At 33.3% G+C, this 64,208-nt stretch overlaps 5 protein-coding genes and 1 long non-coding RNA gene across 9 annotated transcripts; 5 read left to right on the forward strand and 1 right to left on the reverse strand.

Annotated features, from left to right (window-relative positions):
• The first annotated feature begins 317 nt into the window (after positions 1-317).
• LOC144556141 (Pentatricopeptide repeat (PPR-like) superfamily protein) lies at positions 318-3,087 on the forward strand. Its single transcript, XM_078304631.1, has 2 exons — positions 318-2,520; positions 2,764-3,087. The coding sequence occupies exon 1, from the start codon at positions 545-547 to the stop codon at positions 2,492-2,494; it is 1,950 nt and encodes a 649-aa protein (XP_078160757.1). The 5' UTR covers positions 318-544; the 3' UTR covers positions 2,495-2,520; positions 2,764-3,087.
• A 3,333-nt stretch (positions 3,088-6,420) lies between these two features.
• On the reverse strand, positions 6,421-10,444 carry RPS1 (ribosomal protein S1). Its single transcript, XM_078304653.1, has 7 exons — positions 9,839-10,444; positions 9,026-9,304; positions 8,833-8,913; positions 7,820-8,104; positions 7,166-7,276; positions 6,990-7,076; positions 6,421-6,681 (listed from the first exon to the last, which is right to left on the reverse strand). The coding sequence occupies exons 1-7, from the start codon at positions 10,280-10,282 to the stop codon at positions 6,589-6,591; spliced, it is 1,380 nt and encodes a 459-aa protein (XP_078160779.1). The 5' UTR covers positions 10,283-10,444; the 3' UTR covers positions 6,421-6,588.
• A 21,137-nt stretch (positions 10,445-31,581) lies between these two features.
• Positions 31,582-33,613, forward strand: LOC144555508 (galactinol synthase 2-like). Its single transcript, XM_078303880.1, has 4 exons — positions 31,582-32,009; positions 32,412-32,735; positions 32,835-32,969; positions 33,085-33,613. The coding sequence occupies exons 1-4, from the start codon at positions 31,695-31,697 to the stop codon at positions 33,301-33,303; spliced, it is 993 nt and encodes a 330-aa protein (XP_078160006.1). The 5' UTR covers positions 31,582-31,694; the 3' UTR covers positions 33,304-33,613.
• Positions 33,614-36,048: 2,435 nt separating this feature from the next.
• Positions 36,049-36,899, forward strand: LOC144555913 (uncharacterized). Its single transcript, XR_013512156.1, has 2 exons — positions 36,049-36,156; positions 36,434-36,899. It is a non-coding gene; the product is annotated as an uncharacterized LOC144555913 (long non-coding RNA).
• Positions 36,900-39,888: 2,989 nt separating this feature from the next.
• ABCI20 (non-intrinsic ABC protein 9) lies at positions 39,889-44,110 on the forward strand. 2 transcript variants are annotated; one of them, XM_078304160.1, is made up of 7 exons: positions 39,889-40,274; positions 40,656-40,800; positions 41,260-41,379; positions 42,653-42,748; positions 42,857-43,009; positions 43,099-43,176; positions 43,608-44,110. In XM_078304160.1, exons 1-7 carry the CDS (start codon positions 40,120-40,122, stop codon positions 43,845-43,847), a joined length of 987 nt encoding a protein of 328 aa, XP_078160286.1. In that variant the 5' UTR covers positions 39,889-40,119; the 3' UTR covers positions 43,848-44,110. The 2 variants fall into 2 exon arrangements, with proteins under 2 accessions (XP_078160286.1, XP_078160285.1); XM_078304159.1 differs by having other exon boundaries at positions 39,898-40,274; positions 40,667-40,800.
• Positions 44,111-48,281: 4,171 nt separating this feature from the next.
• Positions 48,282-50,161, forward strand: LOC144555790 (large ribosomal subunit protein uL23-like). 3 transcript variants are annotated; one of them, XM_078304216.1, is made up of 4 exons: positions 48,282-48,438; positions 48,642-48,681; positions 49,194-49,548; positions 49,945-50,161. In XM_078304216.1, the coding sequence occupies exons 2-4, from the start codon at positions 48,663-48,665 to the stop codon at positions 50,027-50,029; spliced, it is 459 nt and encodes a 152-aa protein (XP_078160342.1). In that variant the 5' UTR covers positions 48,282-48,438; positions 48,642-48,662; the 3' UTR covers positions 50,030-50,161. The 3 variants fall into 3 exon arrangements, with proteins under 3 accessions (XP_078160342.1, XP_078160343.1, XP_078160344.1); XM_078304217.1 differs by having other exon boundaries at positions 48,306-48,443; XM_078304218.1 differs by having other exon boundaries at positions 48,438-48,551.
• The last annotated feature ends 14,047 nt before the right edge of the window (positions 50,162-64,208 follow it).

Raw genomic sequence — 64,208 nt, forward strand, 5'->3', positions numbered from 1 at the left:
AAATTCGAACCGTCGAAACAGGAAAAAAAAACCTCCATAAGCCCACTTGTACCAGGATTTTCCATTGAGAATGACTTGCCGAACAGGCCCTAGAGAATAAATATAAATATATTGACAGAGCAATTGTTGCTTCATGCTACGCACGAGTCAATAGCGTACTGTTTTGGATCTATATTATATATCCGTTACATGAAGCACAAAGTACTCTGTCAATATATTTACCCGGCCCGTCAACGGCCCAAGAGGGTTTGTTACTTGGTGACCCGCCTAAGCCCGAACTGTATTGTTCATCTCCACAGTCGCAGCTCTTTCAACCACCTTCTTCAAGCTCTCTCAATTGTTTCTCTTCTAAAATTCTCTATTCAATATAAACCCGTCTCAGCAGTTCAAATCCACCATCACAACTGCTCAAATTCGTGTGTCCAGAGCCTACAGGCCCTACTCCTCCCCACTCGCTTTGAGTTGTTCGTCATTCTTTATATGGTTAGGCGTACGACCGTGCCTCTCAACTGTTCGACGAAATTCCCCTGAGAAGAAGATTGTTATGTTTTTGGCCAACCCATGTAAATTCTCGCGAAGTACGCAGTTCTTGCTTTCAGTTCGTTATTTCTCTCCAGCTAATGACCTGTCTAGACCTTGTAAAACCCTTTCTGACATGTTTGTAAATTATACCGATTCCATTTCTAGAATCAAAGAGGTGCTACATCCCAATGTGTGGTCTGAATCTGTCGAAAAGGAATTGGATTCACTCAATGTAGACCTTAATACATTTGTTCTGAACCGAGTGATAGAAAGCTTATCTAATTCTGATGTAGCCTACCACTTGTACTGGTGGGCCGAGTCGAAGCCAAATTTTCTCCATGACCATTTCACCACAAAATCACTAATTGCATTACTAACGAAAGACCAAAACATTGGTCTTTTAACAGAGTTTTTAAGGAGGAGAAAAAGAGACAGAGGGTTCCAATTTCACCATTCTGTATACAGATTTTTAATTTCAGGCTATGTCAGAGCCGGTTTGGTAAGTACGGCACTGGAAGCATTTGAAGAATTAAAGGGATCAGATTGGAGTGTAATTTCTGTGGATTATAATAGATTTATGGGTGTTCTGATTAAAAACTGTTGTTTCGATTTGCTTGACATGTATTATGATACACTATCTCGATATGGGCTTTCTTTAAGCTCTTTCACCTATTCTAGATGGATTTCAAGCTTGTGTGAGGCAAAGAGGGGTGAATTAGTTGATAGATTATTACATGACATGGATCAAATTGGCTCATTCCCTGATATTTGGGCATGTAATATTTATATGAATTATTTATGTGGATGTAAAAGCATGAATGAGGCTTTACATTTTCTACAGACCATGGTTAACAAAGGAACAAACCCTGATTTGGTCACTTACACAACAGTAATCAAGGGTTTGTGTGATATTAAGAGATGTACTGATGCCATACAGCTGTATGATGAAATGGTCCAGAGAGGGTTCATACCAGATATCGTGATTTGTGGGACATTGGTTTTCGGTCTATGTAATGATGGCAAGGTTGAAATAGCATATGAGCTCCTGATGGAGATGTTAAAATTTGGTGTAAAACCGACAGTACCTATTTACAATGCTTTAATAAGTGGGTTCTGGAAAATGGATCAGATCGACAAAGCCCAAATCATCATATCGTTCATGCAAAGAAATGGGTGCAAACCTGACATAGTTACATACAATATTTTATTGAACCATTATTGTGACAAAGGAATGTTGGATAAAGCCGATGCACTGATCCGTAGAATGGAAATCTGTGGCGTGAACCCTGATGGATACAGTTATAACCAACTATTGAAGGGTTTATGCAAGACTAACCAAGTTGACAAAGCATTCGCAATTTTATCCGACCATATGGAGGTAGGTGGATTTTGTGATGTGGTTTCTTGTAATATTTTAATCGATGCATTTTGTAAATCAAGAAAGGTACAAGCAGCATATAGGCTATTAAATGAGATGAATTATAAAGGAATTAGGCCTGATTCAGTCACTTATACTACCATGATAAAAGGGTTTTTCACAGTTGGGCATTACACCCTTGCAGAGGAACTGTTTGATGAAATGCCTAAGAGAGGCTTGATGCCAAGCATTACTATGTACAATGTAATGATGCATCAACTTTGTAAACGCCACCGGTATGATCAAGCAAAGAAGCTTTTTTCAGAGATGATAGGAAAAGGAATTTATCCTGATTTGGTTTGTTATAATACATTAATAAATGGATTCCGATGGTGCAAAAAATCAAATGAGGCATTGGCTCTTTACAAGGAGATGAGGGAGAGGGGTGTGATGCCAGATGAGTTGACATTTCAATTTTTGATAGACGGGCTCTTAAGAGATAGAAAGGCCAAGGTGGCGTACGAGATTTGGGAGCATATGATGGACATTGGGATTACACTTAATAAAGAAGTGTCTGAGAGGCTAGTAAGGGCTATTAATTTGGAGAATAAATAGAGAAAATGTTGTTGGAATTCTAAAAGGTTTGTCTTCGAATTTCTGCTTTAGATTTGTTAATGTTTTTATTTGTTTTTGAGAAATCATCTACTATTTTTCATCAGTAGAGTTTTGTGTGGTAGCCTACATCTTGCTCTTTAAGTAACAAAAAAAAAAACTCTCAAGTAACCAATGCAATTTAACAAAGAGAAAATGAGACCTGACCAGCACTTAATCCTGACATTACAGTCAACACTCTTGTTTGCTAAAGTTTATCATCCATTGTGCAGCTTCTGGATGGTGAAATGACAGTAATGCCCTTTCTGGAATGTGCTTCTTGAGAAGGAAGGCTTTACTAAGCTTTGGCAAACTACACCATCGGATCTGAAAAACTTGAATACTGCATTGCTGTTTGTTCTTGTGAATTACTTCTGTAATTGTGATCAGAACTGATCCGATTCAAAATTTATTGCGATTGCATTTTAGTGTAGATAGGATACCAATAGACTAGGGTGAATTTATTTGACATTTCTTTAGAAATTTTTGCTGCTTGTAGCCTTGTACCAATATGTAAACAAAGTAGAAATGGCCGAATAGAATCAATCTTTCAATAATATTTTTGAATTTTTTTTCTCAGTTTCTTGTAATTTTCCGGTGCCATAAGTTGCTATAAATCTTTATCTGCATTAGATCATAAAGTTTGAAAATGAAATGCATCTAAACTTTTAATTTTGTTTTATTTTCACTCCATATAAAAATTTATTATTTTAGCGCGTTTCATTTTTACATCTATTTAAATGTGATAAATTACTTTTAGTGCATTTATTTTTAACATCAAGATAAGTATAATTCAGCTTTTTAAACTATAAAATTATACAATGAAAAATAATGAGATCAACATTTTGATTAGGTTTGTGAACACAACTTTTTGATATTTTCATGCAGATTTGATACACGACCTATCAAAGTTGTAAAAAATGCTTTTAATTTTTTTTTTTTACAATTATACAAATTATATTATCTTTTGTCGTAATTGTGATGTAAAACTAGTCGTCAATATATCAACTTCCCTTATCCAATAAGTTTTCTAGAAGCAGAAATATCATTTGTAGCATCTTTTTTTTAACAGAAATTGAGCCGCGTATAGATTAAAAATATCTAGCTCATTGCTTTAATTGCTAATGCAGTATTACCTGATATTATCACGCATCCTTTTCTTAAAAAAAATAAATGTACCATAAGAAAATTAACTTCATTTTTTTCACCAAACTACTCAGCTCTACTGGTAAATTACTCAGCTGATTTATTAGCACACGTATTCAAACGTCATATAAAAAACTAAACCAGCGGTTAAATTACAAGAAGTAAACTCAAAAGTCACTAAAGGATGATGAAAATTACAACATAACCAACTAGTTGTGCCAAAAAAAAAAAATTCCGCCTAAATTACAAGCCAGAACCTTAAATAACTAAAGCCCTACAAAACAACCATTATGAGCAGTTTTAGCTAATAAGAGCCGCTTGACTGATCACTGCTTGGAAGTTGACGTGGCACTAGAATGAAGCGGGTCACCCCGATGGACAACCAGGAGCTTGACTAGAGTCCAGGAGAAGAAGCAACAGATCCCTAGTACCCGCTCATGTTTTCAGTTGACAGCCTGAACAATCATCGTCTAGCCCACTGAAAGGAGCCATGGCCAGACCAACAGGAGGTCAGTGAAGCTTCGGATATGAAAAGAAATCAAATAAAACAGGGTTCTGAGCTATAATTAAATTAAACAGTGAATTGAGGCTTGATGTGTCTTTCCCTCATTACAGTCTTCATTAACCGCCACCACCAGCTTCCCTTCACTTGCACCATTGCATTTTGCCAGATTAAATTAACTCGCAGGTGAATATGTGCTGTAAAGTAGGAAAAAAGAAACGCAACACGACTACGAAATTAATAAATACAGTTAATTAAAAGGCTCTTGTGAAACATCCCATAGAGATGTCAAACATTTGACATAATCAAGAATGATGTGATAAATAAGTAATTAATTTTTTTTGATTCAAAATAAGTAATTAATTGAATGGCACTTTCAGTTAAGAACTTGATTCATTGAAGATGCCAATCATTTGACATTATAAAGAATGATATAATTTTTGAATTGAAATTAATGAATAAGCAACTTTGTTGTATAATCTGCCAGTATTTAAATTATTTGCCTAAATATCTGAGCCATCTCATCAGCTTTTACATAACACATATATATACATTCTGTAATATTAAATACAGTTCACAGCAATTCATAAAGAGAAACACCTATTCAAAGATTATCTTTGGTTGGGAATCATATCATCAGGAGTCGGTTCAAGCTTCTTTGTCGAGAGACTGACCTAGCCTCTTTCCCAGTCATAGCACACAAAATAAAAATATGGTTCAGTGAAATAAGTTACGTAAAAATCAATTTAACCTTTTTGCAACATCACCCTTGAAATTACCCAAACAAAATTACTGCAAAGAAAGTAAAATTGCAATTTGATTCTCTCTCTTTATTGGGATAGTTGTAACTTGGTTAATTGAAATTTCTGAATGGGAGGTTCTTCACAATCTCAGTCAATCATTCAATGCCTTCGTTGCGAACAAAAAAGAATGAGTAAAGATTTTTTTCTTAAAAAGAAGCCACAAAAAATCAAACTGTTTGAGTACCTGGAGGGTGTTGCCATGTTGTAAAACAGGCATCAGTAATCCCGTCATAACTATTATGTTGAATGGCAGCTCCAGAGGTCTTCTACACCAAGAAAGAAAAGAAATATCAATATCTGAGTGAAATAGTGGAAATTCAATATAGGTTGAATTTGAACTTTGAAGCAAGTCATAGAAACATACTATGAAAATATGAGAAAAAAAAAAAAAGCCACTGAGGGTTTTATAATGGCCACCAAAACCTGCACCAATAAACATCAAGCGGCTTGAATATAAGGTCGTAAAGTTAAAAACAATCATACCTAGAACAGCAGGTTTGGAGCAGTGACATAAGCCCTCGTCTCTCTTCTAAGAGAATGCATGTTCAATTCTCGAGAATAGCATCTAAAAGATGTTGGGTGTACCGGGCTCTTTAATACAAAAAAGAAAGAAACAAACAACCAGACCTCACTCGGATGGTACCAGTATGATAACACCACACCCCCATAAATGGAAGTTTTCTTATTACTCAAATTATCTTTAATGCGAATGATCATCTATGAATCTGATCAGTACTGGCACCAACCTAATATTACTAGTACCTGCTCAGCCTAAATCTTCTCCAACTGCAGATAGTTGCAATGTGGGACTTCTCTGTTTGCTCAGAGACCTAAGCTCTACGATTTCACTATGTAGAGAAATAGTTAAATATAGTTGTGTTTTTTTTTTTCTGTTTTATTGGGACTCTAGGGATGCGTATGTAATTTTATACAATTTACGGACTGTTTTGTAACTTTAATACATTAATACAATGCATGTAGGATAAACCAGAATTCAAGGTGTGCCAAAATTCCAATCCGGCCCAGCAAAAACTTCAAAATGTGTTTCACACAGGCCACACGGATTGTAGATTTTATTTGAAATCAAACTGTGCGAAATGCCTATTCGGCCCAGCAAAAAAGAAAAAAATTGTTGCTACTTATAATTTTTTTAAAAACCAAACCAATCAAGTTGGTTTATTAATTTTTTATTTTTTTATTTATGGTTTATGAAAAAAAGTCTCCATCTTTTGTCATTTGAATATCAAATAAATTATATAACAGCTTACAGTGTAAAAGGTCAGGTACAAAAGCCTCAGAGAGGAACGCACTATATTGGCCTAGCCTACTTTCAGTTACATTAATTATTTTGTACAATGATCATTGTACTTCTTTTTGGAGAAACAAGTACGATCTCCACATGAACATTTATTAACATATTGGAAGAAAAAGAAAGAAAGAAAAAAAAAACATTTTGACAATTTCTTCAGAACTTACATGATATATTCTAACGCAAGTGTTCTAAACAGTAAAACCTCATTACAGAAAAAGAAAAGATATTACAAAATGCTTCTGATAGGGTGATCAGTTTTTTATCAAAGAAAGTGTATTTCATATTTGCCATGCCTTCAGATGACTTTTTCTGCAGGTGGGATATCAAAATCAGTAGTGTCTTCAGACAGTGGTCCCAAAATTCCGTCGGAACTGAGACCCAATCCACTCTGAAAATCGAATAATACAAAATATATAGATTATATTTCGGTTGATACAGAAAATGAGAGATGACTGAATAAAAATTTCATCGTGATGTGTACTCTCAATTTTTTTTTTTTTTAAGTAAAGATTGGAGGTCAAGTCACCCAACTATTTAATACCCTTGTTATTACAACAAAGGATTTTCCCCATCCGGGTTTCTAATCCATGATCTCTCACATAGAGATCATGTGTCTTTGCCACTAGACCAAATGCTGGTTCTTATGTGTACTCTCAATTTAATGATTCAAAAACGAAACAGCAGGAATAAAACTACCTCCGGTTGAAATCTGAGCATGTCGGCACGGGCCATTGCCTCAGCTTGCGCAATTCTCTGCCTGAATATCTGAGCCATCTCATCAGCCTTTATGAATCACAGAGAAACATTGATTAATATTTTATGCTGCAAATGGCAATTCATGTAGAGAGATTGGACAGGACTAGAAAAAAGACCTTTTCGAAGACCATCTTTGGGTTGCGAATCATGTCACCAGGCGTCGGTTCAAGCTTCTTTGTTGAGAGACTCACGCGGCCTCTTTCCCGGTCATGACTCAAAACCATAACCTTATCAGATCAAAAACACACAAAATAAAATTACAGTTCAGTGCAAAAAATTGAAGTTAGAAATCAATTTAACCATTTTGCAGCATCACCCTAGAATATATCAAAATAGCACCAAAACAGAAAAGAGTGCTCTTTAAACGTCACTGCTTCTTTAATGATTTTCAGCAGTAGAAAGAATTACCACATAAGAAGGATTGGTTAATTAATTCCACTTTGAAGAAATTTGTGTTTTTAATAAGCTGTGCCAAGTTCATGACATTGCTTTTCTTTTCAGCTTGGAAAATTGAATTGTAGTAGTTCTTAAAAGCAAATGAAAGGATAATAACTCTATTTCGGAAAAGGGAAAGCTTTCGTCAAACAGAAGTAGTTCGTTTAAACACAATTTGGTTCTTATCTGTTTGGGACAGTTGCACCTTAATTAATTGAAAGTTTCTGAAAAGGAGCTTCTTTGCAATTTGAAACAAATAAATAATGGCTGTCACCAAAACAAGAAAAGGATGCACAGCAACCAGTAACCTTATTTTCATAAACAGTTTTGAGTACCTTGAGGCTGTCGCCAGGTTGTAAAACAGTAGCAACATCAGTAACCCTGTCATGACTGATCTGACTGACATGCAAGAGACCATTGATTCCACCAATGTCAATAAAAGCACCATAAGGCTTGATGCTCTCAACAGTTCCCAAAACAACCGAGCCGATGCCAAGCTGTGCTTGGCTGTCAGCCATGGCCTTGCGTTGGCTGAGAACAAGTCTAGTCTGCTCCTGGTCTACTTCCACTATTTTGAGCGGAAGCTCCAGACCCATTAGGTCTTCTATATCTGCCTCTTTCTGAAATATGCAGTCATCTTGCTTGAGGATTTGTTTTTTTGGGGGAATTTCATTTATACCCTCAAAACGATATTTAATCGTATTCCCCCTATAAAATCCATAATATCATATTTACCCCTCTAAATTTTACGAACTCAGAATTTATCCATTTATTATTTTTTCTATTAGAAAAATAAAAATATGTAGCATGTTTCAAAAAAATGTCAGTCTTCTAATCGATTGGTTTCCAGGACATTTCTCTACTTCTGACACTTACACAAACATATACCTACTTGTCACTGTGTACAGGGGCGGGTTGACATACAACATATGGGGGTCAATTGCCCCCCATTAATTTTCAATTTTTTTGTTTTTATATATGATTTTCTATATACTTTAGAGTAAAATGCTATGGGTAATGTAAAATTGGCCCCCATTTGCAGCATGGAAATTTTATATAATTGACCCATTTACATTGGACCCCCATGGCTTGAAAGTCTTGCTATGAGTCAGAAGTAGAGACCCATTTGCCATCGGCGCTGTTGAGCTGGCCCTATTGGAATATGATTGGTAGTTTTTTATGGTTTTTTTGGGCTTTGCAAATGAATTGTGACTACTCTAACAGCTTTAAGTTCCTATATTTTATTTGGAACCAAGGTGGCCAAATCTAGGTAAAGAAGCATAAATATAAGAGCAAACTGGCAGAAATTTAATCAAAGTCAATTTTGAATCAAGTAATAGAAGCAAACCATTGAAATCTGAGAGAAAGGAATGAAACCATTGAGGCCTTCCACAACGGCCACCACACCTCCAGTATTTCCTCCCACAACCTGCGCAAATAACAAATCAAGCCAATTAATTAATGATGCCGTGAATGTAAAATAATCAGGCCTCACTGGTACAGTACTAGTCTATCTCACCAATTAACTAAATGGTACTCACTTTACCAACGACCGGTGCATCTTCGGCTTGCAGCTGCCGGCACCTTTCCCATGCGAGCTCATATTGGAGATTTTTCAGACTAACAATATAAGAACAAGTACCACGTCTATATTCACCAATGATTTGAAACTCTGCGCAAAGACCAGGGTAAATGCCGGCGGCATTCATATTCCTTCCTGGGATAATGCATGCTTGATCTAATGGTAACATAGCAAGTGATTTTGTCCCTATGTTGACAAACGCTGATAGTTTCCGTACTAGGTACACCACACCATTGACCTGTAAAGACGCAATTAAACCCATAATGGATTTACTAAGTAGTTCTAATTTTCTTCCTAGTGCAAGTTTAGAGTAGATCAATGTGTTATGCATTGATAGAGGGATGCTGAGGGCTTAATATTTATTTGGACTGAAATTCCCAAAAGACACTGAAGACTACCAAGTAATGGTTATATATATCATATTGGTATTGTATACCAGCATGTACTGGTGCTGGCAGGACAGTAGTACTTAATCTTAGCTAGAGATCACTAATCTTAGTCATCAATTACTCAGGGAGTTTTAAACAATAAACAGTTATCTAAAAAAAAATTATCCTATTACATTTAATTAAAAGTACTATCACTAAAATAAATGTAATTTCTTAAAAATTCTGAAGTGCATCTGGATGAAATGTCAAGCTACCTACAATAGTACAATGTACACTTCCATTTGTAAAAGTGTACTTCAGCAAATTATATTGAAATAGAGGTACTTTCTTTTAATTAGCGGACACGGGTATTTACAAATAAGAAATGATAGAGAGCTACAAACCCTGGCGCCAACCGACCAGACCCCCCCATTGTCATACTCCTCATCCCCCTCCTCGTCTTCCTCCTCCTCATGATATAAATACTTCTTCTTGACCTTCCTCGAAGGACCACGTGCAGCTCTCTCCTGACCTGGCCGCGTCTCCTTGGGTGTCTTAAAGCGATCCAGAGACTTGGTGACCGCCGCTATCATTTCCTCCTCCGTGAAGGAGAGTCCTTCCATAGGGTCTGTGCGGCATCTAATGTAAGCGTCCTCAAACTGCTTACGCAATACCTCCCTCTCCTTTTCCTCTTCAGTCATGGGGTAGGTTCCCGCCACAAAAGAAGCTACTACGACTGAGTTGCTCCGTTTCTGTAAAGTGCGCTTTGGGGAAATGTATTTGTTGGTGGTGGTGGAAAGTAGGGGGTGAGGGCTGAGAGGGGAGAGGTGGGGCGCCATCGACGCCATTAGAGGATTTTCAACAGGTTTCTGGGGTAAGATGTAGTGACTGTTGGGAGAGAGATTTGGGCTTGTGTTATCTAGCTTTTCTCCTATCCGATTTCTATGGTGGGGATGATATAACTGATGAACATGATGAAGTGAGCTACTATGTTTTGCGATTTAGCCCTTACAACTTTATTTTTATTAACAACTTTTTTACAAGCTATAAAATGGACTTTGCAGCTGTAAGTCTCATACAAGGTTTTTTTTTGGGCCTTAGAAAAACTTGATATCAATTAGAGGCCTGACTATGGGCCCAAAATTTAAATCTCAGTGGCCTTGATATTGATTTAGGGGAAGTTTGTATCCATTCGAACTTCAATTCAGGCCTATGAATGAATAATGAATTGTTGTACCTGAAGTTTAGTCAGTATTAAAATTCCATAAGATTTATAGCAATAAATTGTTAATATATACCTGAAGGTTAAAGACACTTCTCGGGTTATTTTTTACTTAGAATGTACTTCTACTATAGTACAAACAAGAAAAAGGCAACCGATATTAGGCCTTTCACATATGAAAAATGATATTACCGTTCAGTTTTTGCTTCTTCTTCCTTTTTTCTGCAAAGAAAAAAGAATAAATATGTAATTCTGTTTCTGTATGATTAGCATAGTGAATGAAGAAAAAACACATATATATCCACGTATTTGCACGTATTTGTACGACACTTAGGATAGCTCTTGACACGTTTCAATCGCATGTCAAAATGCCATACGTGTCATGACGTGTCTAGTAAAGAACACCTATACCATATTTTGTGTCAAAACATGACAAAACAAAATATTTGACGTGTCTCAAACTCTTAATATATTTAAACACAACAGAACCGCAATACGATAGCATCGCCGTGCATCTAGAACTGTCAGATATTTCCTAATAAAAATTTAAAAGCTCAGATCTCATCTCCCGTACAAAATGCGTTTTTCTTATACTTTGAGATTCGTACTAGTTCAATTTAAAAGTGTGTTGTGCCTGTAGGCACTATTTCAATCATAAGCATTATAAGGACGAATTAGAAGAGAAAATATTGTCCGATTTAGATTTAAAATGTTAATTACATCTATAATTCACTTTGATCCCGTTGAAACCAGATCGACGTACCTACACTAGTCAACTAGATTTCAATCTTTTTAGTTACCGTAATCTTCTACAAGATATGTTTATATATTACCAATAGTGCATGCACCTTATATACAGAAAACAAATTAATTAAACCGCGTTGATTTATTGTTAGCAATTTATAGCATGTATCAAGAGTGAGGCTACGATATATATTACGTAACATATATAGAGCATATTGGTATGCACTAGAAATCCTAAACCATGCATATAACAGTAATAATTTTAAAAATAAATATGTACAGTGCAGAGCACTCTCTAATGTGCATCTCCCCGTATCCTCGCTCAAATACCATTCTGTTTTTATTTTTAAGCAACTATATTAAGAAGCGGATAATGCATACTAGAATACTAGATTAGTAGGGGGGATAAAAATAACAATTTATATCACTTTTGATACACATCAGTGGTCTACTTGCACTTCTGACTTATGTTATCAACTCCTTGGACGGTGGATCCTTATCCTTTTATTCAACCCATGCTTTTCTTCAACCTATGCTGAATATTACATGGCGATCTATGTCTGCACAGACACTGGTGAGACTTTAGACTGGTAGAATTCAGAGTTCGACCCTGTAAAGATATCCTGGATATTCTGTAGCAATACTACTATCACCAACGCTGCAGCGAGTCAGGAACTGCTTTTCATCATAGTGACAAATGAATTATTCGGGTTCGGTTCGGCGAGATCAAAAATTCGTGATTCGGGAATGATTCGGGTATAATTTGGGAATGATTCGGAATTATCTGAAGCAGAAATCTCAGTTCTGCAAGGGAGCAAAAAAAAAAACTAAAAAAAATAATCGTTCTTGGAAAAGATTCGTGAATAATTCGTAAAATTCGAAAAAAGTTCGTAAAATTCGGGAATTATTCGGGTTTAATTCGGTCAACTGAATAATTCGACGTTCAGTTTGGCATCACCCTAAAAAAGAACTAAACGGATATAATTCGGATATAATTTGGATACCTTGTCACTATGCTTTTCATTCTGTTGGCATTTGTGTGCCACTGACTCGTCACACGGTTAGACAATCACACAAGAAAACAGAGGATATAATTTTGAATAAACAAGAAACTTCCGGGAAAATGTTCCCGATTTGGATGGTCCGGGTGTCTAATTCAAATCCTACACTTCCCGGGTCTCGCGGGTGTACTCCTTTAGGGAAATAAATCTGCTACGATCCTAGGAGATTGTGCGGTTCTACGATTCTAAATCCAACCTTTTATTTTTTTGAGTTGTGCGAATCTCTACAGAAAAAAATTTCATGCACAAATCTTAAAGAAAATGAAAGGTTGGATTTAGAATTATAGAACCCTACAATCCCCTTAGTATCGTAGCAGATTTACTTCCCTCGTTTAGTCGCCACGGAAGGTTCTCTCACCGACAGACTCAGTCACCCTTATCCCATGGGCATTAAATGCTTCATGGTTCATTGTCTAGTAATTAGTTTATTGACAATTGAATTTGCGAAGGCGGTGACTTGATCCGAGTTCCCATAATCCAATAGAATATTCTTCCATCGGAATCCACATCATCTCCTGTAGTACGTCCTGGAAAATGCTCTTACCGTCTAAATTACGCAAGTGACGAAGTGTCGGATTTAAATGGACAGCGACAGTTTCACTAGACTGGAGAATTCATAGGATTTTTAGATGGTGATTTGACCCCATGGAGATCGAATTCACATTCTCTCCAATACCTGATAAGGGAATCTAATATTTTACAATTACTAGATCTGGACCGTTGTTTTTAACTTGCCACGAATCTTAAAGTCCAAAAATACTGCCCTCCATAGTGATCTGAATCCCAAACCGGTTGAGATTTAATCTCAAACTGTAAAGTGAATGTGATCCTCTGCAATACCTGAGAGAATACGGATTCATGGAGATCGGGGCACCGCCCGTCTCTCCAAAGGGAAACACCCGTCCTTTGTTTTGAACTGTCTGATTGAATTTGGACGGCGATAAGCTCTGCAAGAGACACGTTGATTTATAGATGGCGAGAATCCATTGGATCTTTCGTGGGCCCTGTTAAGATCTTAATTTATTTAAGGCCGCAAAAGAAGAAAGGAGCCGTTAACGAAAACAACACGTTGTTTTAGGCCACTATTTTTCCAAAAATTAAAATTAAATTTTTTTGAGAAAGGTCATGCAAAAACTACAAGCTTTTATTCGCTCCTAAATCCTTATCATGTTTTAAGATATATCTTAACACTAGGGTTACGTCGGACCAATTACAGAGCGTCATGATATTTAGTATTTTACTGCTTTTCATACTAACACAATTATCTCTAGATATTTTAATTGCCACCAGCTTTATTCTTCAATGATCTTTTTTTATTTTAAGCTAAATATCTTTCTTAATTTATCAGTATCGACCATTGTTTCTTTATATGTCATTCTTCTTTTAGAAAATCAAAAAGTTGCCAAGTTATCATCTTAGATGTAATGGACATGAATCATATTTATAACTTTTTAGGACCAACAAAAATGCAATCTTCCATCATATAATTGGTAATCTATTAAAATTGCAGTATAACTGAAAGAAAGACTAACAAAATAGTTTATAAAAGTTGCATTGTTCTCCATTTAAAATACAAAACAATGTATATTGTACGTTGTTCAAATTGTTCTATATGCTACTTATTAAATTTATTCAAAAATATATAGAAATCTTGTACTTTAGTGAGACGATCTCCTACAAGATTATTTTTTCTCATATTTTTAAAAAATAATAAAGATTTAGAGAATATAAGATCTAACAATTATGAAAATGAAGTGAAAGATAGTCATTTCTGGAGAAAAATTTAAGGGGGGCAAATTTGTCCACATAATTAAGATATTTGAAGATGTGTTAATATATATATATATATATATATATATATATATATATATATATATATATATATATATATATATATATATATATAGAGTACGGCTAACGCGCTTCCTCTAGCATATGGGCCGAAATGCTTCCGGTGGAAAGTTAAAATTTCAAAATCCAAAAAGTCGATCTGAACCGTTCATCTTCTTCTCCATATTAATATCTGCTTGGAGACCAAATTTTACATTTTTCTGAAATTTTTTACTATTTATTAAGCCATTTTGAAAATCACTGATCTAACGGTGGCTTACCAAACAGTAAAAATCAGAAGCTACCGTTGGATCAGCGATTTTCAAAATGGCTTAATAAATAGTAAAAAATTTCAGAAAAATGTAAAATTTGGTCTCCAAGCAGATATTAATATGGAGAAGAAGATGAACGGTTCAGATCGACTTTTTGGATTTTGCAATTTCAACTTTTCACCGGAAGCATTTCGGCCCATATGCTAGAGGAAGCGCGTTAGCTGTACTCTATATATATATATATATATATATATTTTTTTTTTTTAAAAGAGAGGCTTGAAAAGTTTATTTCATTTCTGAAATAGTTAATTACAAAACAAACAAACAAAAATTTCAGTGTCCCTAGAGATATTTGAAGATATTCGAAGATATTTGAAGATGTGTAAATAGAAAAATATATTAATGTTAAATATCTTTCTCTAAAACTCTTTTGATAGAGGACCCTCCAAACTTACAATATTTTCTGGTAGTTAGAAAAAGTAGCTGTTTTATATTTTGAATATGACCTCCACCTGCTTGATTCTTGAGAAATAGGAATGCTTCCATTATTAAAAGCTTCGGAGGCCGGAAATAAATCTGCTGTAATTTTGTGGGAATAGCAGGAACTGTGATTTCAAATTTATCAGTTCAATTTTTTTTTAGATTTGTATATAAAAAATCTTCTGCTTTGAGATTCAGATATAAAAAAAAATTAAATATTAGATTTGAAATAACAGATTCCTGCTATTTTCACAAAATCACAGCAGATTTATTTCCTCAGAGGCCCATGAACCTAGTCACTTGTAGTATTAAAATGATTACAAAATAGAAGTAATAAAAGTAATAAAAGATGGGAAAACTCCGGATCATATAAAACAAAAGTACTAAAAGTAGAAGAGCATGCCCTTAACAAAATGAGGCAGCTTGAAAACAACAACTATATATCGACAAAACATAACAAGACTAATTGAGAACCAACATAACCAAGAACTAAGCTATATCTCCTGAGCTGAACCAAGCATAAGAATTATAGCGTTATGTTCCATAGGGGTGGTTGCCCCTCCCTATGTATTGTTTATAAATAATATAACTGAAAGAAAGACTAACAAAATAATTTATAAAAGTTGCATTGTTTCTCCATTTAAAATACAAAGAAATGTATATTGTACGTTGTTCAAATTGTTCTAGATGCTACTTATTAAATTTATTCAAAAATATATAGAAATCTTGTACTTGAGACGATCTCCTACAAGATTATTTTTTCTCATATTTTAAAAAAAATATAAAGATTTAGAGAATATAAGATCTAACAATTATGAAAATGAAGTAAAAGATAGTCATTTCTGGAGAAAAATTTAAGGGGGGCAAATTTGTCCACACAATTAAGATATTTGAAGATGTATTAATATTTTTTTTTTTAAAAAGAGGCTTGAAAAATCTATTTCATTTCTGAAATAGTTAATTACAAAACAAACAAAAAATATTTCAGTGAGTCTAAGAACTATCCCTAGAGATATTTGAAGATATTTGAAGATGTGTAAATAGAAAACTATATTAATGTTAAATATCTTTCTCCATACATATAAAACTCTTTTGATAGAGGACCCTCCAAACTTACAATATTTTCTGGTAGTTAGAAAAAGTAGCTGTTTTATATTTTAAATATGACCTCCACCTGCTTGATTCTTGAGAAATAGGAATGCTTCCATTATTAAAAGCTTCGGAGGCCGGAAATAAATCTTCTGTGATTTTGTGGGAATAGCAGGAACTGTGATTTCAAATTCATCTGTTCAATTTTTTTTAGATTTGTATATAAAAAATCTTCTGCTTTGAGATTCAGATATAAAAAATTTAAATATTAGATTTGAAATCGCAGATTCCTGCTATTTTCACAAAATCACAGCAGATTTATTTCCTCAGAGGCCCATGAACCTAGTCACTTGTAGTATTAAAATGATTACAAAATTACCAACTGAGAGGCGTGCTTCCATTATGAATTCTCTTATCGAAGGACAAACTAATAATGTATAATATCCTCGGTGCTTACGAGGTATTGTATAAAGTTAAAATTAATGACAACAAAAATGTCTTATTCAAACTTAGCTTTTGAAAAATCATATGATTTGGTTACGATATTTCCTTATTGATGTTCTGCGAGATATGGGCTTGACAAGCCATTTCCCTGAGGGATTGGCAATATATACTGTAATACTATTAATGCATCAAATTAATTAATGGTCAATTTCCTGTGGAATTGACGAGACTTTTCCCACGAGATTGACAATAGTGTAATACTATATTAAAACAAAATATTTACAACCAATTGCACCATAGGAATGACGTACGTATAAACATCACTTAAGCAGACAATTTATGTTGATATGTTGTGTTATTGTATTAAAAATCTATCATGTTAATTTTAAATGACGAATTCAAATTGTTGAAATCAATTACTTCACGAGTGATGTATGTAAAATTTATAAAGTTTCGAATACATTTAGAGTAAAGTCAAAGATAAAAAATGAATAATGTACTAAAATTAGCCTATAAATCTTATTTTTTTTACTGCTTGGTTTTATATTAAATAACTTAAAGAAATATAAATTTTACGTATAAACACATAACTCGTGAAATTAATTAAATTCAACAATTTAACATTTAACATTTAAACTCTTGTGTAAATATTATGCAACCCACAACACACAGAGTGCACAAGTTTGAGCTCTCACTGATTCCACATAAGATCCCAAGCGACGTTTAAGATCTAATTTAAGGCCATGGAAGAAGAAAGGAGTTGTTACAGAAAACTGAAAAACATGTGGCTGTCGACCACCTCTTTTTCCAAAAATAAACATATAAAAATAGAGAAAGGTTATGTCGGACCAATTACAGAGAAGAAACTTATGGAGGAGGACCCTCCAAATGCGTAATAATTACTCTTACTTAGAAAAGTAGCGGTTTTTCTTTCACATAATATTAAGATTTAAGAGTGTGATGGGTTCATAAAAATTCATAAAAAAAAAAAAATTGATGAATACAACTCTAAAAATATATTAAACTGATTTTAAAATTATATTAAATTGATTTTAAAAATTGAATCTTTTATATAAATTATTTTATAAGTTATTTTCTGTATTTATTTTTCATCATTTATTTTTTATCGCTTGAACATGTATCAAATAAATTGAAAACTTCTAAAAAAATTCATGTGCACGCATCACCCATGAATTAGATGGATTTCGATTGTTTAAATTAGTCGTTTGAAATCAATCTGATACACTTTTGAAATTGTGTTCACAAAACCCTCTTGATGTGCTCACAAAACCCTCTAGCTTTGGTCATCATAATAATATTACAATATGATTATCTTTAAACAGTACAGGACGTACATCTTTTAGGGTCTACTTAATATATTTGACAATATTTTTCTTAACTACAAATTAAAAGCTATACTATTATTTATTATTTAAACTATTTAGGTCTGTTTGACGTCTTGGGCTTTGTATAATTGTATCAATTATTTCAAAATTTCCAGAGATTGGTTTAATCAGTAATTGACGGTTGATTGAAGAAACTATAAAATTGACAAAATTGATAAGTCATGTATAAACGATAAATAACACATCTACAGTATTATCTCTTATTGTAGATAATTCTGATGATAGTAGAAAGAAATTTAAGGTGCAATTTTTAATTTATTATCACAGTAGTCAGGTCGCTGCAACTAGTTTTTTTTTTTATTATTATTATTATTATTATTATTATTGAAATATTACATTGTTTTTGAAAAATATGAAGTTAACCTTTTGTGGAATCAATGCTGTCAAATCATGCACTATGGTTCAGTTATAAATACTGTACTAATATTTTTCGAAAAATATTAAGTTGAGCTTCCAATATCCACCTGTTGAAGGTTTTTATTACACTAATTGTTTTCACTTCTCATGCAAGAAAGGAAGTCCCCTCTTGCAAGATTTGAATTTATTAAAATCAAAGTAGCACGAACAAGGATAAAGATATTAACGCTGTTATTTTGGCTCCATATAGTGCACAAATTTAAATGACTATATATATATATATATACTAGTAATCGTGCCCGTGGGAGCAAATTATGTAGTAGAAATCATTAAGTTCCTTAATAAGGAGGAGAGATAATTTAAATCAAATTTGTAGAGAAAAATAGTTAAATACTATATTTATCTACAAGATAACACATGTGAACTCTAGTGTAGCGGTAAGAATTTTGGCATCAACAGAACCCAACTGGGTTCGAATCCCGCCTTCAGCAGAAAAAAAGAAAAAGGGTGCGCGGTGCACAGGCTCGGTCCGCAGGTGCCGTGCGTGGTTCAGAGGCGCGTTCCACATGTGCGGCGCGCGGTCTACGGGCACTGGGATCATATGCGGCGCGACCAGTGCATACTTAAGTGTTGAAGCTCATAATTTGGAAAATTCATCTATGTGCGATCTGAAAATTCAACGGCTGAGCATCATTCTGAAAAAAACAGTAAATCAGGACCCTTGCAGGATCTAGACATTAAGCTCCATAATAAGGAGGAGAGATAATGAGAGCATATGCTTAGAAGTCGTTTTTGCGTTTTCAATGTACAAATGGTCGATCTGAAGCGCTCAACATGTTTTCCATACTAATATGTGTTTGGAAACAAAATATTATATTTTTTGAAAAAAAAATTACTATTTTTCAGATTTTTTCAAAAAAATGTAAAATTTGGCCTCCAAGCACATTTCAATACGAAGAACATGTTGAGATGTTCGAATTGACTATTTAAACTTTAAAAATAGAGATATGAACACAAATTAAAACTGTTACTTTAATTTTCAAAGCATGATAGCCTACACACACACACACACACACACTAGTATCATACCCATGCGTTGCAATGAAGACATATTATAAGAAACAAATATATCAATAAAAAATAATAATTACTAAAAATCAAGACACATGTTAATAAAAAATTTATATGATTATGTATTTTTAATTAACTTTAATCGTGATATCTGTATTTTTAAGTACCAATGATATCAAATAATAGCTCGATTCGAATCTAATATCAAATATCATACAAACAATTCAATATCGACATATAATATGATATCAAGAAACATAAATAAAAAGTGTTATCGTGTGTATGTATATGATATATATATATACACACATATTATAAGAGAAATATATATTCACACACACGTTCCAATTTATATTCTTCTTTGTTTTCAATTTATATTATTCTTCTTCTTCTTTGTTTCCAATTTAGAATACACACACACACATTGATATATTCTAAATTGCCACACCAATATGTATAGAAACAAAGAAAGAGAAATAAGGAAATAAAAAAAAAATTGATTTCCATTGTGATCCGTATATAAACGAAGAAGAAGTAAGGAAACAAAGAAATAAGAAAATAGAAGGTTGAGTCTTCTCAATTGAAGAAGAGATATATGGAAACAAAAAAAATAAGGAAACATATAAATATATCGCTAAATTTCAGAATTTGTTCAATTTTAATTGTAACGTATCGTATGGCAGCACATGTAGTGAGTATGTTTTTAACTAAATTTAGACTTCTATACATAAAACAGATGCATTTAATCAAAATAAGACAAATTATGTAATTGGAGGGCTGAGATCAAATCCGAAGTTTCATCTTTAAATCGTAGCTGTTGGCGGATCAAACACCCAACGTGCTTAATAATAGAATGGATATATATATATATATATATATATAGAGGTTGGCTAAGATCAAAGTGGTAGTTCCTGAGCTTTGGTGCTACCAATTTGTTTTTCAATTTTGAAAGTTTAAAACGTCGATCTGAACCGTTCAAGTTGTTCTCCATATTAAATTGTGCTTGCAGACCAAATTTTACATTTTTCTGAATTTTTTTACTATTTATTAAGCCACTTTGAAAACAGCTGATCCAACGGTGGCTTCTGATTTTACTGTTTTGTTAACCCACCGTTGGATCAGCGATTTTCAAAGTGGCTTAATAAATAGTAAAAAAATTCATAAAAATGTAAAATTTGGTCTCCAACTACAATTTAATATGGAGAACAACTTGAACGGTTCGGATCGACGTTTTAAACTTTCAAAATTGATAAACAAATTGGTAGCACCAAAGCTCAGGAACTACCACTTTGATCTTAGCCAACCTCTATATATATATATATATATATGAGGGAGGGATCGGATGACACCCTTTTTTGGTGACATTGGATGACACCGTGCATTTTCAAAGTCCAAGCAGTCGATCCAAACCGTTCAACTTGATGGATATGTTAAAATGTGCTTGCAGATCAAATTTTATATTTTTCTGAATTTTTTTACTATTTATTAAGATGGGTACAAATATTCAACGGTCTGAATATAGCGATTTTGTTAAATACTTAATAAATAGTAAAAAAATTCAGAAAAATATAAAATTTGATCTGCAAGCACATTTTAACATATCCATCAAGTTGAACGGTTTGGATCGACTGTTTGGACTTTGAAAACTTTGAAAATGCACAATGTTATTCGATGTCACCAAAAAAGGGTGTCATCCGATCCCTCCCCTCTCTCTCTCTCTCTCTCTTTATATATATATATATATAGGGATGGGTTACGCTACTCCATGGAGTAAAACGCGTTTGTACTCCACGCCGTATTTTTATTTTGAAAATGGAACGACCGATCCGAACCGTTAGATGTGATCTCCATATGGAAATGTGCTTGGAGACCAAATTTTACATTTTTTGGAAATTTTTTACTATTTATGAAGCATTTTTCAAAATTTCTGTTTTGCTGTGAATAGTAAAAAAACAGTAAAATTTTCTGGACCATCGGATCAGCAATTTTAAAAAATGCTTAATAAATAGTAAAAAATTTCCAAAAAATATAAAATTTGGTCTCCAAGCACATTTCAATATGGAGATCACATCTAACGGTTCGGATCGGTCGTTTGGATTTTCAAAATAAAAATATGGCGGCGTGGAGCACCAACTCATTTTACTCCATGGAGTAGCATAGCCCATCTCTCTCTCTCTCTCTCTATATATATATATATATATCTCTCTCTCTCTATATATATAGAGAGAGAGAGAGAGAGAGATGGGCTACGGTGAGTTGCGAAGTAAAGCGACTATTTTACTTCACGCTCATATTTTGCGATTTTTAAGTTCAAAACATCGATCCGAACCGTTCATCTTGTTCTCCATATTGAAATGTGCTTGGAGACCAAATTTTACATTTTTTGGAATTTTTTTACTATTTATTAAGCAATTTTGAAAGTCGCTGATCTGATGGTCCAGAAAATTTTATTGTTTTTTACTGTTCACAGCAAAACAACAATTTTCAAAAATGCTTAATAAATAGTAAAAAAATTCCCAAAAATGTAAAATTTGGTCTCCAAGCACATTTCAATATGGATTAAACATCTAACAGTTCGGATCGGTCATTTGGACTTTTAAAATAAAAATACGGCGTGAAGTAGAAACGTGTTTTACTTCGCAACTCACCGTAGCCCACCTCTATATATATATATATATATATAACTCGTGCATTGTACGAAGTCAAAACAATGTTATTTATATTTTCACCTCAAAAAACGAATGGGCATCTTCCGTCCATAAACTTAGTATTTTGTGTACGGTTATGGCTATATTTACTAAATAGTACTACTACTATACATATATTTTATGATTTTGTACAAAAAAAAATGTATTTGTTTAATTTTGAGAGTGATTCTTTCATAGTGAAATATTTGGCATATATACTTGACAATGTATAAATTCGGAAATGTTTAAAAAAAAAAATTACATGTACGTCGTTGGTCATACTAATAGCCTAGGTATTAAAGGTTATGCGATCATTTTAATTTATGCAAATTGAAACTTCAAATTATTGAATGTTAAAACTTAAAAGATAACTTTCAAATTAATTAGTTGTCAAGATATTATAGTGACAATTTCGGAAGTTCAGTATAAATTACGATCCATATATTACACTAATATAATTCAAAAAAATTTGCCTATATTATAGTATGTATAAACATAACAAATTTCTTCTATATCACTAGAAAGAAAACAAATTTTCATCAATAAATTACAAATAATATTATAATTCCTACATTCCATAAAACTTTAAAATAATATATAAATAAATAGTAATTTGTTTTGAACTATTTATTTATTAAAAAAATATTGAAAATGAAAACTTCGCCGATAGATTGGGGTTTTCACGCAGTTCCAAATGTCGCTGGAGAGTTCAGTGCTTTTTAGTGGCCTATGGCTCCTGCTTTATATTTGTCACATTTTATTCCTTTTCTTTCTATACCATTCATGTCCCTTTTCATGGGTCCGGATCCTCTCCAATTATACGACCTTTATTGGAGGATCCATGCATGTTTTACATTCTGACACTGACACTTGAAAAAAATCTAATAAAATGGTGCTACAGAAAAATAGAGAACTTTGTCGTGTATCTTTTTTTATGATTGGCCAGAACGCCAACAAATATATTGATAAAAAAATTGTTTATAAAGATTTTAATTTTATAACTAATTTACAATTCATAAAATTAACTCAGTTGTCTTAAAAAAAACTCATCCACGATATATCTCACGTGCCGTATCATTGAAAAAAAATCTAATAAAATGGTGTTGCAGAAAAATAGAGAACTTTGCCGTGTCTCGGTTTTTTTTATTATTGGCAAGAATGCCAACAAATATATTGGTAAAAAAAAATTATTTATGAAGATTTTAATTTTATAACTAATTTACAATTCATAAAATTAACTCGGTTGTCTTAAAAAAGCTTATACACGACATATCTTATTAGTTTGTAATAATCTAGAAGTTAATAATACGATAATTTTATCACATATATTTTGTTCATGAATTGAATGATTAATCATTTTGTTGCCTTGAGTATTATTGTATTTATGGATCATTTCGAGTTCATGACTGGAATTGTGAAACTCCATAATATAGATGATATATATTCTTATAAAGTCTCTAACCGAGGTAATTAGCAGGAACACTAATTAACCGAAATAAGGTTAATATGTGGATTAAAAGATGGTTAAGTTTTACAAACCATTTGACAAGAGATGTCATTTTAATCATATAGATACATGTTTCAGGAACATGGTATTTGACATACCCCAAATGAAACATTAAATAGAACTGTGTTCATGTCATTAATGTTTTCATTCAGTGTTAAGTTCTACAGTATGAGGTATTCATCATTCCTACTAAGAGATGTATATGTGTGAGTGTTATCTAACGCTGTCCGTAAAAAACAATTATAATGGTAGATCTTCCGTATACATAACTTAGCTGAGGAAGTGATGGTTTACCAAAAGTACTATTGTCCCTCGTATCTCTATACGAGTTATAGCATCACTAGGCCCCTTGGTAGAGTAAGATTATCTGCTAGCGGTATGATTACAATAGTAATCATATTTGATAATCTACTCAAGATCAAGAAAATATTAAGTTAGCAAGGATGACACACACCTACCTTAAAACTGATCTGATAGTTATGAGACAGAAGAACTGACACAAGTAAATAGCTTACTAGATCGTGATATTGTACAGTACATCATAATCTGTGTAATTGGATGGTCATAGTGCATATGTCAGATGCCTCCTATGATTATAGAAGTTAAAACAATTTTAATTCTATTTACCAACATAACACAGATCCTATTGGGTCACACCGTATAGGAGCTAATCGGAGAATCTTGCTGATTAATTATAAATTGATTATGATTAATAATAAGATGGTTATAATTAATTATACGTGATATAATTAAATTATAAATGTCATATAAGATGACAAGCAGAAACAACAGTTAATTTATAAGCGTACACGATACGTTGTATAAAATTTATCGAAACAACAACCGAGAGAAATATAATTGTACATGACAATTATATATATTTGATTTGGATTATTAATTATGGATTTGAATTATAGATTTAAAGTCCATTAACAATCAAAGCCCAAATTGAAAAGCCCAAAACAATTAGATTTGATTTTTGGGCCTAAGTGCAAAATACCAATTTTGCTACCTCCTCCAAAACTGCCACACCCATGGCATTTTGGTAATTTTGGGAACTTCGAGGGTATTTTGGTCATTGGCCGAACCTTCTCAAAATTCCTATAAATAGAGTGAGGGTGAGAGAGAAAATTACTTTCACGTGTTATCGAATTGTCCGATCAGTTCGTTAATCTATTTTCTCTCTTTCTCAATTTACGGTTGTTTAGAGTTCACGAGATCAGTGAATAGTATTCTTTCGGTACCCCATGTGTTTAAGGCTCGCATGCTTGTGATAACCTTTGACATCTAGCGGCTCGAGACTAATACTATTTCATCTTTTCTCGGTGAATAGTGTTTTTGCAGAGTCCCGCGGTTTATGGTATTTCTGGCAAAAGAAATAAACCGCTCTCTGGTTAGTCCTGGTGGATAACCAATAGAGGTATCAGACGTCTGATACTCTGAGGCAAGTAGTTCCCCAGATTCGTTCTTCTCAGTCGGCTATATTCCAATTGGAATTTGGAGACAAGGTATAAATATGTTATATTAATCTATTTAATTGGTAAGTAGATTAAAGTTTTAGAAATCAATCATGGAGTAGATCTGGAAAAGGATTAAATTGAGTTTTGATGTTAAAGTAATATTGAAGGTGGACCGCCTTGGAAAGTTTCCTGACATACCCCGTTTAATCCTTGATTAAAAGGTCCTTGCAATGAAAGACTGGGGATGGACCGTCTCGCTGGTCTTTCTGGCATATCCTTTTAATCCACGGCTTGAGTTAGAAATAAAATTTTTGTTTTACGGTCTTTCCGCAGCTTAAGCCTAAACCGGTTTTGGTTACCCCGAAACCCAACATATCTCACGTGCCGTATCATTGAAAAAATCTAATAAAATGGTGTTGCAAAAAATAGAGAACTTTGTCATGTCTCATTTTTTTTATGATTGGCGAGAACGCCAACAAATATATTGATAAAAAAATTGTTTATAAAGATTTTAATTTTATAACTAATTTATAATTCATAAAATTAACTCAGTTGTCTTAAAAAAAGCTCATCCACGACATAATCTCACGTGCTGTATCATTGCAAAAAAATATAATAAAATGGTGTTGCAAAAAATAGAGAACTTTGTCGTGTCTCGTTTTTTTTATGATTGGCGAGAACGCCAACAAATATATTGATTAAAAATATTTATTTATAAAGATTTTAATTTTATAACTAATTTACAATTTATAAAATTAACTTAGTTGTCTTAAAAAAAGCTCATCCACAACATATCTCACGTGACGTATCATTGATCAAATAATGCATCACTCTCTGTCGTGTCTTGTTTTTATGTCTCATGCGATTTCTTTCTTTTTCGTCTGACCAAATATTTTTTTTCTTTCTTCTCCAATAATTTGGTCTAAAATAATGATTATTTCAAGTCTAAAACTATGCTTCTATTAATTTGACAATGGTTACATTCAAATTCTCTCTCATGAAGAACATAATGTTAATTTATAATAATCTAGAAGTCAATAATACGATAAATTATCATAAAGCTTTGTTCATGAATTGAGTGATTAATAAATTGTCATTTTGTTGCCTTGAGTATTATTGCATTTATGGATCATTCATTTATCTGACTATAGTCAATAACTGGAATTGTGAAACTTCATAATATAGTTGATATATATTCTTAAAAGTCTCTAACCGAGATAATTAGCAGGAACACTAATTTACCGTAACAAAGTTAGTATATGGATTAAAAGATGGTCAAGTTTTACAGACCACTGACAAGAGATGTCATTTTAATCACATAAATACATGTTCTAGGAACATGGTATTTGACAGACCCCGAATGAAACATTAAATGGAATTGTGTACGTGTCATTAATGTTTTTATTCAATGTTAAGTTCTAAAGTATGAGGTATTCATCTTTCCTACTAAGAGATGTGTATGTGTGATTGTTATCTAACGCTGTCGATAAAACGTAATTATAACGGTAGCTCTTCGGTATGCATAGCTTAACTGAGGTAGTGATGGTTTACCAAAAGTACTATTATCCATCGTATCTCTATACGAGCTATAGCATCACTGGGCCCCTTGGTAGAGTAAGATTATGTCTGAGAGTATTTATCATTGATGTTTTACTGTAAGTTGCAATTATGTCTGAGAAGTATTTATCTATATAACATAAAATATTTTAAGTTATGGCTATTTTAAGTTCAGGCTCCAGTTATGTGTTCTGCTACAGTGCGAGTGGCCTGGCCGCACTCGTAGCTCCGTTTTGGGCATACGACTACTTTTTGGAAAGCTAGTAAGAAGATCTACAACATGAAAAATGAAAAAAGGAAACTTGGAGTCGGGACATCCGCCTAAACTCGCAGATAGCCAAAATTACACATTTTCAACACGGCTTCTATTTTTGGCGCACCAAAGACGTGTTTTGACATCCAAATATGGACAATGCAATCCTGAAAAACAATTCAAATATAGTACCCACTAACTCCACTTCTTAGCCTCTTAATTGGGCATAGCCCTTGGCTATAAAAAGGGAGGTTCATTCACCATTTAAGGCATCTCTTCGCAAAGATCAAAATCCATATCCATTATCTCATTCTCTCCCTCCACACACACAATACTTAGCGATAAATTCTGAAGTAAGGAAAGCTTTCAAGCAAGGAGAAGAAGGGTTTCCTGAGCAAGATTCGGCGAGATAGAGGTTCTTGATTCAATAAAGGGTGTAATCATTTTTTTATTTCATTTCTTCTTACTTTGCCAACGTTTTGTAATGGATCTCTCTAAAAGGGAGTAGATCTCTCTCTAGGGGTCTAGGTTAATGCATGAACTTGTTTAATTACATCTTATTTGGTTATTTGTTTTTGTTATGATTGTTTTATGGGATTTGATGTTAATTTCTGTGATTTATCATTTGTGTTAATTACGAGTTTGGCTAATATAACATCAGTGTTATTTTAGCCTATATAACACCAACTCTAAAACCTATCAAATCGACTTTGAACGATTAATCCAAACCGTTCAAACCGATTTACATTATGAGTGATGCGTTTACATACAAATTTTTTATATTTTCGAGTTATTTTAGTATCAAATCAAGCGGTAAAAATATTGAAAAAAATGAATGTATTAAAATTAACTTAAAAACTCACATATTTGACCGTTTGACTTAATACTAAATAAATTCGAAAAGTTATAAATTTTGCATGGAAACGCACAACTAATGAAGTAGATTGGTTTGAATGGTTTGGATTCACCGTTTGAAGTCGATTCGATAGGTTTTAGAGTTGGTGTTATATAAGTTGAAATGACACTGATGTTATACTAGCCAAACTCGTTAATTACATAGTTTAGTACTTGAAATCGAAGTAGTCCCGCTTTGGTATCTCTTTGTTATGCAAAGGATCCAAAGAAGTTAGGATGAGAGGAAAGTACCAAATTATGAATGCAAATACCCTAGGTTTGGATTAGGATCTAACCAATTTGTAATCTAAGCCGGAACTACAGAAATTAAGGTTAAGAACTTGGTGAAGGACCTAACCGTGAAGCCAAACCCTAATTAGGACATCTCAAATCGAATCGAGTATTGGTATGATGGACTTAATCGTGAAGTATCAATATTTGAGGAGATGAGAGACTAACAAGAGCGTATGGTCTAGGTAGCTAGGATGAAGGACTTAATCGTGAAGTTCGAATTACTTAGACACGTTATTAATTAACGAAAGTGACTCTTAATAATACATTAGGTTAGAAACCTCATCAAATCACACATGAACTCAAACAAATACCGAATAAATAGAGTTATCAAGGGATTGTAGACCAAAGACCCCTAAATCTCTAAATCTTGAAAGCAAATCAATTCCTTTATTTTACTTTTATTTACAATTATTGTTTCAAACTCCTTTCTTCGGGTATTGAACCCAAAACTAGGAATCGTTAAAACAACCCGCACTGGTGTAGCATAAAATATCTATATAACGAAGTATTTATATATGTAACATAAAATATTTATCCATGTAACATAAAGTATTTATCATTATGCCGGAGAGTATTTATCATTGATGTTTTACTGTAAGTTGCAATTATGTCTAAGAAGTATTTATCTATATAACATAAAATATTTATCCATGTAACATAGAGTATTTATTATCATTAATGTTTTACTGTAAGTTGCAATTATGTCTGAGAAGTATTTATTTATGTAACATAAAATATTTATCCATGTAACATAGAGTATTTATCATTTATGTTTTGCTGTAAGTTGCAATTATGTGTGAGAAGTATTTATCTATATAACATAAAGTATTTATCCATGTAACATAGAGTATTTATCATTATGTCTGAGAGTATTTGTCATTGATATTTTATTGAAAATTACAATTATGTATGAGAAATATTTATCTATGTAATATAAAGTATTTATCCATATAACATAAAATATTTATCATTATATCTTAGAGTATTTATCATTGATGTTTTACTAAAATTGTAATTATGTCTGAGAAGTATTTATATATGTAACATAAAGTATTTATCCATGTAACCTAAAATATTTATCATTATGTATGAGAGTATTTATCATTGATGTTTTACTGAAAGTTGTAATTATGCCTGAGAAGTATTTATCCATGTAACATAAAGTATTTATCCATATAATGTAAAGTATTTATCCATGTAACATAAAGTATTTATCATTATGTCTGAGAGTATTTATCATTGGGTGAGGGGATTGTTTATTTAATGGTCTCCAGTTGTGCGGGGACAATCCAGAAAAAAAGAAAATTTTGTGCGGGGATAAATGACAAGTATTTATGAGGGAATTGTTTATTTAATGGTCCCCAGTTGTGCGGGAATGATTCAAAAAAAAAATGAAATTTTGTGCGGGGACAACTGATGGATTGATTAATTCTTTCATAAATAGAGATCATTGCAGAGGGATTAATACTTTGAAAATTCATGATAAATATTTTAATGCTTCAAGTTAAATACTAATAGTTTCTGCAGAGTATAATTATTGAGCGGTCCCCCCCAATGATATTTTCGACAGTTTGTGCGGGGTTTTTTGCGGAGATAGACCTGCGGGGATTGTTATTAGTATCCTTAAAAATTATGGCTAAATTATCGATATTTAAAATGTGTTGAATTTGTAATTGAGGGATATTAATGAGATCTAAATTTTTATCCACAAATGGAAATACTAAATCCATCAATCAATTCACAGGATCTTATCCCCTAGAAATTTGCGATCTACCGGAGATTAATCTATCATGCAAACATTAATTAAATTTAAAATTTTATCCACAAATGCAAATATTAAATCCACACAATCAATCCGCAGAATCTTATCCACAATATTGCAAATTACACATATTAAATATAGAAAATGATCCTAAGATTTTTCATATCTTTATTATGCATTCACTTTAAATCTTTAATAAGTCAAAACTTAATATTCAACAAACAAAAAAACGTCTAGATGTGAAATAGCACTTTTTTTCACATGCATATAATAGTTTTTGGCTTTTCGTCTCAGTATTTCCATGTATTTATTGTATGAGTTCTTGGTGTCATTTGAATAAAGTCGAAATATCGTATATTTTATATAAGAGTAAAAAGATGACATATATTACATCTTTTATGCGTTTAAAATATTCAGTATCACATATAGTTTAAAATCTTTTACTTTTAAAAAACATTTACTGGCGGTTCAAGTTTCCTTATTTTTTAATCTTCATTATATATATTTCGTTTTCAGATCTTTCATAGTTTAAATTTTAAAACCGAAATTTCAAATATACAGAAATTTAATATATGTTATCGTTTTACGCTCATGTAAAAATTTACAATACTTCGACTTCAGTTGATTGACATTTAGAACTCGTAGAAAAAACATCGACTTGAATTTTTTTTCAATATTGATTGAAATTCAAGTTTCCTTATTTTTTTAATCTCCATTATATTTCATTTTCAGATCTTTCATAGTTTAAATTTTAAAACCAGAATTTCAAATATACAAAAATTTAATATATGTTATTGTTTTACGCTCATGTAAAAATTTACGATACTTCGACTTCACTTGATTGACATTTAGAACTCGTAGAAAAAACATCGACTTGAATTTTTTTCAATATTGATTTTTCAATATTTTTTTGTTTCCGTTAAGACAGCGTCTTCGAAAAGAAAAAAAAAATCTAAATTCCCATCTAGACATTATTTTTTGTATTGATATCAAGTTGGTTGTTATTATAATTTAAATGTGCATGCATATAAAGACATGAAAATCCCAGGATAATCAGCTATAATTAATATATATGTGTTAAAAATATTGTGTATAAGATTATATATGTGGGATTGATTGTACGGATATAATTTTGCATTTGTGGATAAAAATTTAAATCTAATTAATATATACATGATACGATTAAACTCCAATCTCCAATAGATTGCAAATTATTTGATATGGCGGGATTTTAAATTTTGCATGACCGACAATTTTATCTAAACAGAGTTCATTAATAAATTGCCCGTTAACCCGAGAGATCAAAAGAAGTTGCGCGAAGATACCAGAGGACTAGATGGCACGTGGTACATCAAGAGCCAGCTAAGCTCACGGCCAATTTCCTTTATTCTTTAATTAATGAAACTCTGTCTACGGGAGCTTACGGCCAATATGCACCGCTTGTAGCTCGATTTGTCTCCTTTCAAAGGTATCTTCAATTGTTTCTCGCCACGTGTCATTCCTTAATCACGTTATCCAATCAAACGGTTGTGATTCGCAGATCGGTTATATTCCCCTCGGAATCTTCCCGCGAGGACCAAACTGCCCGTAGACCGAAATTTAAAATTTCCCACAATTGCTCTCGCGAACCTTCCCGTTACTCCCATCTCAACCGTCCATCGTTCCAACCCCCACGTGTCACACATCGGATAACAACTGACGTCAGGCCTAAACCACTCCCCCGCCTATTTAAAGACGCTCAATCCCCTGCTAAGCTAAACCCAGCTGAAAGCAAACACACTCACAAGTTAATAAACAACACAAACAGAGATCGATATTCACAAAACGAAAACACTTTTCACTTCCAATTTCTCTTCAACACCTCTCAAAAATGGCGAGCGAAATGCCAATCAAGACTCTGGCGAAATCCATGGCTCCTCCAAAGAAGGCTTATGTTACCTTTCTGGCAGGAGATGGTGATTATTGGAAAGGTGTGGTTGGACTGGCGAAGGGGCTGAGGAAGGTGGGATCCGCATATCCTCTGGTGGTTGCAATGTTACCAGATGTGCCGGAGAACCACCGCCGATTGCTAATCAATCAGGGTTGCATCATCAAAGAGATCGAGCCGATCTACCCACCTGAACACCAGACCCAGTTTGCCATGGCGTATTATGTGATCAACTACTCCAAGCTCCGTATATGGGAGGTGTGTTTTATGTTTTTCCTTACCTTCCTCTTTTTTGTTTTAGAACAGTCCATGACCACAAAATCGAGAACAGAAAAATGAAAATTGCAAAGTTAACTGATCAAAAGAAGAAATATTTTATAGGATAAGGTAATAAAAACTGTATAATGCATCAACAAAACTAGTAATTCTTAAAAAGGACATTCTAAATCAAGCAGATAGAAACATCTGGTTTCATATATATATTAAAACACTTATTAATAACTTGAAACCAAAAACAGAAGTCTGATTTTATTTGAAAATTAAAGATGGAATCTTTTTTTTTTTTTTTATCTTGTATTCCTTAATTTCAGATAACGAAAAACATAATAATCAAAACAAACTAAACTTACATATTCATTTGTGTAATCTCTTGTAACGCAGTTCATCGAGTACGAGAAGATGATATACCTCGACGCAGATATCCAGGTCTATGAGAACATAGACCACTTGTTTGCTCTGCCTAATGGCTACTTCTATGCCGTGATGGATTGCTTCTGTGAGAAGACATGGAGCCACACACCGCAATACAAGATCAGGTACTGCCAGCAGTGCCCTGACAAGGTTACATGGCCTGCTGACAAGATGGGCCCACCTCCGCCCCTTTACTTCAATGCCGGCATGTTTGTCCATGAGCCGAGCACGGAGACTGCCAAGAGACTGCTGGAGAAACTTGCAATTACTACTCCTACGCCTTTTGCTGAACAGGTAACAGAAGAGAATCAAACATGCTTAATAATTTTACTAATTTTGATTTTGAAACAGGGTACGGATTGTAATCACGATTTTAATTTGGATTTTGTACAGGATTTCCTGAACATGTTTTTCAGGGATATATACAAGCCGATTCCTCTATTGTACAACTTGGTGCTGGCTATGCTCTGGCGTCATCCTGAGAATGTCGAGCTGGAGAAGGTCAAGGTGGTACACTATTGTGCTGCGGTACGTCAATTTCAAATCTTTCCAATTGTTATTCATGAAAATTAAGTGTGAACTTCCTCAATTAAGAGCAATTTATGGAGAAACAACCCTCTAATTGTTGGAATTATATATGCAGGGATCGAAGCCATGGAGGTACACTGGAAAAGAAGAGAACATGGACAGGGAAGACATCAAAATGCTTGTAGAGAAATGGTGGGATATTTACAAGGCCACATCTCTTGACTACAAGCCCAACCAACCTGCTGTGGGTTTGGAGAAGACACCCTCTTTGATCGCTGCAGCGCTCCAAGAGGCTGGTATTTTCAAGTACGTCACCGCACCATCGGCTGCCTAGTGCCATGTGGCAGGGAGGGACACGTGGATATATGCTAGAACATTTGTGAATCTGTAGGGGGGTTGAATTTTGTTGGTTTACAGCGAAATTTGGCTTCTTTGCTTATTTTCCTTTTGTATTTTTGAGGTTCCCTTTGTGGGAGGGGAATTTTGTTTTTAGGGTTTGATTTTCTACTTAAGCTGGTGTTAATTAAGTTGAAAAGAATAATAGGTGCCTTTAGACGAACTTTTAATCGGGGTTGGTGCCCACTTTGTAATTAAAGTTAAGAATTACAGATAAGGCAATAGAAATTGTGTATTATTATGAGAAATCATGGTTGTTCCATTTTATTCTACTACTTGCTCTATATTAACATTTATTGATCGTCTCTGGCAAATGAAATGAACTTTTTTAACTGTTTGACACCTGTTTTTCTGTTGAGTGGCCACGACCAATTCGGATAACATACTACACTACAAACTACGGATTTTAATCGCGGATTTGAATTGAATTAATTCCCACATAACGTACGATTAAGTCTTTCATTTAATATATAAAATTAAAGAACACTATCCAATATCCATATGATGTATAGCTGAATTTTATCTGCTTTCAAAGTCTCCGTTCAAATGCAAACTTCTAATCTTAATATGTTGTTGAACCAGTTTAATTGGTTCAACTGTCCTGTCTAAGACTTGGTGTTTGGAACTCTCTGAGCCGTTGGGCCCGTTGGTGATTAGGATGATTTGGATAGAATTAATTAGGATTTGATTTGTTTAAAAGTCTTTTCTATTGTAAAAAAAAAAAAAATAGCTTCTTCTCTTTCTAGTCTTTCGTCATGAATATATTATTTCTAATTCTCAATTTCGACTAAACGTGTTTTCATTTAAAAAAAAAAGTCCAATGAATCTATAGTTCTTCGTCGAAATCAGACTAGATCTCCGGCCAATTCTAACCTAATTCTTTAAAAATAGACTTAATAAATAAATATTAGTCCGTTTCCCGCACTTTCGGATGATAGAAAAGGGCACCTAGATTTTTTTTTTTTTATTCGTAATGATTTGTGTTTCAAAATGAAAATAAAAATTGAAGGTGATATTTGGAAGGCTCCACGTAGGGTCGGAGAAGTCTGTTCCAACTTCCAACAAAAAGAGAGTTTACCTTGAGCTTTCAAGTTTTAACTACATGAATGACTTCTCATCTTTTGAAACCGACTTCAAACTTTTTTTTTTTTTTTGAATAATAGTGGTAAGACCATCGATTTCATATTGAAAACTTCAGAGAACCTGTCAAGGTATTCAAAATGAAAACCTTTAACAAGCACTTAATACATATGTTCATACATACGTACACAAAATAGAAAACGTAACTAATTTACAGACCACAAAAAGAATCTAATGAAAGCAGTAAATTGTTCGGCACAAAAGGAGATATAAAGCATAAACGATAGTAAGACTTCATATCACTCCAGTCTATGGAGAGATCTTCATCATCATCCTTGTCTGGGTCTTTTTCTAACACTGTATTAATCTGAAGGTCCATCCACTCCAATAGATATTTGAGTGGCAACAGCACCCTCCAAACCCTTAATTATATGTTAGAGATTTTATATCATTAAATTTTTTATTTAACATCTGTGCGGTTGAATCTAAATATAAGAATATGTTTTATGCTTCCGACGCTGTGTCTAGAGAGCAAAATATTTCGTTTCCATCTTGTCTCAGGTCATATGTCGCCCTCTTTAATGAAAATAAAAGAAAATCGCAAATTTGTGGTGCAGCTCTTTTTTTTTTTTTTTTTTAAGGGGGCGTTTGGTTGAGGTTTTTGAGGGATGATTCTCTGCTATCTAGATACTCTGGAATAGGATTCCTACGTTTAGCAATATTAGAAAGGGAATAGACCTGATAATTAGTGATTTCTGACTATTCTAATTACCACAGATCTGGCTATGGCGATAGCCAAAAAAGAGGTGGAATTCTTTCATTCCCGATTGACGGGAATCAGACAAACCGCGCACGCGCTTCTTATTTTATTCGGTTAAAACTGTTTTCTCTTCTTTTCTGATAATTTTCGTGAGAGAACATTCTCCCACTCTGACTTGTCCCCTCGGCCTCTGTTTACGATTCGACTTCTCTCTTTGGCCTCCGTCTCCGATTACAGGTTCTCTCTCTATCTATCTCTCCGCACTACCCTTTTCTTATTCGTTCAGAAAGTGAAAAAGATTAGAACACCGATTCAACTGCTGGCCATTTATGTTAACAGGATGAGTGATAATCTTTGTTTATCCCATGCTTTAGTTCAGAAATTGAGTAAATTAGAACACTGCACTGATCGGAACCCAAATTGTGATGCTTTAATTCATCTAGCATTTTTTTTCTCTGAATAACATAGCCAGTCGTCGGTTTGGAAAATTGCTTCTTTCAGCATATGGTTAAAAATGAGAACTCCCAAAATAAGCAGCTGGACAACAGCTCCAATTAATGTAGGAGTTTAGATATTTTAGTTTCATATATATGTAATTCTTACCTTTGTAACTGATGCTGTAACATGGTTATCTTGAGATAATAAAATGCCTATGGGCTTCAAACCAAAAAAAAAAACAATTTGCCTAGTTCCAACTTAGTTCTAAGTCAAACCTTATTTTTTTTTATTAGTTGGTAAGTACTCACAGAAGCATAGGAAAGATAGATTATCTTGGATGCTGGTACGCACTGCTAGTCTTTATGGTACTGGTACGTTTCTGCTTGTATGGTTGTCAAATTTTTATAGACACTGATACGGTTATCCAACAGGTTGGAGAAGTCAGGTTGATTTCATTTGTAAATTAGGGTACCCCAACTAGTTGGAGTAAGGTGGTTGTTTTTCTTTCTTTAAGTTAATTCTTGAAATTGATGTTTGAAATTTTCGAGGTCCATAAAAGGACATACAAGAACAAAAAAAAAGATTACTAGAGGTGATGACATGCAAGTATGCAACTGATCAGTATTCAGTAGAGATGCGATAGTTAAAAAAGAGGTTGTTCCTCACATTAATCAACATTAATTAATGAATCATGAGAGAGGATTGAAATGAGAAATAATCAAGTTATGGGATAAGGAAACTCTTCCCTCCTGACACAGTTGGCTGAGATGGGTTCAAGAGAAAGCACAAGAAAATAAAGAAATATGCATGCTGAGGTGGGAAATGTTGATTGATCCATGTGATACTGTCTATGATTAGGACCAAAATCATACCTCCCTTTTGTTGTATCATTGATGGATGCAATTTGTGCAGACTTGGGTGGTTTGGATGTATATTCATGCTTGGAGAAGATCAGGAAATGTTCAGGGGACTTCAGAAGAATGCTAGCACCAAGAGCAAATAATAAAATTAACCCTGCTATGTGTGACACACTGGTCTACTAAACACTCTTTACATGCATAACAGTAAAATTTGGAGGGAGATGGATAATTTTGAAGGTTTTGAGGGTGAATGTGTAAAACTATGGTGTTTGTGTGTGAAAGGATCAAAATGATGAATAATAGTTTGATTTCTGATTTACGATTTAAGTTCGAATAATACATAATTTGTCCATATATTATTACATACTAATGAGTAAATTATTAATTAGTATTTGATTATTGGTTATAATATTAAATTTGATTAAATTTAGTTATATGATTGAAACGAATTATTTTTATTATTTGGTTATCTGATTAAAGCAAATTTAGTTATTTAATTTAAATAAGTTTTTTTTAAAAACAAATTTAGTTTATAATTTAAAAACAGTGAAGAGATATATTGATAGCCATTTTAATGGCTATGTGCGAACCAAATATGAGAATGACTCATTCCAGGGAATATTGAAGCAATAGTCATGTGCGAACCAAACATGATAATGACACATACTCTGGAATGATATTCCCATACATTATATTCCCTGGAATGACCTATAGCGCGAACCAAACGCCCTCTAAAGGTTATTAGTCCGGATCCCCTAAAGTAACTCAATCTTTGGGTTTTGTATCGAGACCGTTTGATTCAAATTCGTCGCTCGAGATTGCTTCGCGATTCAAATTCATCTCTCGGGATGTGTGCACTCCACTTCGGATAGATTATCACGGATTCAAATCAAACGGTCCCGATTTAAAACTCAAATATTGGGTTACTTCACTGGATCTGAACTTGAGCGTAGGTGCATCTCTTGATACAGTGGTCTATAATGTCACAAAATTTGGTGGTACGTGGAAAGATTAACATTTATTTAGAGGTGATTCCCCAACTTTTGCTTCTTCGTCCAAGACAAGAAATAAAGAGGAATGGTCAACTATGTGATCGAAGGTGTTGGCTGAAATGTAAATGTTGGCCCAGATGTAGGGACAGTGTCTTGTCAGGACGGAATTGGGCCGCAAGTGAGCCCATTTATAAATTTAACTCCCTTTTGAAGAAAATGGAGTTTCCAATATAAAGCCGTTGAAGTTCGATTCATTTGATATTTTGCCTTAATATGTTAGGGATGCAGACGGATTGAATACGGATCGGATTGCGGTAAAATTATATTCATATTTATTTTATCTTTTGGGATACGGATATTAAATATATATAAATTAAATATTAAACATATCTTCCATGAATACATATAAGATATTAAATAGATATGAATATAATGAGAGTGACTAATGTGCATTCGTATGCATATGGTCTGATATGCATACGTTCCAAATTTAAAATTTCAAAATTCAAAACGTCAATCCGAACCGTTCATCTTGTTCTCCATATTAATATGTGCTTGGAGACCAAACTTTACATTTTTCTGAATTTTTTTACTATTTATTAAGCCACTTTGAAAATTACTGATCCAACGGTGGCTTAACAAAACAATAAAATCAACAGCCACCGTTGGATCAGCAATTTTCAAAGTGGCTTAATAAATAGTAAGAAAATTCAGAAAAATGTAAAATTTGGTTTCCAAGCACATATTAATATGGAGAAGTTCAAACCGACGTTTTGGATTTTGAAATTTCAAATTTGAACCGTATGCATATCAGGCCATATGAATACAAATGCACATTAGTCACTCTCTGAATATAATTTCAGCATCTAAATTAAATATTGTAACAATATCAACCTATTATTCAATAAATTATTCTTTTCATTATACAACAAAAATAATATAAAGTATGAATACGATTTGTATATCCGTTCACTATGGTGAACTAAAAAATATTTCACATGTTAAATTTAATATATCATTACAAAATATATATCTTGTTATAAATAATTAATTACGAACATAAACATATTAGTAATCAAAAGATACAATAAACAAATATTTATCTCTAAATATATTCTAAGACAAAACAACAATAACATAATATAGAAAATCACCTTATCTAAAGATTCTTGACCATATGATAATAGTGATTTTCTACCTGTCCACAAAAAGAATAGAAAAAAATCTAAATACATTTTCATACAAATATAATATTGAGCGGTTCATATCGACTATTTGAACTTTAAAACAAAAATATAAATTCATAATGCAGATTTATGTGCGCATTACTGTAATAACCATAACCCTTTTTATATCTATCAAGAATTAATACTTTATTCAACAATAAAATAATACCAAATATCATTACAACGGATTGAAATAGAATGAAAGAAGATTCTTTTTTTATAAATGCATTAAAATTATCTTATAAATTTGCTTGACAATTTGATTTTATACTAAATTAATTCGTAAATTTAGAAACTTTGTGTAACACATCACTCGTCATCGTGATGTCGTCATGATGTAAATCAATTTTAATATTTTGGATTCATCATTTAAAATTAATCCGATAAATATTAAAATTAAGTTCACAAAAAAAAAGTAAGTGCACTTAAAAACACCCTAGTTATGTAGCTTGATAAGTCTGGTTCCTTCAAATTTAACATTACCAAAGGCTTTTAAATTTTAATACTAACACAACAACATTACATTGCAGTTTTTCTATTCGATTTTTCATATTTGAGAGACCAATTATTGATAGTTGTGGATATTACATTATTACTAAACGTACTATTTAAATTTCGAAATCCAGCTGATATTGTTTACTATTATTAATTTGCTTATTTTGTCACGAGATCACTAATGCTGCAGCACTGCTTGGAATGTCTGTATTAATTTGGGCCGTATAACCCAATTTCATAACACCTATAGTAACTTAAATTTTGAGTTTATATCTGGACTGTTCAATCTGTTTTGCACAAATATTAAAGAGACCGGGCATTCCATCTCCGGTCCGGATTCTGATCGGGACTGTCTGGATCTAAACATAAAATTTGAGTTACTTCAGAGGATCCGGACTGCCTGGACTGGACCTCGACATGGTACCAAACGAGTGCGTATCCTCTGAGATATCTCATATTTTGCGTGACCGACGGGGTCGGTGCCTGTGCCTATTCGGGGGTGACGTAGCGGGGCAGTATTATTTGAGCTTTGAGATTCGCGCAGAACGTATTGTAACGGTTGTGATTTTCCAAAAAGTCACGCAAAATATGAGATATCTCAGAGGATTCCAATTCGTACCAAACAGGGTTGGTGTGGATATAAAGCTAAATACTACTTTCGTGTCGCTTTATGGACCGTGTTTTATTTATTCTTATACTTACCCGCAGCACAAAATATTGCATGTATAAATATCAGAAAGCTCTTTGTCTACAATCAAAGTTACATACCTCCTCTTTCCTTCCCTCCACCGAGGAATCCTCATAGAACAATTTGTAATTTTGACTCAAATACACAGCCAGATTTGATTAATACATAAAATTAGATTATAGTGTGGAAAAGCGCGCGAAAATGGCGAAGGATGGATGCCCCAAACCGTTGGTGGAGGTACGAGATCTGTGCTTCACCTACCCTGGAATCGACGGCCAGCCTCCGCCTGGGTCGAAACCGCTTATAGAAGGCTTCTCGATCACTGTCAACCCCGGCGATCGCTGCCTCCTTGTAGGGTCCAATGGCGCTGGTTTGTTTCTCACTCTTTCGTCTTTTGTTTGATCCCCATGCTTCAATTATTTCCTATATATATTTTAAGATATATACATAAACTAGAAAGAGTTGTCAATTGAGGCCATATTGGAGAGAATCCCTGACATGCTGACCATGTTGTATATTTGCCATTTATTTGGTATTGTAAAAATAGCCGATTGTGCACCATAAAAGGGATAGAGAGAAAGAGATGGAGCGAGAATAATGTGGCTATTGTGATTTATCTGTTTTTGATTGCTGGAGGTGCTCTTGGTTTTCCTTAGTGGTGTATCTATAGGGAAATGGATATACAAATAATTATTAGGTAAGGTAAAAACTACACGGATACTGATATTTATACATAGTTTGTTTGATTCAGTTTTCTTTCAGGGAAAACAACTGTATTAAAGATACTGGGTGGAAAGCACATGGTAGATCCAAGCATGGTGCGGATCATGGGTCGCTCAGCTTTTCATGACACAACTCTCACCTCCTCTGGTGAACTTTCCTACCTTGGTGGAGAGGTCTATACATCCTTTTTATGTTTCTGTTACTACTTTATTACTGTCAATACTACTCGTGCAATCTACATCTATTGCATGAACCTGTGAATTGAAAATGTACCAAAGATAATTACTATGTGATTGTTTCATTATTTTAAAGGAAGTCATTTGAAGTTCTTGAAACATGTTGTTAATACTGAAAAAATCTAATTATTTTAATGATTATGCAAGACAAGAAATTGCTGATTTGTCGCTCCGATAAATGATACATATCACCTAGACCATCTCTGATCCTCTATAAAACCATAAAAACTCTCTTTTTTCAGCTTAAGTGTTGAGAGATAAACAATGGTTCTTCTCAGATTTCAGGATTGTTGTGCATGATATGTTGACATTTGCACGGGTATTCATCAAATTAGGCTATACAAAATTAACAAACTGGTTATTGATTTTTTTTTTTTTCTAAACTGTGTAATACAGTGGAGAAGGGATGTTGCATTTGCTGGTTTTGAGGTTTCTATTCAAATGGATATATCGGCTGAGAAGATGATATTCGGAGTTGCTGGTATTGATCCCAAAAGGAGAGACGAACTGATCAAGGCAAGCCCCTTTTTAAATCATTTTTTATCATTTGCAATTTAAGATTGGCTACGATACCTGTGTAATTGCTACAAATAGGATGTATCTGCTCGGATACCACGGTATGTTTTGAGGTCCCAAATGTGTCTAAAAGGTTACCTGTCATAGCATGCCTCTGGTATTACATTTCTGTAATTTCATATTATTTTTCAAATTTCACTATATTTTGTTTAGTTTTGGCTGCATACTTACATGCATAGCATGTATAAACCTTGAATTAGACCACATTGGAATCAGCTCTTCAGGAATTAAATAAAAAACAAGCCAAACAGTTTTTCTTTCACGTGATTGCTAATTAAGGTTTTAGAATTGGAAATACTTGATTTTGCCAAATTCAAGTACTGATTAATTATTTGAAATTTTAATTGAACAACTAGCAAAATTCATCTAGCTTTATACAACCATGGGCGGATCCAAGTAGAGATTCGGGTAGGCAAGTGCCTACCCCTGGATTTGATTTATTTTCCGACCCAGTACTAATTATTCAATGTGCCTACCCCTGGTCCGATGTAGTGCCCACCCCTGGCTCGATTTAGTCCGATTCTTGAACCGATTCCTTCCGAGTTTTGGTCAATTCTGCGTGTATTTTTTTTTTTCGGATCTGCAATACTCTATTTCGGAAATTAAATGAAGGAAAAAAAGAGAACAAGAAAGGTCTGGTGGTGGGACCTATCGTTACAATTCTAAGGAAATTGACTGAGTGAACTATTTGGGCCTTCTATTATTCAATACTTATATTTCGGTTAAATTTTTATCTAAGCTTTGATTTCAATTTGCTAAGTAGCTAAGAAAAGTCCTACTTCGAACTGTGCCAAACAAATTTTTAATTAACTTAGGCAAAATATTTCAATGTTGTGTCAATCAATTTTATGATTATAACAGATTTTATAATAAACATAGTTACAGGACTGAGTAGCAATTGTGTACCCGATTAGTGCCCTATCCTGACATAAATCCTGGATCCGCCCCTATATACAACAACATATGAACAACCTGACAATATAGGATAACAACAATTATCAATCCAATGCGAGCAAATAATAAACTCTTGTTTTGGCACTGCCATGAACCTTACTATTATTAATGGGCATTCCATGGTTTTATTTTTGTTTAATTAAGCCTGAACCTTTTACTTCTATTTTTTTGTATTATTTTCTGTTTTTGGTTGAAAGAGGTTTCTTTGAAAAATTAAAATAAATGCTCACTGTTAATTTATTATTGATGGTCTGTGCAGATTTTAGATATTGATCTATCATGGAGAATGCACAAATCGTCTGATGGTCAGAGAAGACGTGTTCAAATCTGTATGGGCCTTCTCAAGCCATTTAAGGTTATATTATTGTCTCCTATTTCTTTTTTCAGGGAACCCATTTTCTTGCTATTTCCAAAATACTCACATTTAGAGCTATCGAATTAAAACATCTTTCATTTTCTATAGGTTCTTCTGCTAGATGAGATAACAGTTGACCTAGATGTCTTAGCAAGGGCAAATCTGTTGAGTTATCTAAAAAAAGAATGTGATGAAAGAGGTGCGGCTATTATCTATGCCACACACATTTTTGACGGTCTTGATGACTGGCCATCACATATGGTAAGTTTTTTTTATCTTACTTATTATTCGAAGTGTACTCAGCTGGATTCGTTTTTTCTTCTGAATTTAATTTTTGCATTGAATGCCAGGTGTATATTGCCCATGGGAAGTTGCAGCTAGCATTGCCTTTAGAAAAAGTGAAAGAAACAAGCCAGCTATCTCTTATGGTACATTTTTCATTGTTCTCAAGTACTTGCTAGTGATATTCATCCTACAATTGATAATTGCATTGGTTTGTTATTTGTCTGTTTAGGTTGTTTCGAAATTGTAGCATAATTTACTATAAACCGTATTAACTGGCTAGGTTTGGGCCAAAGATTTCTATTTCGGCCATTGCTTTTCGGGTATCAGTTCTCACTAGTATTGTATAATTACAAAATAGTACATGTGTGAGCAGTCAGTTATAATTCCAAAGCATGCCTAAGTAAACCTCAAGTAACTAAAATAAGCCTTTTTTAACCCAAGTTTGAACTGCACCCACTCTGGATTTAATTAAAACATCAATAAGTGAAACAAAAAGATGATCTGAAAATGAATTTCAGCCTCTAGATTACCTTTGATTTATTATTATTTTCCTTCCATTCCACATTATTACTAGAGAACAGTGGAGAGCTGGCTAAGAAAAGAAAGAGACGAAGATAGGAAGAGAAAGAAGGAGAGGAAAGCACAGAGCCTTCAGAAAAATGACAAGCGGGTTGATGGATCTAGGGTTACTGGTGACCCGGCATCTAGTGCAGTTCGGATTTTGAACAATGGCTGGGCCGGTGGGAGGTTGAATTCCACAATTGCTGGAGCGGAAAATTTCGTCTTCAGCTCTAACAGTGTTCTTAGACAGTGACATTAATCAGTCCTATTAATTTACATTGGGAAACCCATTATTGTATTGGTTCAGCAATTAGGGTTTCAATTACCTACCCTGGTACGACTGTATGATTATAGCCTGCATAGGATATTATGAGAAGGATAGCATCTTGATCATGGAATTACTGTGTAGTAAATTAAAATTATTTCAATGAAAAACAATGATAATACTGTATTACTATTAAATGAAGCCTCTGTATATTTTATATTGTATCCATACTTTAGTTGTACGCTTAATAAGTTCATGTGTCATTCTGCTGCTCAAATTGTATGTGTTAGATGAATTTGTCCATTCCAGAAGGGCTTGAAATGATTATTGTTAATTTTTGTACAGCTACATCAATTGAGTCTACTATTATTATTCAAGGCAAGAGATAGAATCCATCTCTCTTTATTAAAGAGGATTTTATGGGATAATAGATCGCTTTTATAACTCTTTAGGCAATTAGGCAATTAGGCAATATCATGTGTAAACGAGATAAAAGTGCAAAGTTAAAATTTCACTGGAAATTATAAAAATAAAAGGATATGGGAGAATATTCCTTGCCACAGTGCTGATGCTGATTCAATTGACGACTAACTAAAATTGGGTCATATTTGGACTCAGTCACTATAAATAAAATTTAGAGTAATGATTTCATCTCCCATTCTAGTCCCCTAACAGTTCCCTGGCCATTAACTACTTATGGTAACTATTCTTCCCATACTAGTTAGTCTTTCTAACTGTTTTGACCCCTCTTTCTCTCCCGATCAAAAAAAAAAAAAAAAATTGCGCTCTTCACGGCCTTCACAGCCTCCGCCTCTTCTCTTTCTCGGCATGGTGCACCGTTGAGATCCGGCGATGAGAGTGTGGTGCACCGTCGAGATCCGGCGAGGAGAGCATCGTCGAGATCTGGTGGAGAGAGCGTCGTGCACCGTTGGAGGGGGTCCATGCTAGCTCAGCGAAGGTTGTCAGAGTGCAAGATATGAATACTTCATTAGTTGGATATGCATACTTCATGTTGTTAGATATAAATACTTCATATCTACATTAATTAGTTATAAATACTTCATTATTTGTTAGATATGAATACTTTATACATTCAATATGAATAGTGTTAATATCATGTGTGAATACTTATTATAAAAAAAGATTTTAAGTAAATTGAAGAGGTATTAGAAGAGATGTCCCAGAAGAGGTGTCTAATTTTGAATTGTATAAATTATTTCTTATATGTATGAATACTTCATTAATTAGATATGAATATTTCATGTTGTCAACATATGAGTACTTCATTTGTTAGATATGAATACTTCATTATTTATATATGAATATTTTATTTGTTTGATGTGAATACTTCATTGTATAGATTCGCTGTAGTGGTCTCCAATCTTGGCAAATGTCGCTTTCAGACGGTTGCGGTCCCCAAACCAAGCTATCAGACGTCGTCAGTGGTCCCCCTTGTCGATACTGGTCCCCAAAATTAATGGTCCCCCAACAGTCTGTGTTTACATTTGACCAATATTATGGGTAATAAGTAAGACTACTTAAGTCCATAGGTATGAATACTATGCCTGTCAACGATGAAAAATCGTGTTAGCCCTGCAGGTTGCTGGTAGTTATCTGATGTCCAAGTTAGTTAGTGGTGCCCTGTCGCACGTTTTTTGTCTTTTAGTGCGAGGGACGTTTAGGGGACTGATATGGGGGTACTGTTAATCGATCCCAAAAATTTTTATTCTAAAAAAAAATAATAGGTTATTTTTTTTCTTTTTTTAGAAACAATTAAGTTAAGTCGTTAATTTTGATGATTAATGAGTTAGTTATAGAAATGTAGTTAGATGGGGATAAAAATCTTTATTCTAAAAAAATAGTATTTTTTTTAGAAACAATTAAGTTAAGTCGTTAATTTTGATGATTAATGAGTTAGTTATAGAAATGTAGTTAGATGGGAGATAAAAATCTTTATTCTAAAAAAAAATATAGTAGGTTATTTTTTTCTTTTTTTAGAAACAATTAAGTTAAGTCATTAATTTTGATGATTAATGAGTTAGTTATAGAAAGGTAGTTTAGATGGGTGATAAAAAAATTTATTCTAAAAAAAATAGTAGATTATTTTTTTGAGTAAAGATGTTGTCTCCCTTGAATCTGTTCCCTATCTGTCCCTCTAACAACCCTCCTTTTTTGTTTCCCCACGTGGTCAAAACCCACCCTCTTCAATCTTCTCTTAGAAAGAAAAAAAAAATTCAACACAACTCAAAACCCACCCTGTTCTTCTCCTCTACTGCTCGCCACCAACTACCCACGCTGACGGTTGTGATGGCGGTCGAGACTCGGCGAGGGGAGCGTGGTGCACCGTCGAGATCCGGCGAGGAGAGCGTGATGCACCGTCGAGATCCGACAAGGAGAGAGTGGTGCACCATCAAGATTCGAAGGTTGTCACAGTGGAACATATGAATATTGTATTAGTTAGATATGAATACTTTATTTGTTAGATATGCATACTTCATGTTAGATATGAATACTTCTTGGAAGAGGTGGGGGTGAGAGAGATGAATCTGACTTTTGAATGTTGAATTGTATAAATTATTTCAAACATGTATGAATACTTCATTTGTTAGATATGCATTCATGTTATTAGATATGAATATTTCTTAGAAGAGGTGTTCAAGAAGAATGGTCTGACTTTGAATTGTATAAATTATTTCAAACATGTATGAATACTTCATTAGTTAGATATGAATACTTCATTTGTTAGATATGCATTCATGTTGTTAGATATGAATATTTCTTAGAAGAGGTGTTCAAGAAGAAGGGTCTAACTTTGAATTTTGAATTGTATAAATTATTTCAAACATGTATGAATACTTCGTAATCGTCAGTATGAATACTTCATTTGTTTAGATATGAATACTTCATTTGTTTAGATATGAATACTTCTTTAGTTAGATATGAATAATATATAGATTCGCTGTAGTGGTCCTCAATCCAGGCTGTCACAAGACGTCAACGGTCCCTCTGGTCGTTACTGGTCCCCTCCAGCTTGTGTTTACATATGACGAATGGTTCTGATAATAAGTATGATTACTATACATTCGTAGGTACGAATACTATATGTTTTGACTATTAACTCAGAGTATAAATACCCCCATATCAGATGTTGGAGTCAGTTAGTGGTCCCCTGTCGAAAGTTGTTTGTCTTTTAGTGCGGGGAACGTTTAGGGGACTGATATAAGGGTACTGTTAGTCGTTCCCTATTTTTTTTCTTTTTTTTTAGAAACAATTAAGTCATTAATTTTGATGATTGATGAGTTAGTTATAGAAATGTAGTTTAGATGGAGATAAAAATCTTTGTTCTAAAAAAAAAATAGTACCCGCATTTCTATTAAGACACATAAAAGACAACGGAGAAAAGAAGAGAAACGGAGATCAGACTGGGTTTTATTAATTCTGAATATCCAAGTATCCAACAAACTTATTTAATGGGACGACATAATTAAATAGAATAGAATTATCAGATGTTGGATGTCGTTGGATACAGAGGCGAATACAGTAAGTGATATAAGTGATATTGGGGTCAATTGATCCCTATTAATTTTTAAAAATTATGTATTTAAATAAAATTTACTATATAGTTTAGATGATTGACATTCACAGTAATAAAATTAATTCTCATTCACAGTAATAAAATTTTATATGATTGACATCTATTAATGCTTAAATCTCATATCTAGAAAGTCTGAATCCACTCCCGATTGGATACGTATAGGCTGCAAAATTTCTCATTTGAGTTCATATGTAATTTCTAAATATACGTCCAACGGCTTATTGATTTCACAATCCATCTCAAATTTGAGACACGCATTTTCTAAATATGTAGCAGTTTCTACTGATATTGCAAAGATAGCCTTAGACACCTTTGGCCCAAACCAGGAACTCCGGCGAGTCAAAAACATCAAAAATAAGGTGCTTAAACTCCAAGTTTCATTCAGGTCAAATAGTTCAAAATAAAGAAAAAATATTTAATCCAATGAGAAAACCTGCCCTAGTTTCAGAATAGTTTCAAAATCCGAATGAATATCAAAGAAGGCGTCTGCATTCTACTTCGAACCGGATTGATCTGGATTATGATCAAACGGTTTCCGAATGAATATCAAAGAAGTTGCGTGCATTCTACTTCGAACCAGATTGATCTGGATTATGATCAAACGGTTCAGATCTAACCTCAAAATATTATGTTGCCTCACAGAGAATATGGATTTGTATTTACTATTTGGTATACCAAAAAATGAGGGCATAGCAAGAGAGGTGGTAACATTCCAAAAAAGCTCTCCTCCGATTTCATAACGGATCTCGAGTTGGGACCAACCTTTATGGGCCGTCAAAAAGGGCCCATTTAACAAAAGGAAGACATGAGAAACATTTCTCTTTGGTCAAGATAGGGCCGACCAGAGAGATGGAATTATGGATTGCTCATTGGGTTGCGATTGAACGGACGACATTTTCCAAACAAGTATATCATATACGCCTCCATTTTTCCACTTCTTCCTAGGGTTTTTCTCTCGACAGGATCCTTAGCCGCAGCACGAAAGTAAGGTGCTCTTCCCCTCTTCCCTCTCCTTCCTCTCCTCTCTCCTCTTCTCTCCTCTTCTCTCCTCTCCTCTCTCCTTTTCAGTTTAGATTGGTCGAGTATAGCGTTGATTGGTTAGTTTAACCTTTTCACCATTGAATCTGAATTACTTTGTTTGTTTTGCTTATAGTTGCCTGATCGAGTTTTAATTGCATTTTTTTCAGTTTGTTTCAACGTAATCAGAGATGGCCCCTCCCGCAAAAGGTATCAAAAGCGCTTCAGTTGTTTCCATTTTATTAAATATTTTCTTTATTGATTAGAATTGTTTATACAATCATAAGCACAGAGCTGTTATGTTTGTTGGATTAGGTCTGATCTGCAAAGAGTGCGGATTTACTGATCCACACTCTTCTCAGCATATTTTTTAGATATAATACTAACTGTTAATACATTTTGTTCTTTGCTCTTACTAGTAAAAAGCCTTGTATGCTATTTAATTTGTATAGTGAATAGATGGTTTCCTTGTAATTTTGTTAGCAACTCCATTTTTATTGAGATAATGGTCATCCAGAAAGTAGTGTAAATAGTTGTTATTTTTGTCACATGTTTTAATCAGTTAATCTGGTCTATACGTTCACTTAGAAAATAATTGTTCATGCTGTAGTTTTTTTTTTCTTTTCGTGTACATCTTTCATTTAACAATTGTGTCATGTGACATATAAAGCACCATTTTATCTATCAGAATTACTAACAATCTCCCATAAAAATTGCTACAGGTAAGAAGCCCGATGCAAAGGCTCAGGCTGAGAAAACTGCAAAGGCAGTGAAGTCGGGCCCCACCACCGGCATAAAGAAGAAGAAAATACGCACCTCGGTTACCTTCCACCGGCCCCGCACCTTGAAGCAGCGTAGAGCTCCTAAGTATCCCCGCCAAAGTGCACCTGGGAGGAACAAGCTTGACCAGTACCAGATCCTCAAATATCCTCTCACTACAGAGTCAGCTATGAAGAAAATTGAGGACAATAATACCCTTGTGTTTATTGTTGATATCCGTGCTGACAAGAAAAAAATCAAGGATGCTGTGAAAAAAATGTATGACATTCAAGCCAAGAAGGTCAACACCCTCATCAGGTACATTTGTTGTTTGCTTATGTTTTATTAATATATTGTGATTTCTATGTATTTCTCAGTGGTTTATTAACTGTGGGTCATTTGGCATGTTGGTTTGTAAATTGAAATGTTTCAAGTGTATTACAAGTACTATTAAACAGAATTGTCTTTTGTAGTTTGTCTTGTCCAGTGTTATTTTATTGGATTCTCCAAAGGGTTTTGTAGTTGCTTGGTTCAGTTTCTGGGCTGTAAAAGTTTCATTGCAACCACTTAAAATCCTTTTCTCTTCTTACTGCATTTGTGTAGTTGCGTAGTATGTAGTTTTAAATCTATCTGATACTTTTTTGACATTGTTTCAGCTTAAATTGTGGCAGTGTTCTATTTTAATATGTGGTAATTATTTACTTTTTGATGCAGGCCTGATGGTACCAAGAAGGCCTATGTGAGGTTAACACCAGACTTTGATGCTCTAGATGTAGCAAACAAAATCGGCATCATCTAAATTTTAGGCATTTGTAGTTTTCTAAATTTTTCTCGAGTAGAGTATGTTGAACCTGCAGATCATATTCTGTTTTCGATCCCTATTTTATGCTCATGAACTTGGTTTGTTGAATTTTAAGAAGTTTTTGAGGAATTTTAGCTTGTTTGACTTTCTCATAGTTTGATGTGGTATGAAAGGTTGAGAAATTTTGTTGGTGTTAATTCATTGCTCAAAATTCTCAAATCTAATCAGTTTTTTTAATTTGCTGCTGGTAATTTCCGCTGTTTGATACAGCAATGCTTTTCATTTGATGCAACACTTTTGGTGAATAAGTTGTGCAGTATTTCCGGTTTTCAGGCAGAAATAGGGGTACTATTGGGTTGGGTAGGATCCGGATACTACTATATTTGGAGCTGTATTCTAATAGTGTTTGGGTTTGAATTTTGATCCATATGCTTATTAGTTTCAAATCGGGTCGGGTCTGGATCCGGATATTTATTTATCTGTAGATATTTTAGGTTCAGTTTTTCGGTTCCAGATAAATAGATACTTATAGCTTGTTTGTGGATTATTGGGATCCAATTCGGATCCGGAGCGGATGTCATAACTTAGAAGCATTTAAGAAATCTTTTATGTTTAAATATAATTATAATTTCTTAAATATCCAAACATAATATTTTATTATAATATAAATTAAAATCTGCTTTAAAATATTGAGATTGAGATAATTTTAGAAAGTAAAATATTTTTTATGATGATTTCATTTTATAGTTCTAAAACTTCATGAATAAAATATTACTACCAATTTGTTTTGATCAACTAAAAGTGTAATAAATTTCAGTGATTCCTGTAGAAAGGCAGATATATGATAGACAAAAGAGTATCAAGGAATTAATTAGCTTCGCAAAAGGAGAACATGATATTTGATTTCAATGATTTGTACAAAAAGAGCAATAAATTTTATTTAAAATATTAAAAATACTGTAAATAATTGTCTTTTCATAGTTAGTAATATATATTTTTATATTAAATAATTATAAATAAAATGATATTATCATTTTATCGGGTATTTATATGGGTATCGGGTCGGGTTCGGTTATAGATCAGATAATTAAATGAAACTCATAATCTATCCATTACAGTATCGGTTTCGGTTCAAATTCGAATTGGATCGGATATTAAATTATTAATTTTGTAACTATACTCATAATTTAACGTGTTATATTTTTTAAATCATACCCTATCCAAATTAATCGGATTCGGGTCAGTTCCAGTTCGGATCCGGATAATCTAAGTAAATGTACCACCTCTAGGCAGAATATTTTATTTATAGAAATCTTTTAAAAATGAATGGATTGTTTGATTTGGTTACTTTAGACATTTCTAATTTTCTATGGTATCCAAATATCACCGCTATGTGATATCTAGGTGTTAGGTACCCTGTGGCCTGTGATATCTCATTGAATATTTGGATTACATTATTAATAATCCCGAGCTTAACGAGACTGTTTCAAAGTTCCTTTGACGGTTGCATTTAATATAGTATAATCACGTTGAAATTGAAATAAGGATTAATATTTTTATTTTGACATAGAAAACAAATGGAGGATATCAGGTACTCTATGATGTCTCATTTGGATTATATTAACAATTAATAATCCCGAGATAAACGATAATATTTCCAAGTTCCTTATTGGTTGCATTTAATATAACATAATCACGTTGATATTCAAATCGAAGATAGTGCTTATTTTTTTAGAAATTAAATAATCGATTTATCAGGAAGTTGATGTTTTTTTTTTTCTCGAAATAGCAAGGATCAAACTATTGATTGAGGTGATCAAATCAATTGTTGAGTCCACCCTCTGTTGCATTTTTACACGGTTGGTGACATAGAAAAAGAGTGTGATCGAACCATTGATTCGGTTCATCCAATTCAAATTTTGAGCCCGAAAATTCATTCATTTTGAAATATGTTTAAACAGTCTTTGACTGTTTGATATTTCTTTTCAAATAGCAACCTGGGAGGGTACTGAAATCATTGATTCAATTCAGGGCTGGGAGCATAATTGTATGCCCGAATACAATAAGAAAAAAAAAAATTGGATAGTGCTCGTACTTTTACATAGAAAACAAAGGATCTTGGCTTGCAACGGAGGAGCTCAATGGAGATTGTCGGTAGAGACGTAGACTACAACCATTTGAATTGGTTGCATGTGGCTACAATTGTGTTTAAGTGCGTGTGGTCTTTATGTGGGGTCACATCGCATAAACGTGGTCCGAACTCACAAGTCACAACACAAGTCACAACCACCAAATAGTTGCCGCGTATTATTGCCGCTTGATCTGATAATTTATTTATTTTTTGGACCAGGAATAATTTGAGAAGTTATTGTAAGAGGAGGTAGTGTAGTGTAGTGTATAGAGTCTATAGAGGCTAAAAGTCCCGTCTTGCGGTTGTCATAATGGCGACATTTGTGGGTCTAAAGATGCCACAATGCTCCTTTCGAAAGGTAGGTCCATTCTCACAAAAAAGATGACACGTTGCATTTAATTAGTTATAAATTAGTACATTGTCGTAATCTTAGGAGATACGTCCGTGATTAATTAAAACTAATAAACATAAATTATATAGAAATTTATACTTGTCTCTCTCTCATATATTATAGTCTCTGTCTCTCTGATATATTATAGAGAAGGGTTCAAATGTCTTCATTATACTTTTAAATTTAAAATTAAAATAATTTAAAACTTAAAACTTAAATATCATAACAAAATCGTTAGATACGATTTATACTAATTTCTCTACACGCACTTACAAGATCATCACATTTTCATTTTGTTTTAATTAGTACTACAGTACTGATGTAGATAAATTATGGACGTTAGTTTTTTAATTTATTAATTGTTTTAGTTGAATATGTGTTTTGTATAATCCTTAGATGTTACTAGTTTTGTATATTCCTTAGTTCAATTTAGCATATTGTGTAGTTTAATATTTCGGACTATGCTTTTGTAAGAACTTGTGTGTTTTGTAATGAAACAAGTGGTACCCCCACTTTTTCAAAACAAAAAAAAATTCATGTAAAATCAAAATCGAAAAGTGATAATTTATTTATATGTATCTAGAGAAAATAATATATATCACCTCTAACAGTTTTATTTTTACATATAAATTTTAGAATTTTTATTATTAGATAACTAAAAATAGAGATAAAGTAGAGACACGAAAATTAAAGATGTTTGAATCCTCCTCTGTATTATAAAACTTCGATTTATCAGTTCACTCAAGTTAGAACTTTGCATTACACATAAAACTTCCTATGCACCTAATGTTGTTCCCACATCACAATAAAAATTAAAGCTTGTTTTACACATATTCAAAAACAAGTATCGTCTCTCTGACACGTATTCAATTCTTATAAAAAAAAATTACAACTTTGAGGAAAACAAAAACAATTGACTGCGACTTCGAGACAGAAATGTAAGAGAACCAACTTTTATTTGCAATATCTAGTTGAAGGAAAGCCGATATTGTGTTAGTTTGTATTATTTTAGAAGGAAAAGGGTATGTTTGTAAAAATAGTTTAAAAATAAATATAAGGAATCAGAAAACTTTTTATGAAGGACAGAGACAAACTATTAATATGTTTGATAATTTTATTATAAATATATCCAAGTTTATTAATAATGATAAAAAATTATTAAATTTATCAAATGTTTTAGTTTCAGATAGTATTAGAAAAGTTGTTAAATGTACAAAATTCGTAAGAATTACAATAATGTTCGTCATAGTATTTGTAAGAATTAATGATTCTGTAAACCTTTTAAAATCTGTTAAAAGTTGAAACTAAGAGACTTATTTTTGCATCATGTGTTCTGTGCATCAGACATCCCAAAAATATTTATACGAAAAATATATGTTGTTCGTATTTTAAAACAAGGTGAAGACAATGAAAACAAAACAAAATTTAAAATTATAGATAATTCAAATCATTATGATTCATATCTAAAAATTAAATACGGATATCCAATATCCAATATCCGAATATCCGTGAGGATACATACATGATTTTAAATTTTAATTGTCCGTATCTAAATAGTAGATATATACTGTATAGTTTAATATATATTATAAAAATATTTATATAATTTATCATTATAAAAAGTAGATATTTGTATCTGTTCAATATCCAATCCGTATCCATCTGATATCTGATCCATATATGTATTTGAAAAATAAAAACGAATACGGATATGACTTTACCACTATCTGATCCGTTTGCACCCTAAGTTACAAAGGAGATATTATGTTCTATATTAAACAAGAGCGTTATGTAAAATTTCCCGTTATATAATTATAATCATGTCGTTAAATCTACAAGCCTATCGACAACAAATCGAGTTACAAAAAAATCTGACACGATTGCATAATTACGTTTGGATGACACAGGAATAGTGATAACCCAAGAACAGCTGCTATTCCTAACGAGCTATTCTCAACACAGCATGTTTGGATTAAAAAAAACGCTATTCTCAACAAAGAAATAGCTCGGGTTAGCTGCTATTTCGCTATTCCGCTATTCTTATAAAATGTTGGGTTAGCAGCTATTCCGAACCCAGAAATAATTATTATTCCGAGCTATTTTTTAATTCGTCCAAACTCATCTAAGTAAAAAATGCACAACAGGTACCTACAATCCATGACCGTAGAGTTATAACAATGGGACTGAAATCGGATCCTTTTTCCCGAAGAAGAATAACTTGCTTTTCATCTACTCGTTGTTTTCGTCTAGATTTACGTGTGAAAAAATTTAAATGGTTGAATGAGAAAAAAAACCAAGAATCTACTTTTCTATAAAAAAAAAAGAAGCAAAATTCTGACTCATAATAGTGAGTCCAGCGTAGTGTAAAAATGTTATACACCGTGTGACGGAAATTATAGTAAATCTAGAAAGATCTAACTCAATGAGTCTGATTCAAATATATGGATCAGACTCAATGATCCGGATCCATGAATATATTTTATTTTAATAAAAAGATAGACGTTGAAGGAAAAATTTGAAATGTAGAAGTCACAAAAAATCAGATAAAAAGTGGATCAGTCTCAATGATGAAGATCCAAGAATTAAAAAAAAATAATAAGAATCTCTACCGAATTTTAAAAAAAAAATTGTATCTGATTCATTAATTCATACTTAGCATCAGATTAAATGTGACATACAAATTTCTTCTTTTTCACCATTTAAAAATATATATATATTTATGGATTAGATCATTGAGACCGATCTATATTTTTGGATCAGACTCATTGAGTCAAATATTTCTAAATTTGTTACAATTCCAAATACTCTTTTATTTCTTTCGTTTCTGTACGTACGAACTTAATAATTTCTATATATAAAATATTTCCCCGTGTCACGATATTGTGCTCATCTGTATCGTAGTCGTACAGTTGAAATTGAGTACGGTAATGATACGACACGGGATGGTATACAATATTTACCGAATTTTTTATTAATATCCAAATTTAATATTAAATTTCAAAAAATAACCGCATCAGCAACGTTTCTCGAAATATATCCTTTCCGGAAATTTTTTTTCCGGAAACAGAGAATGACTACAAAGAGCGCTGGCTGCTGGCTCGTCCCCGTCCCCATCACACCCCATCAGCGTTTTTTAAGGTATTTTTTTTTAATTTATTTAATTTATTTAATTTTAAATGGTTTAAAATAATGTCCAAATAATTTAGGAAATACCGAATGGTCTAGAAAAATTTAGAAAATACCAAAATGATTTAGAATAATTTAGAAAATACCGAAATAGTCTAGAATTGTTTAGAAATTATCGAAATGGTGTAGAATAATTTAAAAAATACCAAAATGGTGTAGAATAATTTAGAAAAATACCGCATGCAGTGAAGAATAATTTAGAAAAATACCCAAATAGTGTAGAATAATTTAGAAAATACCAAAATAGTGTAGAATAATTTAGAAAATACCGAAATAGTCTATAATTGTTTAGAAATTACCGAAATGGTGTAGAATAATTTAAAAAATACCAACATAGTCTAGAATAATTTAGAAAAGACCAAATGGTGTACAAAATTACCTTAGTAATATAGAAAATTGTTCGATTAATTTAAATTTTTTTTAGGAATCTCTTTTCCTTTCGGGTCCCTTTCGGAGCTCTGATTGTCTGATCGATCGGATCTGCGATTCAGGTTTTTACATTTGAATATTTTTTATTTTAATTTAAAATATAATTAATGAGTTCATTTTAATGGTTTAGAATATTGTCTGATTAATTTAGAAAATACCAAAATGATGTATAATAATTTAGAAAAATACCAAAATAGTGTAGAATAATTTAGAAAATTTCTAAATGGTGTAGAATAATTTAGAAAATACCAAATGGTGTAGAATAATTTAGAAAATACCGAAATAGTGTAGAATTATTTAGAAATTACCGAAATGGTGTAGAATAATTTAAAAAATACCAAAATAGTTTACAATAATTTAAAAAATACCAAATGGTGTAGAAAATTATCTTAGTAATGTAGAAAATTGTTCGATTAATTTAATTTTTTTTTAGGAATCTCTTTTCCTTTCGGGTCCCTTTCGGAGCTCTGATTGTCTGATCGATCGGATCTACGATTCAGGTTTTTACATTTGAATTTTTTTTATTTTAATTTAAAATATAATTAATGAGTTCATTTTAATGGTTTAGAATATTGTCTGATTAATTTAGAAAATACCAAAATGATGTATAATAATTTAGAAAAATACCAAAATAGTGTAAAATAATTTAGAAAATTTCAGGTGATTTACAATATTGTTCGAATTTTGTAATATGGCAGACCCAGTACTTAAGCATAGATTTAGCCCCCTGTTGTGGATAGTTCACGGTAATCACAGGATATCTGAGGCGTCTAAGGAGGTAAACATTTACTTATTTCGTTTTTCATAACTCTGTAAGTAATCAAATAAATATTGTAATTATTTTTTTTTCTTATTTTAGAGTAAAGAGATTTTAACCGTGAGACATTATCGGCACAAATGCGAGTATAATGAGAGGTACGCACCGTTTTTAATTCGAATGGGCTTATATCAGCTCGCGACATTGCCCGATATCGCCCTCGATGCGGCCCTCATTCATGGACTTGTCGAGCGGTGGTGTCCGGAGACGCACACTTTTCATCTTCCATTCGGAGAGATGACAGGTATTAACTAATTTAAATATATATTTTTTTTGATTCCTTACTGACAAGTCAAATATATTACAGTTTCTCTGGAGGATGTGAGTTGTCTCTGGGGTTTGCCTATTACGGGGGAGCCGATAACGGGATTTACAAACTCGGCGAGTTTTCAAGGCCGACTGTATGAGTTGCTGGGGGTGAAAGATGATGAAGTGAAGGGGTTCATGAAGAAGAGGGGAAATGATACGTACGACATGCTTATCGCCAAAAAAGCTGTCCGTGAGCGCTTCAAAACATTACCAACAGATGCGAACGACGAACAATTGAAATGGTTAGTATTTTTTTATTTACATCCTTATTCGTATTTGATATTTTTAATAATGTACTCACATTTTAAAATTGACGGTTAGGTATGTCCGTGGATTTCTCCTCGACATGCTAGGGAATACAATGTTTGCTGACAGTAGCGGGGACGGAATACCGCTGTGGTATCTCGGCATGATTGAAAACTTGGACGAGCCGAGAAAGTACAACTGGGGCGGAGCTGTTCTCGCTTATTTATATAGAAATCTATGCCTCACATCCAGTCCTTCATGCAAAAGCATGCATGGTCCCACCATGCTTCTGCAACACTGGTCGTGGACCCGATTTCAAATTCACCGGCCGTTACCGGGATCTCAACCGAATTGGGGCGCAGAAACAGAAGATACATGTCCATCATTTGCTGACATGTGGAAAGGCCCACACAATTGGGAAAACTCGTCCCATGGTGCAACCTCCGGTCCAAGTATCCCTCGCGACCAGATTCAGAAACTGACGGATAACATGGTCAATTGGCAGCCATACGCATCTGTTTACCATAACCTTTCGAGAACAACCCGGACGGACCAGGTACATTGTAGTAAAGTCATATTATTTCTTTTATTTATGTCATCACATTTATAATTTGTACCTAACATTGGAACTCTAAATTTGTCAGCCGTTCTACTTGTACCGCGGTCCTCTTATTTTTTATTGGATTGTTGAGCATCACAATCCTGATCGCTGCATGCGACAGTTTGAAAGATGGCAACAGATAGAGCCACCGCTTCCCCAGGATGCAGTCGAGCACCAAGAGCTGCACAAGTAATATTCGCAAATCATATGTGGTTTACTTATTTTAAAGAACTTATTTACTTATTTATTCTACTAACCTTGTAAACAGGTTGAAATCGGGCTCAAAGAAAAATGCCAACTGGGCGCAAGTGCACCGTCGGCATGTAAACGATGCAACACATTATGCAGATCATGTGTACGAAGTAGGTCGTCCGTGGGATATAAATGACCTCCTAAGATATCGTAAATGGTACCAGGAGACCTGCATGGCATCCGTCTACCTGTTTGGCCAGCACGTGGTGGGGATGGATCGTAATGTTCCAGTTCCAAGAGACGAGCACTCCAAGTCTGGATACATTCCCAGCGGATCGACATTTGTTCGAAATGTAAACATTTTTAACTCTGAATTTTATGCTTGGTTTATTATATATCATTTATTATACTCCAAATATACGTACAGGCTTTGCGTGGGATAGGAGAGTTAGTATATTACACTCCAAGTCTGGATATCATTTTTAACTTAGTTACCCTGTCGGACCACACCTGACCATGCTGACATGCCATTTGAGCTTTGTTCCATCGTTCAAAAAACCATTTATTTAATTTATAGAACGTATCCTCCACGACCGCTGCAACCGGTAATCGCCGACTAATTTTGAACACGGCGTTCAGTGACTCTGACCCATTTGTTGTCATTATCCCCAATCGGTGGCCTCCGTCCAAAGCTTTATACAACTTCTCTGGACATGGAAGCTCGTCTTCATCGTTAGGGTCCCTCTTACCCACCTTGTTAAGGTAGTCGATAGCCTTCGGACAACCAATTTCAAAGTCTTGTAACATCTCCTGCAACCTCCTAGGTTTGCATTTGTTCACTCCAGCTATGAACCTGTCGCTGACCTCTCTCTTACGGCCCACGTGCTTGTAGAGATTTTCGGCAACATGTTGGGAGCAATACCGATGCACACATTGATCGGTAGACTCATCCCATCCGAGATTTGGATCCTGAAACACGGCTTTAATTCCCAAATGTCTATCCGATATGACACAAAAGAATCGATTATCTTCAATTACTTCCAACCTTAACCATCTCATAAAAAAACCCCAGTTGTCAGCGCTTTCTTTCTCCACAATTGCAAAAGCCACTGGAAGCAATTGGTTTTCAGCATCGTACATACATGCCATTAGCAGCCTACCTTGGTACCGTCCCGACATGAAACATGCATCGATACTAATCACTGGTCTGAGGAACGGTATCGCTGCAATACACGCTCCAAATGCCCATGCCGCTCTGTGGAAGTGTCTATCAGTTTCTTTCTCAATCGGTTTCGAGATCACACAATACTTACTTCCTGGATTGTTTCTCTTGATGGCTTCCAATAGTGGAATAAGCAAGTTGTACGAGTTCTCCCAACTCCCAAATAGATTTGCAATAACAAGCTCACGACCTCTCCATAATTTGTTGTACTTGGGGGTTACCTTATCATATTTCATCATGACGATATCTCGAATATGATTTATAGAAGAGCACATGTCCCTTCTAATGGTCTTATCAATCGCAAGGGCAATCATCTCTGCTGTAAGCTGACAATGATCAGTACGTGTTGCCGATACTGTGCACGTATGGGGAAGTGCTTGTTTGGTAATAATCCAAGATTCTGAAAGACCGTTCTGCTTTGCGGACACCTTAAATTTACAAAAAGCATCTCTGCACCCCACCTCGTAACGTCTAGGTTCACTCCTAATAACCCTGCACTCACAATTATTTTCAAGATGAAACTCATTGATTGCTATCTTTAGAGCCGTTTTCGACTCATAAAATACACCTTTAGCCAATGGATTATCTGTCATTTTTTTTGAGCTGCCGAAAAAATCGACATCCGCAGGCAGAAAACCGGATATGTCATTGAAACTGTCAACCGGATGTGTCATATTTTCCCGACCAGTAATCGGGTACTGTGATTGACGGGACTGTGGTTGTGACTGATTGGGCTGTCCGATATCATCATCGGAACCCGACGACTCACCGGAGAGGATCTCATCTCCACTCGCCAAACTATCAGAATCAATTGCATCCACAGGTACATGCGAATAATCGCGTACATGTCTGCGGACCGCACTGGAACTGGGTCGGGATCTCATTGGTATATCCACAGAGTGCCGACCGGTACAAGGTCGGGATCTAACTGGTATTGGGTCTTGATCCACATGATTCTGACTGCTACTGGGTCGGGATATAACTGGTTGATCCACAGAGTTGCTACCGGTACTGGGTCCGGGTCTCATTCTTACATCCACAGAGTACCGACCGGTGCTAGGTCGGGATCTAACTGGTATTGGGTCGGGTTCCACAGGATTCTGACTGGTACTGGGTCGGGATCGAGGTTCAGGAATCTGACTAGTACAGTTCGGTTCCAATTCTACATATAACTCCATAATCTTGAACCTTTGTGAAAAAGACGACACAATTCCTAAAATCATTTCGAATGATTGTTGGTCCATTACCGGTACTAATTGATAGTCACGTTGTCCATCGGTGGACATATTAAACCTGGCTTGAATTTCCAGATTTGCTTGACTAGCATTATACCCAACAAATTTATAAATCTCATTCTGAAGATAATCAAAATTGTGGTTCACGGTTAGCGGTAATGAGTATTTAGCTCGGGTACTGTAATAGACCCCGTCATCATTATATTGGATTTCCCCTCCAGTATAAATTTTCGCACAAATAGTTGTCATTTTTAATTTTGATTGGTCTGGCAATTTCAAAAATAACAACATATAATTAATTAAAAATTGTGTTGCCATTGGTAAAAATATTCTAGACAATTTTCAATAATTATTCTACACTGGAATTTCATAAATTAATAGGGCAACATTCTAAACTATATTGGAATTTTTTAAATTATTATAAACCATTTTGGAAGGTTGTAAACAATTCTAAATTTGCTGGACAATATTATAAAAAATAAAAAAAAATGTTGGAATGAAGTAATTAATTATAAATTAAATTAAATTAAAAATAACATAAAGAAAATAAAATTACCTCAATCGAAAACCGGTCGATCTGACTGTCAGAGCTCCGTAAGGAATCCGAAAAGCAAAAAGTTCCTAAAACAATTCTAAATCATTTCAGAATTAATCAAAATTATTTCAGAATTAATAAAATTATTTTAGAATTAATAAAACTTTTAAATTTATTCTGCACTATTTTTTATTTTTTTCAATTAATATGACAATATTCAGAATTTCAATAATTTCAAATTAAATAGTTACATATTTAAATAATTACAAATTAAATACTTCTAAATTTAAATTATAAATAAAATAAATTTAAATTACAAATAAATTAAATTTAAATTATAAATAAATGAAATTAAAATTATAAATTAATGAAATTAAAATTATAAATTAATGAAATTAAAATTATAAATTACTTAAATTTAAAATATAAATAAATTAAATTAGAAATAATAAATTAATTAAATTTAAATTATAAATAAATTAAAACTTACTGTGAGAGAGCGGATGATGTGAAAGCGACGACACTCTGCGAATTTATAAACTAAATTTAATGCATTTTCGGAAAAAAAATTTCCGGATTCGGAAAGTTTCCGGAAATTTTTTTTCCGGATTTAGCCGGTTTCCGGAAAAAAATTTTCCGGAAAGGGTATATTTCGAGAAACATTGCTGATGCGGTTATTTTTTGAAATTTAATATTAAATTTGGATATTAATAAAAAATTCGGCAATATTTAGACATGCCTTAAAGGTGTATTTTCATGAAAAGCTATTTGTGTAATTTGACTCCTTATTAATTTACATATGTATTATTTTTGCTATTTGAAAAATATTATTGTTACATAAACAAATCTATTTGTCACTTTCTATTACAAAAAAATACTGATTAAAATTATATTTTATAACCTCGACCCAAAAGAAATATTATAAAATCGATTAATAAAAATAATTAGGACAGCACTGGGCTTCCAGTAACATATAATTATGCAGCTAAATGCCTCAAAATGGTACAATTTAGATCACCTTCGGTGCCGTAAAAGAAAATCTATTAGAATTAGTGAATTTCGACTGTTTTTTTAACCTGGCACAAATTTTAAAGGAGAATATGTGCTTTAATAATTGTTTACCCAAATCTACAAGATCTATTACTTTGCTAATTAAATCCACTGTTGAATATTGGACATGGAATATGAAGAAGAAAACTAAAACAGTTGCTACTAGCTGGATGTCAGTTATAGAAGATGCCATACATTTAGGGGGTGTTCGGTTGTAGATGTTTCTTTGGAAATTCACAGGAAAATTAAATTTACTCTTATTTCTTCCCATGAAGTATTCGGACCGTAATTTTTAAAAATACCATATTTGAAAAAAAAAAAATTAAATAACCATTTTTTCTGAAAAATTTAAATTTTGACACGGCCGCATCCCCCATCCCCTAGATGCGGTCACCCTTTTTTTTTCGTTCAGATTGAACTGCCGCATGAGAAGAAAAAAAAAAATGGGCCGCATCCCCTAGATGCGGTTGTGTCAAAATTTGAAATTTTCAAAAAATGTGGTTGTTTGGTTTCTTTTTTTTGGGGGTATGGTATATTTAAAAATTTCGGGTATTCGGAGGTTCCACTGTGTATTCTTATTTTCAAAACCATGTGGGTAACTTTCCTATTTTACAACAAATCAAAGTTAATTTTTTTTTTTACTCGGAGCTCTGTTTTATTTATCAAATGATGGAGGTGAGGAAATTAAACACATTAAAAAATGAATACAATGAAGAACAAATAATTATTTTAAATAGCATTTCAACATTAGAATAATAATTAAACAAAACATAATTTAAAATTATAATTTTAGTGTGTGGTCAATCATGATATTACTTTTCAATATGTTGTCAGTTCACCCATTTATCACTTTACAGTATGTGGTCAGTTCACTCATTTATCACTTTACAGTGCATGGTCAATTTACTCTTATATCACTTTTCAGTGTGTGGTCAATTCACTCATTTATCACTTTGCAGTATGTGGTCAGTTCACTCTGATATCACTTTCTATTTTATAGTCAATTCAATCATTTAAACTTTTTTAGAATATGATATATACAATTATATTTATCATAATCAGTGATTAGTATTAATACACTTAATATAATTTAATATTATTACTCCATCTTCTGTGAAAAGAAAAACAAATAAACATCCTAACAAATTTTGCATACATTTGCCGAACACCTACATTTACAAATTTTCTATGGATTAAATAACTTTGGTTTTGACAAATTGAAAAAAAAAAATAACACCTACAAGTTTTCAAAAAAATAAAAATAAAATAAAATAATTTTGGTTTTGACAAATTGAAATTCTCATTCTCATATTAAAAATTCTCATTATCACAAAATTTTCATGCTGTCGAACATGCCCTTAGATGTTATTACCCATGGTATGGAAGATAGTATTGTATCAACCGACTACTGGAGTGAATGTCAGTGACGAATGGAAGACAAATACAATCCTATCTTTTTTGTACCTAGTTTACCCCTCAGCCTTTTACTAAGTGGCTTAGTATAAACAACTTTAACTTACTTTTGGAACTTGGTTATATCTAGGATTTGATTAATTTGTTATTTACTTGATTGTTTTGTCAATGAGCTACTGTGAAACAACAAGATCAGGAGTTGCTTCTGGCTGAATTGGTGCCTGTAATTATACTATTTCAACAATGGAATGAGACTTCAACCTCTTTAAAAAAGAAAATTAAAAGAGATCCCTACATATTCAATAGGTACCAAATTAAATTAGGTCCGACTGAAAGTAAATCTGTACTGTAAATTGTGATCCCACGTTACAATACTTTGCAGGATACTTGTTCCAAATTGTTTTCGCCCGGTGATATTT

Source organism: Carex rostrata, chromosome 6 (genome assembly GCF_964058835.1).
Source record: "Carex rostrata chromosome 6, lpCarRost1.2, whole genome shotgun sequence".
In the NCBI taxonomy this organism is placed as follows: domain Eukaryota; kingdom Viridiplantae; phylum Streptophyta; class Magnoliopsida; order Poales; family Cyperaceae; genus Carex; species Carex rostrata.

Coding starts and splice junctions, on each gene's coding strand:
- LOC144556141 (XM_078304631.1), top strand. CDS start 545: ATGTTTTTGGCCAACCCATGTAAATTCTCGCGAAGTACGCAGTTCTTG.
- RPS1 (XM_078304653.1), bottom strand. CDS start 10,282: ATGGCGTCGATGGCGCCCCACCTCTCCCCTCTCAGCCCTCACCCCCTA. Junction 9,305..9,838: donor TCTGGTCGGTTGGCGCCAGG/GTTTGTAGCTCT, acceptor GCGTCTTTACAG/GTCAATGGTGTGGTGTACCT. Junction 7,077..7,165: donor CAAAGATGGTCTTCGAAAAG/GTCTTTTTTCTA, acceptor TGATTCATAAAG/GCTGATGAGATGGCTCAGAT.
- LOC144555508 (XM_078303880.1), top strand. CDS start 31,695: ATGGCGAGCGAAATGCCAATCAAGACTCTGGCGAAATCCATGGCTCCT. Junction 32,736..32,834: donor CTACGCCTTTTGCTGAACAG/GTAACAGAAGAG, acceptor GATTTTGTACAG/GATTTCCTGAACATGTTTTT. Junction 32,970..33,084: donor TGGTACACTATTGTGCTGCG/GTACGTCAATTT, acceptor TTATATATGCAG/GGATCGAAGCCATGGAGGTA.
- ABCI20 (XM_078304159.1), top strand. CDS start 40,106: ATGGCGAAGGATGGATGCCCCAAACCGTTGGTGGAGGTACGAGATCTG. Junction 43,010..43,098: donor ATGACTGGCCATCACATATG/GTAAGTTTTTTT, acceptor ATTGAATGCCAG/GTGTATATTGCCCATGGGAA. Junction 43,177..43,607: donor CAAGCCAGCTATCTCTTATG/GTACATTTTTCA, acceptor CATTATTACTAG/AGAACAGTGGAGAGCTGGCT.
- LOC144555790 (XM_078304216.1), top strand. Junction 49,549..49,944: donor AAGGTCAACACCCTCATCAG/GTACATTTGTTG, acceptor TTTTTGATGCAG/GCCTGATGGTACCAAGAAGG.